Here is a 71,551-nt window from a genome sequence, read left to right on the forward strand (position 1 = left end):
TACCCGACGGTAAGAAGGCCGCTAGAAAGTTGAAGGTTCAAGCGGCTTGGTCTTGATAAAGGATGTATTGTACAAAAGGGGCTTCTTTAGACCATACCTAAGATGTTTAAACCCCGAAGAAGCAGATTATGTCACAAGAGAAGTACACGAAGGGATTTGCAGTAACCACTTAGGGTCGCAGTCATTGGTACATAAACTTATTCGAGCTGGATATTACTGGCCTACTATGCAGAAGGATGCCCAAACTTATGTCAAAGCCTATGACAAATGCCAAAGGTTTCGCAACATCATTAGACAACCAACGGAAGAGTTGACCACAATGATCGCCCCGTGGCCATTCGCCTAATGGGGACTTAACATCATGGGTCTATTCCCAATAGCAATACAACGACTGAAGTTCCTTGTAATCGGTATAGACTATTTCACTAAATGGATAGAAGTAGAAGCCTTGGCTACCATTACGAAGAAAAACGTGAGAAGCTTCGTTTGGAAAAATATTATCTGTAGGTATGGGATCCCCAGAGTTTTGATCTCAGACAACGGGAAACAATTCAACAACAACTCCTTCAAGGATTTTTGCTCATAGTTGGGAATTAAGAACCACTACTCCTCTTCCATCCACCCACAAGCCAATGGGCAAGTCAAAGTCACGAACCAATCCTTGCTTAAAATCATCAAGACTCAGCTAGAAGGAGCAAAGGGTGTATGGCCAGAGGAGTTGTCAAGCGTATTATGGGCATATAGGACAATAACAAGGACACCTACCTTGGAAACACTGTTCCAATTAGCTTATGGAAGCGAGGCAGTCATCCCAACAGAAGTCGGACTCACAAGCTACTAAGTGGGTAATTAGGATGAAGGAAAGAACAACGAGGCTATGTGTCTACAGCTTGATTTACTAGACGAAGTCAGGATGGTAGTTGAACAAAGACTCACGCGATACCAGGACCTCATGGCCAAGAACTACAACTCCCGAGTTAGGCACAGGGACTTCAAGGTTGGAGACCTCGTGTTGAGGAAGGTAATGGACGCAGCTAAAGACCCTACCCAAGAAAAGCTTGGCCCTAACTGGGAGGGACCCTATAGAATCACATCATGGCAGAGGAAAGGCATCTACGACTTGGAGACATTGGACGGACAGAAGTTACACCATCCATGGAACACCGAGCATCTCCAAAAGTACTACTAGTAGTAGATAGCATGAAGAGCGACACTCCTCATTTATAGTTTATTTCTTTTAGTTAAATTTTTACTTACTATACTTTTTAAGCCCAAAGGGAAAGTTTTTTTTATTCTTTTTAAGAACAATCTTTTACTTATGCACGCGTTTACCAAAAATAAGAGGAGTTATTCAGATACAAGCTGTGTATATTTTCTCTACTAAACTACTTTCGTTATTAAGTCCATAAGTGGACGAGTTCATCCTATAAGGATGCTTTGAAATTATCAAGTCCACAAGTGGACGACTTCATCCTATAAGGATGCTTTGAAATTATCAATTCCACAAGTGGACGAGCTCATCCTACAATGATACTTCGAATGAAGTCCACAAGCGGATGAGTTAATGAAGTCCATAAGTGGATGAGTTCATCCAATGAGGATGAGTTAGCATTATTAAATCTTCAAGGTGACGGCTTCATGGTTAAGTCCATAAGTGGATGAGTTCATCCCATGAGGATGAGTTAGCATTATTAAATCTTCAACAGATTCATGATTAGGTTCATAAGTGGATGAGTTTATCCCACGAATAAGTCAAATATTGTAAAGTCCACAAGTGGACAGATCCCTGATTAAGTCCATAAGTTGACAAGTTTATCACACAAGGATGGGTTAATATTGTTGTTCACAGGTGGACGGATTCATAAGTAGAGGAGTCCATAACACAAACAAGCAACACACATATACTGAAAGCGACAGATGAAAAATAACATAAATAAAGTGAAATTTATACAAGTAAAAGCCCAAAAAACAAAAGGGCATTAAAACACTGTCTAGAAAATAGACCAAATATACAATGAAAACAAAAAAGAAAAGGCTAAAGCTCAGGAGGCCGGGGCGTCTTAGGGGTTCTCGTCACCCTTAAGAGGAAGGTCCTAGACGTTTTGAGCTGGAGGGTCTTCAGCATTAAGAGACGGGACCAAAGGGATGTCGAGAGGATCTGCGGCAGGTTGGGTAAGGACAGCACTGTCATCTTTTGGAACCTCCTCTGACTCAGTGGAGTCGTCAGTTTGTTCAAAAATAGTGTCACCTACAGGTGTTGACGGCAAGGGATCATCCATGGAGGCCTTAGACAAATCCAAGTGAGGGTAGATGGACTTGACCTGTTTAAGGAAATCCTCATACCCATCACCATAATATTCAGCGCAAGAATCAATGAATGTCTATGACACCCTGAATTCCTTCACGGCATTAGCCTTGGCCATCTCCATTTGGCCAAAAAGAGTCGTTAACTCCTTTTCCACTGCCGCCTTAGCTTTTTGCTCCTTTTTTCTCTAACGACCCTCCTCCTCCAGCTTCTCTCTCAACTCCTTCACCTCCTGGTTGAGTGTACAAAGGGCACCTTTAAATTGTTCTTACCCGTGAGTCAGGTTCTTGATGCGCTTATGCAGACGCCCTTATCTTGCAATGCCATCATACAAACCAGCACCTACAAGACAAAATAATCATCAACTATTAAGCATAAAAATACGTAAAGAAGAGAAAGAGGAAGAAATGTACCCGAGCAAGGTCAAAGAGGCCCGACGCCCTTAGCTCCTCCGTCGACTACTCAACATAAGGGTCCATTTCCAAGTCCTTGATGATAGACTCAATCATCTCGACGGCATGATCCTTGTGAGTAAGCAAACGGCCATTGTCCACCCCGGTGACGGGACCTTTCCCCGTCATTAGCCCTTTTCCCACTCCATGTTTGGGCTTAGCAAGAGGTGACTTCTTCTGCTTATCGCCTTCCTGGAGGATCGGTCCTTCTTAAGTGGATGGTCATCCTTCCCCTCACTTTTCCTCTTGGACGACACCTTAGTGACGTCCTTGGGGGTTAACGAGGAGGCCCTTTCCTTTTCCTTCTTTTTATTGGCAGCAACCGCTAGCACCAAGGCTCTTTGCCTGGCCACCTCCATTTCTGCAAAGGAAAAGTGACAGACTTAGAGAAGCTGACGCGATAAAAGACAACAAGAAAAAAACTAGGGTGTATGAACTTACATTGACAGGAATAAGCGTTGAGTCGACGGGCTGCTGGCGTTGGCTCTGGACCTCTACAATAAGCATGCAAGGTGTCAAGAGTGATTAGATCCCTACACCTCCGCTCGTGAAAAGGGATCTCTAGAACCCGGCGGATGAAGGCTTTTTGCTCGTCAGTTATGTGTGGGCGGATGCTAGTTGAAAAGAAAAGTAGACGACATTAAAAACTTGGGGATAAATAAATAAAGAAGTAAATAGGGAGACGGTGCTAAACCTGAATCTTTAACGATGCCCCAAGTGTTGTCAAAACCATGAGGCATTGTTGTCCACTCTTCCTGATGGCATATCCAGTCCGTTCCCTGAACAAAAAAAATACCTGCCTTTCCAATTCCTTTTGGAGTTAGTTATGTCGGACACTAGCCTAAGTTCTTTCTTTCTCGCCGAGAAATGATATATTCCCTGGGACGAGACAATGTGCTGAGGCTTATAGCACTAGAAAAACTCGTCCAGCGAAAGCTGACGGTTCCCACCACTAAGACGGCCCCATAGGATCTTAGCCCCAATGAATATCCTCCATGCATTGGGGGCTATTTGGCTGACGGATAGTCCCAAAAAGTTAGCCAATTGACGGTGTAGTGACGTCAGTGGCAACCTCAGCCCTACCACGAACATGGTATCATACATGCCAACGTCCGCCATCTTTCCCAAGTAGCATTTCTCAAACTTCCCAGGCGAATAGATTGGAATATGATCTAGAATTTGGTAACGGTCCCGTAAGTCCTTAAAAACTTTAGCTGACATTGTTGGCTTAAAGTCATTAACGATCTACATTTTGGGAAGAATAAATGGACAGGTGTGGCCATCCCCATCACTTCCCGAACTCCCTTCTCTAGAGAATACATCCTCATCCCCATCATTCTCTATATCGTCACCCTTAACCTTACCACTATTTCCTTCTTTCTCCCCGACTTCCCTATCATGACTCTCAGCCTCGTCATCAGGAGAATGGGTGGATGTTTCCCTCTCTGACGATCAGGAAAAACCCTTCTCAGGCTTATATCCTAACTGGAAGACCTCGTCATAGCCCGCTCCCTCACGGACTAACGACTGTTCACTCGTCGCTTCTCTAGACATCTTTCTACCTACAAGTGACGGAGGTAATCTAAGAACCTAAGTTGACAACCTCACTTAAAAAAATAATAATAAAAATAAGAGATAAAGAGAAAACTTACGAAGTAAACGGTTCCTTGAAAAACAACGGTTTCAGTAAGATGATGGTAACAAAGTAGATGAGATTAGCGGGCCGATAAAAGCAAGGTGTACACGAAACAACAAGCTCTCTAAGATCAAGGATGAAATGAGAAGAATAAGTAGAGGAAGTGAGGTATATGTAAGATGAAAAACACACAGTAGACGAAGCAACATCCTCGTCCAGAAACGAGGCCAGTTGGCTTGCGCCACGTGTTCTGATATTTAATAATGGCTGCTGGAGGAATCAATCAATAAATGTTCCTTTTACTAAAAATATATATATAATAAAAGAACTACAAATAAAACTCCATAACCCGTTAGCTATAACTGACGAGGTTATGGAGAAGGGGTAACTGATAGGTTGAATTCTTGAAGTAAAGTTGACGAACCTATAGTAGCTGACGACTTTACTGACATGCCCGTAAAAGACTCCAAATGCTGACAATCCATCTCGAGACTAACGGGTATTCCTGAAGGTCATCAGTGTATGGACTAAAGATGACCAGAAGGCATTGATGGAAGGAGAAGTTGAGGGGATGAGGTTGATGGGTTCAGCATGATTTTACTTGATCTACACACACAAGTGTATAAGGAAATATCTTGCGCCCTATGCTTAATCCTAATGAAGAAGACTCCTACAAGGAAAGGATTCTGTAAGATACACAGATTGAAGAGGTTCTCTCCCACAAGGAAACAACTTCTTAGCCAAGAAACTAGTATCAACCCTATACTACTATAAAAACCCCAAAACCATCACAAACCAAGGTACGCATAATTTACCCCAGCTCTGGCACTCTAGAGTTGTGAAAAGTTCTCTGACTTAACTTTCAAAGGGTCTTTGGCCGGTACAGCATCGGTACTCTCCTAGGGTTTTCTTTGTCTCCGTTTCACAGGTCTTGTTTTGAGCACATGAATATTGTGCGGCTTAATGATGATTTTCGACATCATCAATTAGTATTTATTTTTTCTATTAATAATGAGGGATATTACTAACTCAACTATTTTTGCTATTATTTTTACATATTTTATTACAATAAAGTTAAGGAAGCAACAAAATTTCACACCCCTCTTAAATTTGTCTATCAACTTACACCTAGACTTACCACAATTTGCAATTTAATTTTTCTTTCAATGGCCAATTTTTGAAGTGTTTGACAAAATTATGAGTGTAGTAAAATGGTTGTGAACGTTTATTGTTACCTTAATATTTAGGACTTTTTTATTATTATTAAGATACTTGCATTTTGGAAGTTGGGGGAGAGGTTTTTTTAAATCCCATACATTTTGACTATCTATTAGCCATATTAGCATAATTGGATGGAAATTTGACTAAAATACTAAATTGTTACACATTTGAAATTTGAAGAATTATAATTAAATATTTGAAAATTGAGGAATTGCTCATTTCCCAAATTTGAGGGACAAAAGATGTAATATGCCCTCTCTCTCTCTCTCTCTCTCTCTCTCTCTCTCTCTATATATATATATATATATATATTACTATGACTTACATGGCTAGGATGGTTATATTGATTTTACGATATCCATGGTAGATAGGCATACGTGCAAGTTAGATGTTTAGGTGTTCAGTGTAGGTGACCTAAAAGCCTAAAAGCACATTTGGGTGTCAGAGCTTTTTGAGCTATAAAAATGTAAACTTTAACACTAAAATGTGAAAAGGAAAACAATGGTAGAATAAAGAAATTAAAGAACAAAGAGAATGTACGTGGAAAACCCAGCGTAAGGATGAAAATCCACAGCAAGTGAAGGACAAAATATCCTCCACTCTTAAAATTTGTATAATATATGAAAAGTTTAAGGTTACATAAGGTGTTGTTCTTCCCAAAAACCTATCATTTTTGCCTTTCTTTCCTACCCTGATTTCCTACCTCTCTACCCTATTTGCTCAATGTAGTTGGCCTTTTTGGTTAAATTAGGCTGGGCTACCTCCTACGGTACTGGGGCCAAATGTTTTGAGTAAGGGAGTTGAGACTGGTCCAACTGCAACTCAATTTGGTTCGGCTTGTGCGCAAACTATGTCTCGTTTGCCAAGAGCACACTTACGGCAGGCAATTTGCTAGGAGCACACTTACAGCGGGCAGAACTGTTTCAGATGAGTCGTGGCAAGCATATATACTAATTATAAGATAAAAGAAAGTACTTTGACTTCTTTATTGAAGTAAATAGATAATCCCTACTTAAGAAAAGATAATCACAGTTTAACAACAATTATTTTTATAAGGAAAATAAGGGAAACAAGTGGGTAGTATATGGGTTAATTAAAAGAGGAAAGAAATCTGATTAAATCTGATCCGCAGGACTAAAACCAGAGAGGGAAGAATGCCTCTTCTCAAAGTGAATAATCTCCTAGGGAGATCCTGTCGTGGAAATTAATCACTTTGAGGGAAACGGACCTGAATGGTTGGTACACAAGAGAACTTTTTTGTTTCTAGTAGAGAGCAGGACTTTAAGAGAGAGAGAGAAGGAATCAACCTATTGGTGCATGCCTGCCGCTCTAACTCTCTATCTTTTTCTTTCCTTCTCTTCTAATATTCTCCTTTCTTATCTTTTTTCTTTCTACTTCTTTTTCTTAATACTTGTTTTCTATTTCCTGGTTTTCAAATTTCTAATATCGTGGTGCTTATGTCGTCCTCCTTCTTGTACACGACAAGGGCCTTTTTATAGTGCCTGCCGTGACCAGATTTTACTATTTTGGCCCTTAACCACCTTTGTCTGGTCTGGGTATACTTGCCGACCACCACTAGTCCGTTTGTGTGCCACTCACCATCGCTAAACAAAAGAAAAATATTTTGTTTGTTTGTCTGCCGTGGCACCCTTTCCTGCTATGGTGTGGGTGCCTTCTCTCTCCCTATCCCTCATGACATGCATCTAGTGGTTCCAACTTAGCTTTGCTTCTTTTGGGTGGTATATCATCCCAGCAAGACACTTCCCCCAAAAGAGCCTGAGCAGGAACCTCAAAATAGGTTTTTCCCCTCTCCCCACGGCCAAACCATGCCCTTTTACCTCTGACCCATGACCTCACCTTGTTCTGTATTGGTTGGGTACAGGTTGGTGAGGTTTGGGCTTTGTGTGTGCCTTTCTTATATGTATGTCTAAAATCTGCCTACTGCTCATGCGTTTGCTATGGTTGGCCAGCACAGTCTGCCATTCGTTTTTTACTATTTTCTAGTTCCCCTTTCCTTTATGGCTTGCCCCACTTAGGGGGTGGGCCTTGCTTGATGGTGGGCTTTGCTTTTCTTTAGCCCACCCTTTTTCCTACTACCATCTCTTGTCATATCATTCTATCATTCCTGCTGCGAAATTGTTTGCCTCAATCCTATTGGGTCTCTTTGGGCCTGCCATTTATTCTTCTCCCAATGGCCTAGTACGGCCATTGGTTGTTTTATTACATCACTGGCAGGCTCCCGCGTCCTATTTGTTTTCCCTTGGGTGTCCCAGGCCCATTTGCTTTCCTTGGGCTTCCTCGACCCTTTTCTTAACTTTGCATTCCCATGGGCTTTTACTGAGTTCTTTGTGCTTTCCCGGCCCAATTACATTATCCCTCATCCTTGGGGTTCATGGGCTTGCCATCAACCCTTTACTTTCTTTGCTTTCATTATTTTGAGCCTACCGTGGCCCATTCTCACTTTTCCACATCATATACTGCCCATGATTTGCTTTTTTTCTCTTTTATGGCTCCTTTAAGCCCATTTTCCCTCTCAAGGCCCATTTGTTTATCTCATGGGCCTATGATTCGTTATTCTTGCCGCTTGGGCTTAATGGGTTTTCTATCCATTTGCCAACTCTTTTCTGTCCGTGTTGCTGGGCTTCTCCTTTCCACTTGAGCTTCCAAAATGGCCATCAACACTTAGCAACATTCTCATTTTATAATACAAGGAATGTTGCTGGATGTACAATAGCAAGTGTCTCACTCTCATTCCTCCCCACAAACCCTAATACAACTGTTGTATTATAGCAGGAGGAGAGAGAAAAATCGCAGCTATCAGGGTAAAGAGGTGAAAGGCGACTCTACTACATCGTGAGGAACAAGTACCGACAAGGAAAAGGATTGCATGGAAGCTGAGGGCATTGCACGTGTCTTTGGTAGTGGTCCAGCTTGATACTTCCCAATGAGGGGTGTTTTGCAGCCTTTGACCAACAAAGACCAAATTCCCTTTCATGGTAATGCTTCTTGTCCATGCTAGACTGTGCATATTGCTTCCCCCAATGGTGATCACGCTATTGGCATGAGCTAGGGGCCCAGCTTCCCTCACCAACACTTCTCTCTTGTACCTCATGGTTTTTCCACGTGATGTAACCAAGTCAGCGTGTTTGCTTGCACTGGTTTGTGTAATGTACAATAGGAGTGGCAATGTTTGATACAACTCGCAAACACTACATGAACACAATATAGGTATTTGAGAGTTAGGGTTTAGCCTTAACAAGTTCGGGTTATAATCGGGATAACCCATAATCGACATAATAAGAAACTTGTCAACTGTGGGTTGGCCCTCTTAACCCACATCAATCACTGTTATATTTGTTTCAACATGAAATGACCAAATTTCCAACCTATTTAACCCATATAACAATTAAATATTAATTTTATTTTAGATGTTATTTGTTATAGGTATTTTGATGTTATGAGTTATGACTTTGTATAAAATTTGTTGTTTATTAAATTTAAAACAATATTAATAAGGTTAAACAAGTTGAAATGGATTGTGTTTGAAGCAGGTTAAAGAAGTTGTACTTGTGTCAACCAATACAACTTGTTTAATATCAAGTGGGTTAAAATGGGTCATGTTATATTTGTGTCAACCCAACCCAACCTATATGTTTAGCGTGATCAAATGTATAAAAAAATTGATATTATGGGTGTTGTCAATATTTTCCCATATTATTTCAAGCCCTCTGTTTTGACATGATCTTAAGGTTCAATCATTTTTAAGTTTACAATTAGTAACCACATAACTCTATTCACAAAGTTACCATTTAAAAAGGTTGATTGGTTCGATATAGTGTCCATTTGGCATGATTAATTTTGCCAACTTATTTTATTATTCAACTTAATTTTATTACTATTCATTATTTCCACTACATTTTTTGGTACTATTTATGGGTCACACCATACTATTTCAGCTAACTTTTACTTTTATCTATAGTAATTTCAGCAAAAAGTTTTCAATTTCAACAGAATAAACGGATCCCAAACAGACCCATAAGCAATGGGAACCATTTTAGGATGATTCCAACTTTAAAACTTTAAAAAAAAAAAAAAAAAAATTATACAGGAATATTATACAAAGCTTAAAAAACCCTATATACAATGAGTATAACAATATTAAAAAAAAAAGGGGTTAAATTACCATTTACCTCCCATGGTTGGTCATTTCACAATTTAGTTCACAAAATTTCATTGGTTACATTTATCCCCCTTAAGTTTGAAGTAATATGAGTCCGGTTAAAAATAAGCATTGGTCATATACATGAAATGTGTGGGTGGAGTTTTTAATGGTGACTTGAAAAAATACCATTAAAACTAAGGATAAAATTTAGTTACAAAATTTGCTATAGCTTAAAGTTACAACCTTACTCAATATCTTTTTATTAGAGGTGAATTTTGACAAATCCACCATTGAATTACATTTTCTTCTTATATCTTCCATGCTTACAAAAATTTTAGAAAATTAAATATCAATAATTATGTCATCAATAAATTGTTTAAATTGCAAGTTTTTGTAATTTAAAATTATGTATAAAAAATAAGTTTATAGATTATATGGTAAATAGTATTCGATTAGCACAAAATTTTACATGTGTATTAAGAGCATAAAGTATATGCAATTTCAATCGTTAGATTTTCAAAATATGTAATAATATTAATTTTTTTAAAGGAAGTTGTAGTCTTAGGCTACAATCAATTTTGTAACCAAACTTTATCCTAAAACTATCATTTCTACTATTTTTTAGCTGGAAAAAGTTTAGATGCAACCAAGTTTGGAGCTATCACCCTCCAATCCATTATGTGACTATTGAAGAGATCATCCACATATAATTTTAGTCACATGATTTTTGAATGAGTCATGTGATTTGTTTAAATAATACACATAGATAGGCCTATAAATCATCATGAAGTGGGTCAAAGGAGATTTCTCCAAAATAGTTTAGAGTTAATCTTTGTCCTAGTTAGCCCCTTCTCTTTCTCTCTCTTAGAATGTCCCTCTAACACTTCTCTTTCTCTCTAATAGTTTTTCGTTCATTGATTATGGCTCCACCTTTGGGAATACTCGACTTGAATTTGGTTGATGTGAGGTTGGAGATGGACTCAATCTTTGATTGGGCTATGTCACTAGATCTTTTGCAGGGAATGAGCCATCACTTATGGCAACAAGTGGATGTGGTTTAGGTTTGGGGAGTTCCTTAAATGTTTTTTTTCCCCCTCTTTTTGTGGTTGTGATGGGATTTGGTTTTGAAGTCCTCTAATGATGACCACCAATGAAGAACCAATTGTTCATTTTGAGTCCATGAAAGTCAAGGAGCCCCCCAACTTCTTCCCCTCCCCCCCCCCCAAAAAAAAAAAAAATAAAAAACACTATAAAGCTCCCTATTCTGCCACTTTCTAACAACAATTCAAGAACTTTGAATTTTGGAATGAATTGAATGAATTGGAATCTATTAATTTCTAGTTTATTTTTTATTGTATTGGTTAATGAAGAAATCATAATTTGTGGGAATTGAATTTTGGGACTTTAATTTGCATTTTTTATTTCCTTTAAGTTTACTTTAAAATTTGTGTAATGTTGTGTTTTTATGGATTAGAAATTGTGGAATCCACATGATAAAAAATTTGTTGATTTGGATGGAATGCTAATGGTTTTTTTTTTTTTTTTTTTTTTTTTAACTCCAAAATTTAGAAGTATAAATGTAGCAAATAAAAGTTTATGGACTAAATTGTGACATGGTCAAACTATAGGGATAAATTATAATTTTATTCTTAAAAAGTTTGAGAATAGTAGATCCTACCAAAATGTACACTTTTTAACCTTTTCCTACCATTGATTTTCCAAATTCATTACGAGTAGAAGTTTCTTAAAAATGCCAAAAAAATCAAACTAAAAATATTAAAATAAGGGTAATAAAATAAGTTTATATATATTGTGGGTCAAGATGGGTCAAATGGGTTAAAAAACTATCAACTCGAACCCAATGCAACCTGAGTGATGTAGGACACAATTTACTGTTTAATTATTGTAATTTATTTATTTTGGCATTTTTATGTAATTTTCGTTATTTTAGGTTTAAGACATTTATTTTCTTGTTTTTAGGCGCTTTTAATACTTTTTATGTTAAATTTGGTTCTTGTTATGGTTAGGTATTAATTAGGACTTATTTTCTTGTCTGTCAAGTTTTACAAAGCCTTTAAATAGGCCCCTAAGTCTGTAAACGTTTAAATTATTAATAAAAATTCACAGACTTTTGTTTATTATTTTCTCTTGTGGATTCTAGACTTATCACATTGTGGATTCAAGGAACTCTCATGGATTTGAGGTTTATTACCGAAAACTAACGGTTTAGTTTCTATTCCATCAAAGAAAGTATCGTGTGTGGTTTATTTAGGCTTCTGCGACATCACCGAGACTCCAAATAAAATTTCAATTCAACCCAACCTACCAATTTGATGTGTCTGGTTGGGTTGGGTTGAGTTGGATTAGTTTTGTACCGTTGGTAGGTTAGATGTACATGTCTACTTCTTACCAAATAGGAAAAAAAAAAAAAAAACATTTTATAAAATAATATTTTTCATGTTAAGAGTTTTGTAGCTCAACTCGTATCTCATAATGTATCCATAAAAAATATTTAAGATTCAAATCCCCACTCCAATTGTAACCATCAAATTATGAAAAATAAAATTAAATGTTTTTCACACCAAAACAGGCTTGAATTAGATATTTGCTTTATCAAAACACCCAGAACAGCTTTTCATGTACTTCAAACGTAATTGCATCAAAGTTTAAATTAATTCAAAATTGAATTGATATATATATATATATATATATTTTTTTTTTGATTTGGAGTCAAGGCAAACCCCAAATATTGTAGTTTACCAAACAACCCATAAAATTTATAAAAAAATAATAATAATAATAATAATAAACAACCGGCCAGTTTGAATTATAAATTTCCAACCCCATCACAAGACTCACAACGGCAAAAATGGAAAGACCCATTCATAGAACGTGTTGACGTAGAACTGACGTTGATTAACGCCACGAAATCATGACACGTGGTGTTGATGAACCGACCCGGCATGTAGACCCCAATTAACGTCGCTTTTAAGTTTGGTCAATGGAATAGACTGGAACTTTTGGGTGTGAAGTGTGAACTTTCATATAAACGAGGGGAAGGAAGGACTCGAGTCAACGCGTTTTTTTATTTATTTCATGTTTGTTTTTTTTACAAAGTTCGGCTCAGATCAGTTTAGAGTTATTTTTTCTGACTATTACACGGTGGTTTATAAGGTTATTATTTATATTATGTAAACAAGTTATATATCTAATTAAGAGTAGTAATACTTACTTGTGTTGGATAGTTTATAATATTTTTACAACAATTTTATAATAAATTTTTATGAGAAATTATTAGTGATAGGTGAAAAAATAATGTCAGTAATGAGACCAAATTAAATTTAATTACAATTTACTCTCTAAGTTTTGTTATGAAAATTATTGTAAATATAACATTACTTTATTATGTAACTAAAATTATATAAGATAGTCATTATTGTAAGGACACGATTCCACTGCGACCCAATAATGATGTTGGGCTCACATATGAAAGATCCCTCACAATATGATTTGTAGAGAGTGGGCTTGCAAAACTAGCCGCTGGTCAAAGGGCGATGCCCGGTCATGGTTTTGGAGGAATTCATGTAAAAAGAGAATTGGGCTTGAACATTTAAGCCCTATGACGTCGCGCCCTATGAGATGGGTCTCCTCGGAATTGATTCGAGGACCTTTGAGGCCTTATTCTGGTTACCCAACGACGGACTTTCTTCAGTGAAGTCCGGTGTTGTTGAGAGGTTCTCCCCCATGTAGTCTTTCTTTTTTGGAGGTGGGATCAGACCCCCTTTCAGATTCACTTACTTTCTTATTTTATACTAACTTGCATTCGCTGTCCTTCGTCCACGTGTAGGGTCAATCTTTACAAAAACTGACATTTGTCCCATCAGTCCAATCCCGGAATTGTTGGGGATGGTTTGATAAAGCTGCAAGGTACAGCTCTGTCAGGCGCTGGGTCTTATCTGGAAGGGTAGTAAGGATAACTTCTCCAAGATATTTTGGATCTCCTTACAAATTCGTCCCTATACCAGTTTTACCCCTTTATTCCGGTGGGGTTCTGGATCTGTCGAGGACCAAACTGTCCTCGGCTGCCTTCCAAAATTGTTTTGTGCTCTGTATTGTAGAGCTTGGGTCACAGCTCTCCTCGGATTGGGCCTTCGGATTTTCCAGGAGCAATTGGGCTTGGCCCTTAAATTATTGGGCCCCACAATAGCCCCTCAAAACCCTTCTATCCGACTTCCGGGTTGGAAAGGAGGGTTTTGGCAAACCCGGGCCCTTAATATGGCTTGTTTAGTTCAACCCCGCATTTATGTGAGCGGTTTTCCACCTATCCAGGAAGTTAGCCGGTTTTCAAGGGATTCCGTTTAATCTGCTCGTGATCTACTCCTGCCGCTTGGCTGTCCCAGACGCGCCCTTAATGAATCCTCTTTACGAGGCTCATTTATGTCCGGCGGCTCATCTGATAAGGTGGGGAAATGGAATGGACGCCTCTTTTTTCTTCAGATTCCTTTGGGAAACTTGAATGCATTTAATACCCTCCGTTTTGCCCTTCCTATAAAAAGGCAAGCAGGAGGCCATCACTTTCGTGCAGACTCCTTTCCTTCCTTCTGAGATCTGAAACCCGTAGCCTCCTTTAGCGTCTGCTTAGCCCGTTTGTTATACACCATATCAGTACACGCCTACCATAACGAACGATGAAGGAACCATGCCCCTCCTCAAAACACCATGTTCCGATAAAACTTGAAATGGCTCGATCGGGGCAAGGGTGGCGTAGACTTAAGATCTGTCCCGTCTCTCTTTCAGCCAAAATCCGAAGCAGGGGCTCGTCATGTCGAATTCTCGGCGTGACTGAGTCGAGAACACCCAATATCAGCACCACTCGGCTCCTCACGAGCGTACCTAACATGGCACCAGTGTGTTAGGAGTCAGGGCTGAGGCAGGGGCGAAGTGCTTCTGCTTCTCCCTCTCTTTGCTCACTGGTGCCCTCCTCCGTCTTCCTCTTATAGTCTTCCCAGCACCAGTTCCGCCCTGGTGCTGTCCTTTTCCCTCTTTTGCTCCTCTCTTTGTCTTTTCATTTCTCCCCCTCTTCTTCTCCTCCTTCTCTTACTCATGTCCTCCATCTTCTTCATTCATCTCCTCCATCTTCTTCATTGATTTCTTCCTTACTATTTCCTTCTTCTTCGTTCTTTTTTTTTCTTTGAAGTGAGTTCTTCTCTTAGTATGAGCAACAGTGAGGCAAAGATTGGAGAGACTTTGAAGACAAGTTTAAAAGGCGCTTGACCGTTTGCTTATCTGTACTGTGGATGTTAGTACTGCTTCGGCAGCCCCTCTTTTGTATAGGCTTGTTGAAGCCTCTTTTTGTACATTGTAATAATTTTTCATATTAATAAAAGTTGTTTCTATTTCACTTTGCATGTTCTGTCTCTTTGTTTTTATAAATTTGCAAGTGCTGCTCGGCTCAATAATACCGCATCTAAATCAATGACGACTAAGACCAAAATACTTAATAATAAAAAGATGTTGCCATAATTTTAATAGAAGTGCTTGGCACAATAAGGCAGACCAGTAAAAAGTAATACTTACCCCCTGCTAGCCGAGGAGAGAAACGAAGGCTTGATGCCGTGTGAGGGATAACCATTTGAAAAACATACCGCCCACTAAATGAACAGCCCTCTTAGGCCATTGAATACTGGGGCGTTCCACCACCTTCCTTGCAATTTGTTGTCCTTAACCTTTTATGGTGTTTAAGTCGTGGGTCAAGTGATCTGACATTTTTATCAAGTAGCCCACCCTATGAAATCCAAACCTTTTCTTATCCAAGCAGTTGATTTCCCCAGGCTTGAGTCCGAGGACCATACAAGGCCTTGGTTCTGTCCAAAACTTCGTAATAATAATAATTTTTGTACTTGGTTTCCCCACAGGCTTAAGTCCGAGGACCATGCAAGGCCTTGGTTCTGTCCAAAACTTGCAATAATAATAATTTTTGTACTTGGTTTCCCCATAGGCTTGAGTCCGAGGACCATGCAAGGCCTTGGTTCTGTCCAAAACTCGTAATAATAATAATTTTTGTACTTGGTTTCCCCATAGGCTTGAGTCCGAGGACCATGCAAGGCCTTGGTTCTGTCCAAAACTTTATGCTCTTTCCTCAGGTGTCTCATAATCTGCCGAGCAGGTAGTTGTCCTTGGCAAAGGTTATTCCTTGGTGTGGGCCATAGTCCGTGGGCTTCCATGCAGAACGGGCCTGGGCCGCGAATTTATTAGGCCCACAGATTTAGAGGCATTTCCGTAGTCTTTGGTCACGCGGTACTTTTTGGCATCCCAGTATTCGAGGTGCGCCTTCACGAGGCTCCTTTAATCTCAGGGTTGCAGACGGCATTGGAAATCGAGCCGGAGACATTTTGTCTGTAGCGTTCCTTGGGATGCTGCGTGAATTAAATGCCATCACCTCATCTTTTAAATAAATAGGAGAGAAAGTTGCTTTACCTTCGCACGAATTCTTCAGTCTCCTCTCTTAGTACATCATGTTTGAGGCGAGGATTGGGGCAAAGGAGCTCTCTCCGCCACAAAAGCGTCGTGTCTTCCTGAGACTCCAGATAGTGAGGTACGGGCCAAGGAGGCGTAGACTTAAGAGAATATTTCAGTTCGAGAGAGGGGAAAGGATGTTTCTCCCTCTTTTAGTCAAAATCCGAAGCAGGTTCTGGTCATGCCAGATTTTTGGTATGCCCGAAGAAGGAATTTCCGCCATCAGCGCCGTCTGCCTTGTAGCAGGCAAATTTCTGCGGGGGCTTCCCAACTTCCGGCTCCCTGCATCTTTTCTGTAGATGGTGTTAGCCTGAGGTCAGGTTCTTTGGCTGCCTGAGTTATGGGCATGTAGAAGCGTCGAGGAATAGTTTCCTTAGACGACATCTTGGAACAGTAGCCAACCTCTCCTCTGAGATATCTCCTCGGCATCATCTTCACTCTTTTGTACTTTTCTTTTGCTTACGCAGTTAACTCTAATGTAAGCTGGTTTCAGCTTTTATTGTACACTGTACTGTTCTTTTGTCTTAATAAAAGATGTGTTTATTTCTTTATACATACTTTTTTTTTGCAACAACCACTTTGGGTCTGAATATTAAGTCTAAGCCTGCCTTTAACAATATTCTGGGCGGAAGAACACTTTAATACAAACCCTTATTAGTTTAAACTCGCAAATATTATCAAGTATAACAATGGTAATCCTCAATAGATTGAATTCATGGAACTAACCGAGATAGCTGCTGAGCGCTGCGTGATGCACGCTAGACGAATATCCGAGAGAGCAGCCGAGCAGCGATGGACTTGGATCGTGCCCTTGGGGTAACATACTGTGCCGTATCGTATCAGCCCCTTTGGCACTGGGGATCTGAGGGTAGACCGGGGAACCCGTGCAATTAAAGGATTGACCCAACTGTTAACGAGAAGTTCTCTTCGGATGGATTTTGAGGTTTATATGCCATAGTAGTTTCTTTTTTCTTTTTTTTTTATAGTTGGTTTCCCCATAGGCTTGAGTCCGTGGACCATGCAAGGCCTTGGTTCTGTCCAAAACTTGTGATCTTTTTATGTACTTGGTTTCCCCATAGGCTTGAGTCCGAGGACCATGCAAGGCCTTGGTTCTGTCCAAAACTTGTGATCTTTTTATGTACTTGGTTTCCCCATAGGCTTGAGTCCGAGGACCATGCAAGGCCTTGGTTCTGTCCAAAACTTGTGATCTTTTTATGTACTTGGTTTAGGCTTGAGTCCGAGGACCATGCAAGGCCTTGGTTCTGTCCAAAACTTGTTCTTTATGTACTTGGTTTCCCCATAGGCTTGAGTCCGAGGACCATGCAAGGCCTTGGTTCTGTCCAAAACTTGATGTACTTGGTTTCTTTTTTGTAAAACTTGGTACTTCCCCATAGGCTTGAGTCCGTGGACCATGCAAGGCCTTGGTTCTGTCCAAAACTTGTGATCTTTTTATGTACTTGGTTTCCCCATAGGCTTGAGTCCGAGGACCATGCAAGGCCTTGGTTCTGTCCAAAACTTGTGATCTTTTTATGTACTTGGTTTCCCCATAGGCTTGAGTCCGAGGACCATGCAAGGCCTTGGTTCTGTCCAAAACTTGTGATCTTTTTATGTACTTGGTTTCCCCATAGGCTTGAGTCCGAGGACCATGCAAGGCCTTGATTCTGTCCAAAACTTGTGATCTTTTTATGTACTTGGTTTCCCCATAGGCTTGAGTCCGAGGACCATGCAAGGCCTTAGTTCTGTCCAAAACTTATGATCTTTTTACTTGTTTTATTTTTCAACCACCAGCCCCTACACCAAGGCGGGGACAGTTGGCCTGAGGCTGGAAGCCCCTAGAGACGCCCGCGCCCTTAGCACTGCGAGGCGTAGCCCCTAGCAGAAGCTTACGTCGGAGCAACAACTATATGTCGCCGGAGACGGAGGAGATCCCAGAAATTTCTGCTTGGCGCGTGAGTTGATTCCACCGCCACCTGCGCCAGCGCGCAAGCTTTCCCACAGACGGCGCCAATTGTAAGGACACGATTCCACTGCGACCCAATAATGATGTTGGGCTCGCATATGAAAGATCCCTCACAATATGATTTGTAGAGAGTGGGCTTGCAAAGCTAGCCGCTGGTCAAAGGGCGATGCTCGGTCATGGTTTTGGAGGAATTCATGTAAAAAGAGAATTGGGCTTGAACATTTAAGCCCTATGACGTCGCGCCCTATGGGATGGGTCTCCTCGGAGTTGATCCGAGGACCTTTGAGGCCTTATTCCGGTTACCCAACGACGGACTTTCTTCAGTGAAGTTCGGTGTTGTTGAGAGGTTCTCCCCCATGTAGTCTTTCTTTTTTGGAGGTGGGATCAGACCCCCTTTCAGATTCACTTACTTTCTTATTTTATACTAACTTGCATTCGCTGTCCTTCGTCCACGTGTAGGGTCAATCTTTACAAAAACTGACATTTGTCCCATCAGTCCAATCCCGGAATTGTTGGGGATGGTTTGATAAAGCTGCAAGGTACAGCTCTGTCAGGCGCTGGGTCTTATCTGGAAGGGTAGTAAGGATAACTTCTCCAAGATATTTTGGATCTCCTTACAAATTCGTCCCTATACCAGTTTTACCCCTTTATTCCGATGGGGTTCTGGATCTGCCGAGGACCAAACTGTCCTCGGCTGCCTTCCAAAATTGTTTTGTGCTCTGTATTGTAGAGCTTGGGCCACAGCTCTCCTCGAATTGGGCCTTCGGATTTTCCAGGAGCAATTGGGCTTGGCCCTTAAATTATTGGGCCCCACAATTACCACTTGGTATGTTAAAAGAATATATTTCTAAGGTTTAAAACATAACTTTTTTCTTCTTCTTTTTTTCTCTTATATAGGCTCTGTTTGGGATCTATTTATTTTGCTAAAATTGAAAATTTTTTTTTATTGAAAGTATTGTAGATAAAGGTAAAAGTTAGTTGAAATTGTACAGTAAGATCCATAAATAGTACCAAAAAATGCAATATGACTCATAAATAATAGTAAAAATAAGCTGAATAGTAAAATAAGTTAGCAAAATTAATTTTTGCCAAACGGATACGTAATACACAAAAAACGAAAAAAAGGTTCATTTAATTTTTTATTGTACTACCATGACCATGTTCTGTATGTCAATTTTTTTTTTATTTTTTGGAGAAATTTCTGTACGTCAATTTGAGAATTAATTTAAAGTTTATTTTTTAAAAGACATATTAATAATCAGATTTAGTCTCTTAATTATGTCATATATCATCATCAGTTTTGAAAATGAAAAATTATTAGGTATTCTCGGAGTACCATAAATGCGTACTCTTCCCTCTCACATAAATGATGGGTTCCACCATAAATTTAATTAGTAGGACCCACCATTCATGTAAGAGAAGAGAATACGCATTTCTGGTACTCCGAGAGTACACGATAATTTCCCTTTGAAAATAATTGCTGAGTCTTCTTAATTTCACGAAAGAATACTGATTAATTAATACATTTCCAATTGCAATCAAGTAATCAATATGTGAATTGCCGTGGTCCATAATCATCTAATCATACTTGTTTGATATTAAACGTTGGAGAAAATTTCTCTTCGGTGGTAGGTGCTACATTGAGCTTCAGCCATGACTAATTACAAAATAATAATGATGCAGACTTTTATTTGCTCATTGCTGATTCAAAATGCAGACTTATACATATATATTCAAGTCAACAAACCCCTACTCTTCCAACAATATTTTAACTCCCACTTTCCCTTCTCTTTCCTCCATGCTTCCTCCAACATCTATAAATTATTGAATTTTGATCCATAACTTTGATAATAAGATTGAGAACATACCTTTGGAAACAATTTCAGTATCATCTGGAACATACCTATATACTGAAAACTTGTTTTCTATTGAGGTGTTCATCTCTAGACCATTATACCTCAAAAATCCTCAAAACTTTATAGTCGTGATCACCAACCATGAGTAAAGCTTTGAGAACTTTGTTGTTTTCTTGTATTCTGTTGTCTCTCTCTGTTTCATCCTATGCTCAGACCTGTAAGTCCTACTCTTTTTCCTCTAACAGGGTATATGCCTCATGCCAGGACCTTCCTGTATTGAGTGCATTCCTTCACTATAACTATAGCAGTTCAGCCAACACACTTGATATTGCATATAGAGTCACTGGAGCCACAACTTCAAATTGGATTTCTTGGGCTATCAACCCTAATGGACAACAAATGGCAGGGTCACAAGCCCTTGTGGCCTTTCAAAACTCTTCTGGAGCCATGCGGGTATATACATCCTCAGTAGCAAGTACTAGTATTTCTACGCTGTCAGAGAGTGCTTTGAGCTTTGGGGTGTCTAATCTCAATGGATCATTTGTGAACGGTGAAATGACCATATTTGCTACTTTGACACTTAGTAGTGGCATGACAACTGTGAACCAAGTCTGGCAAGTTGGTCCAGTCAGTGGAAATAATCCTCAATCGCATGATACCAGTTCCAATGCAGCTAACATGCGATCAGTGGGCACTTTGAATCTTCTTAATGGAACAACAACTTCAGGAGGAGGAACCAGTTAATTAACTTCTTGTTGCAGTTCATTTGTATGCCGGTTTTAACCTCAGCTCAAGTCTAATCATTTTATGATTAATTTGTTTTAAGCTCGTCTTAGTTATAGTGATATAATAATAAACCTTTATTGTAACACTGAATGGGTGCCAAGGGATGCCCAACTCTAATTATTTTAGAAGGAACAATGATCACATGTAACCAACATATTTTGGTTACAAATGGATTAATTTATGGGTTGTATCTTATTATTTAAATTAAATAATGGGTTTTATATTGATCCAGGTTGAGGAAAGATGTTCAAAGCGATTTTAAATAATGATGATGCCAAAAATCATCAGTGAGTCGCGCAGTCCTCACGTGCTTCAGACAAAACAGCCAAATACCCTCCGAAAGTTAAGTTAGAGAACTTTCACAACTCTAGAGTACTAGAGTTGGAGTAAAATATGTGTACCTTGATTTGTGAGGATTTTGGGGTTTTTATAGTAGAGTAGACGTGACTTTCGTTTCTTGGCGAGGAGGGTATTTCCTTGTAAGAAATATCCTCATTAATTTACGTATTTTGCAGGATCCTTTTCTTATGAGGGTTCCTTTGATTAGGGTTAATCATGAGATACAAGATATTTCCTTATATAGATATCCGTGGAGGTCAAGGTAGACCATGTTGAACCTGTCGACTAGAGATGCTCGTCAGATGTCGTAGGTCCGTCTGCCATGTCGAACTACCGCCTTGATCCCCGTCTGTTAATATGAAACCGTCGAGTCCTGAGAGGCCGTCAGCTTCTTCGTTATGCCAAAATACCCTTATCAAATAAATTAGTTATGCCAGCGGTTGGCTCAAACGATAGATGCAATGAAAGGTAATACTCAAAGTGTGTATAATCTATAGTTAGAGAAGAATTAATTACGTAAAATTTCTTTGCACTACATCAGCTAGTACAGAGGGGAGTTGCGTTAATTTGTTTTGGCAGAAAATACTTTTTAGAATGATCTAGAATATATTTATATTCTTCAACTTGCTTATAATTTCGTTAATATATATTAACCTCTTCACATGTTCTATGCGCTTATCAAGATGGCCTTTTTCTTTTCTTTTCTTTTAATTTTATTTTATAGTAATAAAAATAACATTTTTAAGTTGTTACCGTGCATAAATAATTATAGTTTAAGACTGCAAGTATAAAATGAGTCTTAATGACATTAGGGTTTTTTGGTGTGCAACTATATAGGCGTACATAATCCCAAAGTGTGTAAAGCTCTCCGAATATACGTTTCATTCAGAAAATATAGAACCACACACACTTTTATTAGCACTCTCAAATCTCAAGGTTCCATCACATGAGCTTTGAGTCCTGGCCTGCGAACAAAGAGTAGAATACCCTATTTGTGGTTTCTATCCACCAGGAAGCCATTGGAGATTGTGGTGGCTGTCGAGGTTTGTGGGAAGAGCAATATATGGTAGATTTGTTTTTGCTGCACTAAGGTTTTTGGTTAGGGTTTAATAGTAAACCCAAGTGATATGAATTGAAATTCTTAGGGTATGTTTGGTAACTATTTTTTCCCTTTATTTTCTATTTTTAAAAACAATTTTCTATTTTTGAGACTAAAAAACTTGTTTAGCAACCCAAAATAGATAGAAAATAAAAACTGTTTTCAAAATTCAATTTGTGAAGGAAACTAAAAACATGCAAAATGCTATTTTCAGTTTCTAGTTTTCAAAATTCAATGAAAACATGCGTCTGATTTAATGAATTTGTCTTATTTAATGAATTAGCACTAGAGTTCAAATCCTAGTAACAACATATTTTGGCATTTTTTTCCTTCAAAAAACCATTTTTTAAATTTCAACTAACCAAACATGTTTTTTATTTCAAAAATACAAGAAAATTGTTTTTTCTTTATACTCCCAAAAACAAGTTTTTGAAAATAGAAAATAAAAATTGTTACCAAACATTACCTTAGTTTTTTATACGAGAATACATTCATATGCTTTTTCCTTCATCATTCAATTTGAATAGATCCATTAGCTATTTATATTTATGAACATTGTATTTTTCCAGCAATTCATTCTAGGCAGTGAGAAATGTATCTTCATCAACATACCGCTAATAAATGCTAAGAAATCTTGGTTAAATTGAGATTCACTTTTAAATAAATGACCCAAGTGTCTATTATCATTATGCCACATGTGTGAACTACGTAATGCAGGATATGTTTCAAGCATGACTACTTGAATTACAAATGACATTGATGCATCTTAATCTTTTTTAAAAAAAAAAAAATAGTAATTGGTTTCTTTTCGGATATTGCTTCAAGGATGGTCTTAAATAACCATACAAAAAATTCAATTATTTCATCGTATAAAAGTGCAACTCCAAATATTATAATTTCTTTATAGTGACTGAGTCCCAAAAATACACCAAGTGGCCTTGCATCTCAATTTGTATATGCAGGGTTTGTTTGGATACCACTTATTTTGCTGAAAACTGGAAAAACTTATTGCTGAAAATAATAAAAAAATCATTTTTGGGTTACTATTCACTCCCCCAAACACTGTTCATTTGCCTTAATACACTGTTCATGTCCCACGAACAGTGCAACAGGCTCTGGTCAAAAAAAAAAAAAAAAAGAATGAAAACGCAAACGCAACCATGAAACGTGTATCCAAACGCGTACGTAGTATCAAACATTATTACATAAGCAAAGTGATTATAGTCAATGACCATTTTTGCATTAGCCCAGATTATATTAGTGATCAACTCTTTAAAATCCAATTAAATAGCGTAAGAATATGAAGGGTTTTCCTTAAGTTGATGATTGAAAGTTCTTTCCCACCTAATATCTTCCCTATACTTTAAGGCTCTTTGTTGGTTATTAGTATTACATAAATAATTATTGTGATCTTGCTTGGTAAAATTGAGGTTATCATTTCCATCGACTTGCATATTAATTATCCCATTTTACAAATTATTCTATTTTACCATCTTAAAAGCTACTTTATTTATTATACCAAACCATTTTACATCACATCTAACATTCCAAACTCTTTTGTTTTTGTCATTTTATTTGAATATTCTTTTTTTTTTTTTTACTATTTCTCTCTCCTTCTCTTTCTTTCTCTTCCTTAAAGTAACCAACAACCACAAAAACACCACCGCCATTACCATGCCAACACCACGCTAGAAGTCTAGAACCACAGTACAACAACACAACCACCACGGAAACACACCACCACAATCAATCACACATCCCCACCAAAATGGAAACCTTCCACCACATCGTTCACAACCCTAACCACAACCACAACCACACCACCATAAAAAAAAAAAAAAAAAAGCCACCTCCACAACCCATCAACCACAACCACAATCCCCACCATCAACAACACAAACACCACCCATATCTAAATGAACTCAATCAAACCATGACCATTAGGACCTCCACGACCAAAACCCATCACCAAAACCAATTAGCAAGCAAACCCATCACGACCCACAACCAAATCTAATTAGCAAACCCACGAACACGAAGCTGCAAACCACCATACCCACACCGATCTCACAACCAAAACCATAGCAACCCTTGACCACGCCAATCTCACCATAAAAAATCACCTAGAAAACACACCACCACTGCCGTGGGAGAAGGAGCAAGGACTGAAGGAGATCTCAACATCATTGGAATCACTTTCTCGCTCATCTAGTGACTGTTTGTCTCGAAAGTCAAGCTCACGCCTTCGTCGGAGCATGCTTTGGCCAACAATGGGGCTAGACAAATGAGGGATACGAAAGCGAGTCAGAGAGTGAAAGAGGGGGAGACAAGAGATCAGAGATGAGGAAAGAGAGAGTTGAGAAAGAAAAGGAGACCATCAGACTAGAGAAAGAGAAGATAGAGGAGAGAGATAATAAAGTGATTAAAAAAAATATATACAAATTGTCTACAGTAATTTCTCTAAGTAGAGTGCAATATAGCAAAATTGTAAAAATTTTAGATTTACAAGTTTGGGTAATGCATCATTTTTGTGCCTTGATGCTAAAATATACCAACATATGGCATATGGAAGACCGGATGTGAATGCTCTAATAAGCTGATAAGACTCATTGAGTCTTAATCATGATTCATATGACAAATCAATATCAATAGATTGAGTTGTAGACATCCTTCATTGTGATGGCATCATGGGTATAGTATTTGGGAGATAAAGATAGTGGATATATTCATCAATAAATTCATTTGTGTAGGGATGGAACCAGAACTTAGAGTTAGGGGGAGCGACTTTGTTGTTGGTTGTGTGCAATGACTTTGGCCTCCGACTTTGTTGCTACTTAATCGCTTAGCTGCTAGTTGTTTAAAATTTTTTAAAGGATCAGATTATTTGATTTAGGTAAAATTGGTTGACTAGGCTTAATTTTTTTTTTTTTTTTTTATTATTGGTAATTTTTGTTGTTGTACTAATTTTTTTGGGCTTGTATATTTCTTTTTTAGATTTTAGACTTATAAGTTTTTTAATGGTCTTTAAAATGAGGAAAATGTTTGAACTACAAACTTCTTTACAAATTGTTGATAATGTAAGTAATGAGCCAAAATGTGAACTTATAAGAATTTACTGCCTTAATAGTTTGTAAAAATGTTATAGAAAAATTTGTGACTATAACAATACTCTTAAAAGAATCAATGATATTTTCAAAGGGACAAAAGTGTAATTTTCTAAAATAAAATTGCTAAAATTAATACCCATATATATATAATAATATTTAAAAAAAAAAATTGGGAGGGGGGCATTGCCCCTCCAAGTCCAACCATAGCTCTGTCCATGTATTTGTGCTCACAACCACGTCTTGTTTATGCATGAGTCTTCTTTATGTTATAATCTCACTTGTCTATGTATCGAAATCCCTCATTGGCGCACACCAATCTCCTTGAAGTAAATATTTTGGTCTTTTAAAATTTATTCAAGTACTCTTTTTCTACTACTAATTAGTAGTAGAAAAAAAAAAACTTAAATAAAACCTATTTTTCTTTCATACTCATTATAAAAATCAAATATAATATCATTAATTTGGTTCAAACTCTATCCATCAAATTTGATGGTGTAAATTGCATGGACACATTAGGAGGAACAAGTACTCATATTGAGACATTCACCCCTAACAAAAAACTGAATATAAATTATAATTTTTATCTGTCATTTATTTATTTATTTTTAAAAGAAATGATATTTACCAACAAAACAAAGTTTATAATGCTACAAAACATGGTATTGTATATAGTTTGATAAGAATTATACATGTAAGATATATGAAATAATTTTTAAGATGCAGAGATAAAAAATTGATTTGATAAGAAATATTCCCAAAAAAAAAAAAAGAATATATGAATTACTTTTTAATTTGATTCTTTTAATGCTTTAACCCAACCAAAAAATCAACAATCCTACATTTCACCTATCGAAATCAAATATTTATACCAAACACAAGATTACAAGAGTTTCACCCAAAAAAAAAAAAAAATCAATATTCAGCTTTGCCCACGTTTGAATTCTATTACATCTTTACCCAATCCAAACATTAAGAGCATTCGCATCAAAGGAGCTAAAATTTTAGCATTTAATATCTCAAAACACTATTTTATTTATTTTAACACAACATTTTATTTATTTATTTATGGAATGTGGACTTTGGTTGGGTGAATGAGGTGGTGGCAGCACATGGGTCATTCATGGATCTTGTGGACTTATATGTGACAAAACCCAAAATGGGCGAGCTGTTTGGGACCACGGCATGGTTCCTTTGGAATCACCGGAACAAAGTCAGGTTGAATGATAGGACTTTACTGCTGAACAGAGTGGGAGAAGCTGCAAAAAATTTAGTGCAGCAGGTGCAGTCAGTCCGTGAAGGTCATAGGGGGGTGAGACGGACACGAAGGTGTAAATGGACCCCTCCTCAAGTAGGGGATTTCAAGGCCAACTTTGATGGAGCATGGTTCGATGAAAGTGATGAAGCTGGGATCGGGATCGTGGTACGCGACTCCTCGGGGCTGGTACTAGCGGCACTAGCTGAGAAAATAAAAAAAACCACATTCTGTGGACTGTCTAGAGATGATGGCAGCAAGAAGGGCTGTGATTTTTGCTCAAGAGATTGGATTACAAAGCTGCCAGTTTGAGGGAGATTCTGAAGTTGTGACTGAGGCCCTCAAAAATGAGTATATGTTCTGCTCATCCTTTGGCCATATAGTCAGAGATACTTTAGTTTGTGTAAACTCATTGAGGAGTTTTTCTTTCGCTCATATTTGTTAGGCAAGCAATTCTGTATCCCATGCTTTAACTCAGAGGGCTCATTTTTGTTAGTTTGGAAGGAGGATGTTATTTCTGATATAGATTCCTTTGTTATTGTTGATTTTTCCGGTTCTTAATAAAACTTATTCACAGGCCTGGGCCCGGTTCTCAAAAAAAAAAAAAAAAAAACGTAGGTTCTCTTTTTTTAACATATTCATTTAAATATTATAATTTTTATTCTCTCAAAAGGTTTCTCTCTTCTTATCTGTGTCTCTCCCTATTCCTGAACAAACCCACAGCCATAGCCACACACACAGCTAGCCACTGCTAGCCACCACCACCAAACCAAAAAAAAAACCAACATCCAGCAGCCACCACAACTACAACAACTGCCATAACCACCACCTCCCACAACCACAATCTCCAACTAACAAAATCACAAACCCAAACCCACAATCTCATCACCACCAACAAGCAAAAAAAGAAAAACAACCCACCAAAATCACAAACCCATAATCCTCTCCCTCCCTAAGCTCACCATCACCGCTGGAAAACCCAGCCACATCCGTCGGAAACCATCCACACCTGCCGGAAACCACTGCAACTCTAATTAAAAACCCACCAAAACCCATTGCGAGACCCACGAGCTGAGCCACCCATGAACCACGAAGTCGACCCACACAAAAAAAAAAAAAAGAAAAAAGAAAAAAAGAGAAAGACAGAGTGACAGAAATGGGGGTGATAAAAATGGTGATGACTGAACAGAAAAAGAAAAAGGAAAAGGAGTGGCAGAGATATGGTGAAGGAAAGGGAAAAACAAAGAAAGGGAAATATTATTTTAATAGAAAAGAGAGAAAGGATAATATAAAATATTATTATCATTTATAACTTTAAAGCTACAGTAGGTGTCAAAGATCACACACTACTGTAGCTTGGATGCTAAATATGATAGCAATAGCGTCATTGATGTAGCCTAAAAGTGAATGTATTTTTAGTCCCTACGTTTTGACATAATTTTTATTTTGATATCTGTATTTTAATTTTATCATTTTTAGCTCCTAAATCAATTAACGTGTTTTATTTTGATCCTTTTTGTCAGTCAACCGATGAAAATTGTTGAGGTGACTGCCGGAAGAATTAAAATATTATAAAAATATCAAATCACTCCTGACACATCAGCATATAAATTTAAAAAAATTAATTTATTAATTTTAATTAAATAATATAATTAAAAACATAATTAAAAACTAAACTTCACATGAACCCAGAAGCTCATCAAGACCTATGAACCCAGATTGAAACTAAACTAAACTAAACTAAACTATACTTCACATGAACCAAAACTTCACATAAACTAAACTAATTTATTGGATTTGAACACCACACGCCCAGACCTTCCTTAGCTCCAATTGCAGTGGTGAACCCAGACCGAAACTTCCACCGATTGCACCTGTGAACCCAGATAGACCAAACCCAATCCCCACGAACCCATCAGCTCTTGTGAACTCAAGCGACGACGGTGGCTCCAGGCAGCCTTGGCGGCCACGGTGACAGCTTCAGGTGGCCTCGATGGCGACGTCTAGACTCCCCCAACTCTTCTCGTGTGTCTCTTTTTGGATTTGGCCTTTGTAAGTCTTAGATTTAGAAAGAGAGAGGGAGAGAATGAGATGAAGCTGGCGATTTGGAGCAGATCTAAAGGAAGGGGGCCGGCGGTGGTTTAGAGAGAATGGAACTCGATCTCGGCCTTCGTCTTGGCCACCGTTTCGGCCACAATAGAGCTCGCCGGTCTCGGCCTTCGTCCTGGTCTTGGCCACAATGGAGCTTGCCGATCTCGGCCACCATCTTGGCGTGGGTTTGTTAACTGATCGGTGGGTTTGGTGACTTTTTCGGTGGCAGTGGTGGTCATGTTCTAGAATTTTTGTGAGTTTTTGAGCTGAAGTTCATGTTATGAAGAAATGTTTTTGATCGGCAGGGTGGTGGTGGCTTGATTGTGTCGGTCATTGGTGGTGGGATCTGGGTTTGATTGTGTTGGTTTGGGTTTGATTGTGTTGATCTGGGTTTGTTGTGATTGGTTTCTTGATCTGGGTTTAATCTGGGTTTGATTTGCTGAGAATTTGGTGTTGATTGTGTTAGAATTTTGGGAAGAACATGAAGAATTCGATGATCTTGATTTGTGGTAGATCTGATAGTGCTGGGTTTGACGATCTCTAAGGTGTTGAATTTGGGTTTTTTCTTCTTGTTTTCATTTATGTCCTAGTGATCTGGGTTTGAGTTCTTGGGTTCCTGGGTTTGTGTTCTTGTGATGGGTTTGAGTTCTTGGTTGCTAGGTTTGATTTGGGAAGAATATGAAGAAGAAGTTGTAAAATGAAGAGCAATCTGAAGAACATGAAGAACAATCTTAATTCATGTGAATTTTAGTTTTTAATTTTTATTATTTAGTTAAATTAATAAATTAATTTTTTAAATTTATATGCTGATGTTTCAGGAGTGATGTGACATTTTTATAATATTTTAATTCTTCTGGCAGCCACCTTAGTAATTTCCGTCAGTTGACTGACGAAAAGGACCAAAATGGAACGCGTTAATTGGTTCAGGGACTAAAAGTGGTAAAATTAAAATGTAGGAACCAAAATAGAAATTGGGTCAAAACGTAGGGACTAAAAGTGCATTTACGCCTTTATTTTATGGTGTGAGATGTTAGAAAATAACTTTTTTAGCATTTTACAGCTTTGCTGGGAATGCTCTCCTACATTTCACATATTATTCCTTCAATGCTAAACCCATCCATAAAATCTAAACAAAGACATGATTGAAATTTCGCTATTGCTTTGTTTATGGGGTGGCCAAAGAGGAGTGCATATAGAAATAGAGCTGCAGTTTTGTGTTATAAAACCTTGCATCCCTAACAATAATTCATTTGAGGAAAATTATTAAGTAGTCTGAGTACCATAAATGCTAGTCCTTCCTCTTACATGAATGATGGGTTCCACCATGAATTTAATTAGTGGAACTCACCATTCATATAAGAGGAGGGAATACACATTTATGGTACTCTGGATGTCCAAAACAATTTCCCCTCATTTGATATATTAATTTGTCCCCTCCTCAGTGTGAGCCATATGTTTCTCTCTTTGTTTTTTGTTTTTTTTTTGTTGAGTTAAAGCTAGTTTTGTTAACTTTTCTATTGAGTTAGGTTAAAGGCTTTTAAATGAATTGTCATATTCCAAACTCTTGATTTCTTTCAAATGAATCATGACCTTCAAAGTCTATATAAAAATGAAATAGAGAAGATTCTAGATTCATGGATTACTTAGGTTTTGGTTGGTCACTTTGCTGTGAGATAAAGAATAGTTTATACTTATTTTGTTTTCCTAAAATTATTAAAAATATTTTTCCTATTAAAAACGGCATCATTTTGGGACTTGTCGATAGCAAATTAGAAAGTCTATTGCCTCCAATTTTTTCACAGGAAAAAATCCCACCATGGTTTTATATTTGTATTGTGGTGGGGTCTAATGAGATGAATTTGTTAGAGTGTGATTTAAAGAAAAAAAAAATAGTTGCAAATATGGTCTTAAGGAACAAAAACATTTAATAAAATTTATTAAAATATTATAGATATACATATATAAAAGGTATATTCATTATAAATTTTGAATATATTCAACTAATGACTAATTTGTTCATCTCTTATATAATAATATTTAATAAGCTAACTAAATAAATTAAACTAACATGTGTTTATAACATACACATTCAAATTGCTTAAATTCAAATGTGATAATATTTACAAATTACCCAAAAATAATAATTTATTTTCATCATATTCATCATATTGCCTAATCAACCCTATTTAAGTCAAATATTATCATCATGTTTATCATTTTGCAAACTTATTTCTTCGCTAAAATTTTCTTCATCGTCATTAACATTTACTATCTCTTCTTGTTCTTTTTATTTTAATCATTTTAAAAAAAAATATTTCTTCTTGGCATTCTAGTTTCTTGGACATATAACAATAATGACAAAAATAAAAAAATATTTATATTTTCAATTAATTGTATACTGTGTAATCCAAATTTTGTAGAAGAAAGAAAAACAAACTTATGAATATATTATTTTATTAGGCTAAATTAAGTAACTTAATAATTGTGTTAAAAACAAGTCTAACAACATGTTAGATTCAAATAAAAGTACAAATTCTAACAAAAAATCTCATTTAAAAACATTTATCATAAGATTTTACGATATGATATGATTCATATGATTCACAATACATTGATATAATACAAAACTTTTACACATGATACGATATGTATCGTACAATATGTGATATGTATCGCATATCGTACAATATTGACAATTATGCTCTCATCAATGTGTTAAATAGTCGAGGGTGCAAATGGTTTATTGGATTTTTTTTTTTTTTTAATCCAAAAGGTGGAGTGCACATCAAAGAGTTTGATAAAATAACGAACTAAGTTGTCCTACAAACCAATGGTTACAAACTTTCCTTTTATATATATATATATATATATATATATATATATTTTATAAGATGTAAATTTTGACAAATCCATCATTAGATTGCACTTTCTTATTAAATCTTCCATTCTTGTAAAATTTCAAGAAAATCAAATATCTATATCTATGTCATCAATCAAATGGTTAGTTTTAAAGTTTTTAGTCTTAAATTATGCATAAAAATAAGTTTATGGATTAAATAGTAAATAATATTTAATTTGAACGAAATTGGACATGCATGTTGAGAACATAAATAATATGCAATCCAACGAATAGATTTTTAAAATATGTAAATATGATAATTTTTTGGTGGGACTTTGTATCCATTGCCTACAAAATTTTAGGCAAACTTTGTTCTATAATAATTTTTCTAAAGTTTGAAAAGTGTTTGGTTTGATGGAAATTGATTTCAGGAAAATATTTTACGCATTTGTGGGTGTTTGGAGCGACTGAAAATGTAAGTTAATTCGATTGATTGTAAAATAATTGCATTTATGACGGAAATTGATTTACGCTTTTATATTTTATAAAACTTTTTCCGCATCACCCAAAACTCATCAACAAAACTTCTACCCACCACTGTCAGCCACCCAATCGCCACCCCTACTAATTAATGTCTCCAATCTCAAGTTGCCAACCACCGCTATTGCTAGACTCCACCACCGTTGGTTGTGGGTCTCCACCACCATTGGTTGTTGGCCGTCGGTTTTCTGTAGCATTTTCCTCAACACAACCAAATACTTGAAAATCTTTTTGGGAATCTTTGAGGTTTGAACTAATGCCAGCCTTTGTAAAAGTGACAAACTTGGTCATAAACCCAACTTTGAATCTAAACCATTACTCATTTATCTCTTCTTTCTCATCGTGACTAGAGACTTAAGGTTTGTTTGGTTGTATTGTTTAAATAACAAAACAAGTATTTTCACGACACTTTTTTACCCACACATTTTCATAACACTTAAAAAACGTTACTAGAACAACATTACCATTAAGGCCTTCAGTTGGTTAGTACCAAACTCCTGTATTTAAAAAAGAAAAAGAAAGTGTTAAAAACGTAGCGTTGCTCCGAAACGGCATTCGTTTTGGGGAGAACAAAATGGTAGAGAAGAGGCAAAGGTGGAGTTTGGATCCACATCTTGCGTCTACGTTTTCAGCAAACCCGCGTTTTCTCCTTTTTTTTTTCTCTCTTTTTTTTTTTTAAAGATCAGCGCCTGTGTCACTGTTTATTATCCATGAATAGTGATTTTAGGCATATGAACAGTAATTTTTCACATATTAAAAAATTATTTTATTACAGTGTTTTCAATTTTCAAGTTTAGTAAAAATAAGTTGTATCCAAATGGACGAAGATTGGCATTCAGATAAATCTGTGGGAGACAAAGAGTTAGACAGAGAGAGCAGTCAGTGTGGGGGAGTGTTAGACAACAAGAAAAAAAATGGAGAAAAAGAGAGGAGGTAATGTGCAAAATAGCTGTGCAAAAGAATTGTATATAGTTAGTTAGACAACGTTTGAAATAATTAAGGAAACTAGCATTTCGAGTTTTAGAAACTCGAGATCCATATTAGAACTCGAGTCCAAAAGACTCGCTTTGCAAGTGTGAAAATATCACATAGATCTCGAGTCTTTAAGACTCGAGTTTTATGCAAAAAAAATTTCATCTATAATGGCCTTTTTAAGCCTTACAGTGATGTTTTAAAGTCCTATAGCGGCGTTTTACTACAAATTTTTTTTTTAAGTACAGGTTTAGGGAGTCCTATAGTGGCGTTTTTAAACCCTATAATGACGTTTTATAGCCCTATAGCGGCGTTTTTATTCAATTTATGGTAATCGAGTCTTTAAAACTCTATTTTTAGCTTGATTTTTTCCACCTTTAAACTATTCCATTTACAAATCGAGACTTAAAAACTCGATTTTTTTCTTGGAACTCGAGTTTTAGACACTCAAGATTCTAGTTTTTAACATTGTTTTGAAACATGACAATTAACTAAATTTTTTAATATTTATTGTTATTTTGAAAAAAAATTCAAAAAGAGAATGAGATTGGAAGGAAAGAAGGTGATCATGGTACCATACATGGAGGCACACGTCCCAAAGTACCATGAGTGGATGCAACACCCGGCTCTCCTTCAAGCCACTGCCTCTGAGCCCCTCACCCTTCAACAGGAGTTCCGGATGCAGCTCACCTGGACCCAAGACCCTAACAGTTCTCTCTCTCTCTCTCTCCCTTTGTGTGTGCGTCATATTTGATCTTTCTGTGCACCGACTCAATTTTTTGATGAATGATTAAGGTTTTGGATATGGGTTTTCTAAATTTTTCAGTTGGGTTTGTTCAGTTTTGATTATACATGCATATATGTATCTGCTTGTGGCACCAACTAATATTGGAGGTGGGTTTTGCAGAGCAGACTTTCATTGTATTGGATAGGGAGATGGTTGTTAGAGAGTTCATTCATGGAGATCCCCATGTTGGAGGTCAGTTAATCAATTACCCGTAGTTCGTTTGCTGAAAAAATTGCGGTCCGGAAAAAAAAAAAAAAATCTGCGGGATACAAGGTCTTTTTAAATAAAGAGAATTAATTTAGCTTCCCATGTACAAATATAGTAAAATCCACTTGAACTCTATGCAGCTTGTTTCCATGATAGTCTCTATTAATCTATTATAAGGGATTGACAGCATGCCCTTTTCCAGCCATGGTCGGTGATGTGAACTTATACATGAACAACTTCGATGATCCCAATATGGCAGAGATTGAGATAATGATAGCTGAACCCAAAAGGTACACTTACCCTTACTTTTGGGGATAAACTTTCAAATGAGCTCTAGCTCTACTGACACCTCCTCCACTTATAAGTTTTAGGTGGAGGCTGAGGTATTGGGCTCAAGACCCATCAGGTGTGTGTAACTTACCAATTAACATAAGTTAACAAAAATTCTGATGATAAACAGATTTTCATTTAGTGGTGGAGGATTGTGTGATTGCCAAATGCCTCTTTTCATTATTTTTTATTTCATTTATATGCATATTAACAACGCTTTTGCTGGGATTTGGGTTTCATTCATTTTCCTTATTGTTTTTGCTTCATATTCAATTTTACAAAAGGGAAGCTGTGAATATAACATATGCATATAATGAATTGAGGAATGCAGCTAGTGGAGTGTGCTTTTATATGCACGAACTTCATATATATGTAGTTAGTGTGTGTGTTTTTCATGATGAGCTTGGGGTTATGCATATGGATTTCATATGCATATAGTTATATGAACTTCATTCACACATCCCAGATAATATATTCCACCTTACTTGCAGTGGGCTTCAAGGTCCCATCCATCCCAATAGCACCCTTTTCTCTCTTCGCCATCTCCAGCGGCTCAACCTTGCTTTGAACGATTTCCATGGCTCCACAATTTCATCTAAGTTTGGTGGCTTTGCGAACATGACGCATCTCAACTTCACTTCGTCCTTCGTTGCTGGTAATTTCCCATCCGAAATCTCCCACTCATCCAAACTGGTCTCACTTGATCTCTCTTGGAATTTTGACATGAGAATTGAAACGCCTAGTTTGAAAAGGCTTGTTCAAAACCTAACCCATTTAACTGAACTTGTTTTGGATTATGTTGACATGTCTTCTGTTCCACCTAATTCTTTCATGAATTTGTCTTCCTCTTTGACATCTCTTAGACTTTCTGATTGTGGATTGAAAGGGAGTCCTAATCTTTGTAGTAATAGGTTATTTAAGTCTCCTAATCTTTCGACCAGAAAAAGGTTTAGAAATAGCCTGTATAAAGTCTTTTTTGTAGTCAATAAGACTCATAGAGTTCTTGAATTTAATAAAATTCGAGCAATATATTTTAAGCTATGAGTGTGTGATTGCCTAGGGTTTATCTTTCTTTGTTTTTAATTCTATTCATTGTTTTAACGCTAAGAAGCCATCAAATTTCTTCAAAATCCAATCTTTTTATAACCTAAGTCTAACCCTACCTAAACCCTTAGACATCAAAGTGTATTCAAGAAACCTTCAAGATCTCATCAAGAACAGTGGTGATTCCTAAAGATTCTACATCAAAATTGGTAGCAGAGCCTATTAAGTCCTCTATCCTGTATCAGTTTGGTATCAAGGCCCACTTAAATGTTTGTATTGCGTCAGTTTGGTTTTAGAGCAGGTTTTTCGATGATGTATCCACACCAAGGGAGATAATATACAAGTGGATTGACTTGCTAGAATGGTAGAACAGCAAAAGTGCCACAAAAGGAAGTTGGAAAGCCACAACAGGATGCTGACAAATCAGAATAACTTTCTAGGATGGTAGAACAGCTAGAGGAGCAAGTAGTAGACTCTAAATGGCAAGTTCAAGAGTCAGACAATATTCAAAAAATCCTAGACAGCCAGAAAACAAGCAAAAGAACCTAATGAGCTAGCTGAAGCGCCTAGACAACTTGAAGATGAGTCAAAACAAGCGATTTGAAAGTTTAATGGAGGAAAGTTTTGAAACTCTCGAATGCGGAAAAATAATTCAAAAAACCAGCTACTATTCAACTATTGTTGTGCCAAATACATCTTAGCAAGCCACACATATTTTTCTATAACAAGCTAAAGCTAAAACAAAAGGAGATATCATCATGAAAGAAGAGATGAATTAGATGGAGAAGCTTTTTCCAATACTTCAACATGTTCATAAAAAGTAAGGATGTGTCACTTGCAATGATGGTTCCCATTATTAAATTTGTAATTCCTAAAATGTTTAATCCCACTAGAGAAAAAGATGTTCCACTGTCATCATGATTTTAAGGAACAAAGAAAAGAAAGGAAACTCAAATTCAGCCCTTTTACAATATGTCAAGGATGCTAGTGATTTTATAATTGGTTGCAATTATTGAAGGGCAAAATGGTGATTTCATTAATAAGGTAAAGGTAAGATAAAACCCTTACTTTAACCAAGGGCAAGTTTGTCCCCCCACCCCCTAAAAAAAAAAAAAAATCTAATGTCCTGACAAAGTTAGGTCAAACATTGGTTTTAATGTTGAATGTCAGTTCTCTAATAGTTGGAGGGCATGTTGTTTCTTAATTCCTCAAGGGAGGTTGGTGTGAGGACATTTTTATAGTCCTTAACTTCCCTTCAGTGATTATCACTATTTCTGTTAGAGATTTAATAATCATGATTGTAGTTATTATCTTGTCTTTGCAAGTCAAATTCTCAAGGTTTTAGAAACACAAATGTCATCCAAGTATATTTAGATCCAGTCTTATGATCATAGCAGATACAGCTATAGATGGGGAAGCAGAATTTGCTATATTAGCCTTTTGGGCCATTGGCTGGCTCCAAAATATCATCACTTCAAATTTGTGTTTTGGATTGACCCTTCTACATTAACCCAGACCAGATCATCAACGAGTGATTTAACAACTCAGCTACTTTAAAATATATTTGTCAATTAATCTGTGGCCAGTGCATTAGGATAGTCTGATTATTGACACTCCATTTTGAATGTTTTGACTGAAATGAATGCTAACCTTCATCTTGCTCAATTTTCTTTTGGATTGGCTGTGAACTTTATAAACTCCTTTACCTATTAAAAAAAGGGGAAAAAGCTTAATTACTTTCCTATACTATAATATAGTTCTCAAGGTTATATCTTATCATTTTGCTCTTGCTATAGTCGTGGGAAAGGACTTGGAAAGGAGTCTGTCTTGTTAATGATGGCCTTTGCAGTTGAGAGCTTAGGGATACACATCTTCCGTGCTAAAATTGGGGAATCAAATGGAGCATCTCTTACCTTGTTCCGGAAATTGGTCTCTTTCTCTCTCTCTCTGAAGCATGCTTTTAATTTCATATCTACACATTCATGCAATGCTGGCCATTTGTTTGAACAAAATTTCCCTTGTTCTTGCCTACATATGAATTGGTACACATGTACTTAGGGTTGATATCGGTTTGGTGTTGAGAGCATTTTTTGCACTGAACCAGTGCTGTTGGTTTTGCAATATTTGTGAACAATATTGAACTGTTAGGAAGGACAACCAGACCGGGCTGACTGTACTTCAGTTGGTTCGAAAGAAGATAGTTTTCACTCATATCAACTGCCACCACTACCACTGAAATAGGGAAAAAAGAAAAAAGAAAAAAGAAAAAAAGAGTCAAAACCTGAGCATGATACAAAATAGAGAGAGAGAGAGAGAGAGAGAGAGAGGGGGGGGGGGGGGGGGGGGGGGGGAGGGTGCAGCAAAGTCAGAGTAATGTATGTTACCTTGAGCCAAAAATTTCCCTATGCTGGCCATTTGTTTGAACAAAATTTCCCTTGTTCTTGCCTACATATGAATTGGTACACATGTACTTAGGGTTGATATCGGTTTGGTGTTGAGAGCATTTTTTGCACTGAACCAGTGCTGTTGGTTTTGCAATATTTGTGAACAATATTGAACTGTTAGGAAGGACAACCAGACCGGGCTGACTGTACTTCAGTTGGTTCGAAAGAAGATAGTTTTCACTCATATCAACTGCCACCACTACCACTGAAATAGGGAAAAAAGAAAAAAAGAGTCAAAACCTGAGCATGATACAAAATAGAGAGAGAGAGAGAGGGGGGGGGGGGGGGGGAGGGTGCAGCAAAGTCAGAGTAATGTATGTTACCTTGAGCCAAAGCTAACATCCCATAGAGAAGCAGAAGCCCAAGACCTGTCATTACAATTCTCAAACCCCTGATTTCGTGCTTGAAGGTCCATGTTCACCTTGAGCCAAAGCTAACATCCCATAGAGAAGCAGAAGCCCAAGACCTGTCATTACAATTCTCAAACCCCTGATTTCGTGCTTGAAGTAATGTCCATGTTGGCTCATTGTACTCTATTTAATATGAAATTTGGCTCATTGTACTCCCTTGACGTTCATATGAGAGTGAGAGAGAGAGAGGCTTAACATCCATGTTTTTGTTTTGGGGGGGGGGGGGGGGGGGGGGGGGGGAAGGGTTGTGATGCTAGGAGAAATTAGAAGTAAGATTAAGGTTTTGGAATGTTAATATATGAGGTCTATGCCGGCACCTATGTGGGGGGTCAAACCAAGGACTCTTGATTAGGATACTGGTGACAGAACCACTGAAATATAGGAGAAGGTACTCATGAATGGGATATATTGTCCTCCCTCTCACTTTGTAGGGAGGATGCATATATCCCATGCATGAGATAATTATTGAGGATATTAGTGCTATGGTTATAAAATTACATATATATCAGTTGGTGTTGGCATAAAGAATTCCAGTAATGATACCAAAAACGGATTTTTAGAACCAATACCCAAAAAGGGCCAAAACCGAAAATTCTGATTGGTTTTTTTTTTTTTTTTTTACGCTTTGTCCTTAACTAAACTCAATTGTGATTGGTGTAGGGATTTGAAGAGGCTTCTTATAGTGAAATCTTTAAAGAGGTAAGATTTTCGATCCTTACAAACACCAGTACACATAGCTGTGCAGTTGTGTAATTGTATTGGCTTATAAAGAAGTTAAATAGACTACAACCAGATCATTTATATCACTAAGTGTTTATGCATGCATTTTTTGTCATTGGCTTATGAAGAAATAGAAGCTTCTTGATTCTTGATATTAATGGGAGGAAATATTCTTCCCCCAGCGTCAACCTTGTAATGGCGCGGGCCTGGTAACAATGGAATTTCTACACAGTTGAGCTTACAGATTATTTGGCTTCTCCAGCCCGTTTAGTATATAATTCTTAGTAATTTTATGACATGTTAGTTTGGTAAATAGTTCAGGATCCTGTTATCTAATGGGTTGGATCTATCTAATCAGATGAAATCAGCTTAATTGGATTATTTTGACATTTAATTTTTATCAAATTATACAGATAGAAGAAGAGGAAAATTCTATGGGAAAAAAAATTGTCCAAACTGGTTGATTGACAGATACCCGGAAAGTTGTCAAATATTGAACTGGATCTATGTGGTTAGTTATGTTCTTTTCATTGTTCTAATGGGGAATAAGACTTCTATAATTATGAACAGGTTGAGCTGTAAGTTTTTGCTGAACTAGTTGCCTTATTTTTCCATAAGCATCCAAGATAGCAAAATTTTACATTGGCGGAATATAGCTTCAACTGTCCTCTTCATAATCCTGCCACTTAGCGTATATTGTTCCTTATTTGACAGGTGACTTTGGAGTTACAAGTAACAAAGCCCAAGCATGAGGAGCTCCTGCATTTGCTGGGTAATGTAGTTACTCATGCATAACTTTATCTGTGTAGACCAAGCAAGTATATTGGATTAACTATGGTTTAAGGATGTCATCTCATGAGACGGCATTTCACTTGAATGTAGGGGTTATGAACTAAAGAAGAAAGATATTTTGATAGATTATTTTTGCTAGATTTGTAATTCCTGATCTTTTGGCCCTTTCATTCTTTTTTGTATAGACCAAGTAAGTTTATTGGATAAACTGAGCTTGTAAAAATCTTTGCAAAATGTGGAGCATCCATGGATAAGAATATTTGCAAGTAGTTGATGGTGAGATGTAGTAGAATGGAGCCAGTTGCATTAAAGTAGACGTCACTGAAAATTCTTATATCTGCAGAGTCTACATTAACGATCATTTGAAAACATGTAATGTTGGTAAACATATTCATAGTAAAATTAAAGTATAGAAGGAGGCAAACTTGAGGACAGCCATTCTAGAGTCTAATTTTTGTTTCTACCTTGAAAGAAAATCTAGAATACCTACCGATTGAATGTTGGGGCCTGATGTTGGATGCATCTGAGGGATATTGTTTACAACTGAACTTCCAGCTTGCCAGACGTGATTAACAGTTGTTCCATTGTTTAGTGGGCCCACAACACCAAAAATAGTCATTTCATTTTTGGCATATGTTGCTGAGATGTTTGAAACCCGAAAGCTAAGGGCTGCTTGTTTCATTGAAGGGTTGTAACTGGTTATTGGTGTTGTATAAGCTGTCATAGTCCCATTAGCATTGAGAAAAGCAACAATAGCCTGCGATCCAATCATGCTTGTTCCAGTTGGATTGATTGCCCATGCAATCCATCCTGTAGAAGTTTGAGTTGCTCTGTAAGCAATCTGAATGCTTCTGGTGGATGGAATGTAGTTCCAGTGCAGATGGCTCTGTAATACTGGAAGGTCAATGCAGGAATTGAATACTTGGTTAGTTGAAAAGGTGTAGTTTGAGCAGGTTTGAGCAGAGGAAATGTAGACTAGAGAGATGACAATGCAAATTATCAGGATGGGTGTTGAGGTCAATGCCATGGGATACTGGTGAATATCTAGGAGCTTAGGATTACAATGATTTTCTGCTGGGGAAGAGGGTTTGAGGATTTGGAGTAAATTGTTGGGTCAAATAAGCTTTAATGCTGAAATATTTTCCAAAGAGCTTGAATGGAAACAAGAAATTTTTATCAAATTTAGACAAGCATTCGATCCTTGATTTTGTAAAAACTAGCGGCTGTTTTGATAAAAGCGTAAAAGGGTTTTTCTCCTTTTTAATAGAAGTGTTTAGTGAAGTGTAAAATATGGTTGGAGTGTGAACTTTTGTGAATTTTTGCAATCTCAGTGTGAACTTAATGAATTGAAGTAGAATAGTCATGAGAGTTGTCTTCATTATAGCATCATGAATTCTTCATTGACATTTCTCCTATGTTGTAACTGATTTTTTCCAACTCAACACCAATTCAACAACAAAGCCTAGTCCTAAAAAGTGGGCATAATTGTTTGATAAACCGACAAGGGATTAATGGGAATTTATAGGTGAAATGAAATACAAGTTTTTTGCTTTAGACATAGTCTTTTCTATTTTCATAGACATAGTCTTTTTGAAACGTCGAAGTAGCATTTATTTATATATTAATCTTTAAACTTTGTTCTTCACAAGAACAACATGTGCTAGGTGCGTGTCTATGAAGCCAAAACAAAAAGATAAGATAAGAATACAGAACGAAATAAGTAATTGAAAGCTAGTGAGACAACCTATTAATAATTTAAAAAAAAAAAAAAAAAAAAAAGTCTTGTGGAGTAGAGTGGAGGAGGTAACTTTTATAGTAATAGACTGAAATCAAATGTGCAGGTAACTAAACTTATTAATTGCACTGTGCTCCAACTCCAATCATCCATAGTTATTAAATTCGAGGGATCAATTTGACTAGTTGGACCAGTAAATTTTGATGATTCAAATCCTATATCGGCTGTTTAAGCCTATGAGCCGTTTAAACCTAGTCACACGCACCTGGTGGGTGTTTTTTTTGAACTCGTTCAACGCGAATGAGTTCTTTTCTAACTTGTTCAACCCGAACAGGTTCTTTAAAACTGATCATGTTCTCTAAATCACTTATCGACTTCTTCTTTTTTTAAATTTTTATTACAAATATTTTGACATTTTGGTCTTTTAAAAGAAAAATGTTATATTACGAAAACAACATCTTCCATTATTTATTTACAATTATTTCCACAATTACATTTCTTAATTTATATAAAGTTATTATGAAGAAAATTATAATTTTCAAAATATGGTTTAAATTATTCTCATTCAATTTTTTTTTTAATATTTACTTTAATTTAGTTATTTATACTTTTATTTGTGTAACTTCTTAACATATGTATTTATTTATTTTTATTTTTAATATTTATATGTTTTGATTGGTTAAAAATTGTATCTTTTTATTATATTCATTGTTGGGAAATTTAGACTCCGGTTGATAGAATTAACAAGTTTTAAACCTAAGTTGTTAATTAGATTTATTATGAATAAAATTTGTTAAAACAAACAAACATCAATATCATGTCAAAATCATGCAGCGGAAAAATAAACAAGACAAGATATGGTGACATAGGAAAATCAATGAAACAAATTAGTTTCATAGTAAAAAATCTGGGGGAAAACCTTCCCGAAAAGCAATTCATTATAGTAAAGAGAAGTTTTAGATCTAGTACAAAACCTTTGTCTCTAGACTTTACAATCCCTGTAGATGAACTCATAGCAGAAACCTTCTACTGTTTCAGAACCTCTGAACTTTTTAATATATGAATGCCACCCTTTTTTTGCACCGATCCCAGTACGTGACTAACCAATGATGCACGGCTCTCAGTACGTGACTAACACACCAATTAGAAGAAGATGTTGGCTGCAAAGTTCTTCACTTCATCAACAATAAAGATCAAGAAGCACTTGGTTACAAAACCCTAAGGTGCAAAAATGCAGTAGCTTCTTTTAGAGAGAATAAGGCATCGGTCACCTTTTGCATATGTTTTCCTTGTATTCTCTTATGTGACGGCCTCTAAAATAAGCCTTATATACATCTAGGATTAGGAGAAAAGAAGGCCCAAAGACACATTCACGGATTCCAAGAAAACAGATCAAAATTTCTGTTTTTTTCTTAAACCTCGACAGATAGGAGGTGTCGAGAAGCTGTCGAGCACACGGGCTGAAACAGCTTTCTTAAGCTCGATAGATGCAGCTATCGAGTTTTAATGAATTTGCACTATTCAGCTTGTTTCTTGGACAAACTTGAATGACTTCAACATTTGATCTTGAAACCTTATTTCTTAAAGTATTAAAAACACCTAGATCTACCAAATTATAAGTAAAGTGCGTTTTGTTAAAGGAACATTGTAAGGACCTAATTTGAATCCCAAGCCCAAGAGTCAAAAGGATCTTGGCCCCAAGAATTCAATACAATGAATTTGTAGAGAGTAGATTAGAGAACTAAGCTCTAATGAATTGGACAACAATTATGGTAGGTCTAGATGACCTGAAAGCAAAGATAAATAGGTTTTATCCAAAGAAAATCGTCCTCAGCCCAATCCGAGGAGATGTGTTATTATATATATCTCTTTTGAATTTGATTACAAGTCTATTTCCTATTGTTACACTGTTTTCCTTTCTTTTTCTTGATCCCCCTCCTCAGTGTATTATTTTTCTTTTATACTGTCTTCCTTCTTTCATCTCTACCCTTCATGGATAGACTAGGTTTCTGACGTTGATCCTTGTCCTATCAGCACTTTCTTGAAGTCTCTGGAAGTAGTTGTAAGGCTGAAAATTACTGTTTAGGTATCACTTCCATATTAATGCGGCTAGAGAGTTAGTTATAGAGTATTCAATGTGGTGGTAGTAGCTTTCTTTAAGATATTTCATAGTTCCCCTTTGTCTTGTGCTTCTATGATATGTATCCTTATTAATAGAATCTCCCGGAACATTGCTTTGGATGGCAAACCACACCTTTTAACTTTTGCTTTGCTTAGCCGATGAGACATTCCTCCTCGGACCACCTTCCCAGACCCTTATAACCAGACTGTCTTCATTCACTAATGCAGACTTCCATGATAGCGTTTACCCGTCCTCGAACTACTAGATGTCCTCGGATTGGGGCCCAAACCCAACATATCTATATATATATATATATATATATATATATATATATACACACACACACTATTAGGCCTATCATATCTACAAACATAATATTCTTTCATGATTTATGATTTAGGTAAATGTTGAAATATCGACTCTCTATATATTACCATGATTTTTTAATAAAGTTTGTAGTATGTTTTTATGTTAGAACCTCATTCGCTCTCCTTTGTGTGTGTATTTAAAAAAAAATAAAAATAGATCATTAAAAAAAATTTAAAAAAAAAGTTGACTCTTTATATTGACATAATTGGTAGAGTATAAAATGAAACCCAAAAAATGGGATGAGAATAGACAAAGAGTTTTAAGTAATTATTATTGCGTAAAGCATGCTATTAGTATGTTTTAAAATTGGTCTATCAAATTTTAACCCTTTTTTAGAGATTTTTTTTGTTGGGTAAAATATTGTTAATTTTTATATAAATTTTTGTTAAACATGTGGTTTGATTTGGTAAATATATAAAATTGTTAATTAAGTTATAAGACTCTTAGTAATGTTGTATCATTTATCTATGATTATTTTTTTAAGAAAAAAAAATTAGAAAATTTATTTAGCTAAAGTTAGCAATGTTAGTATTATCTACCTATGATTATTTATTTTTTCTAAAGAAAAAAAAAATAGAAAATTTATCTATATAAAACTTTAGAGAATGATGTAAATATGACCGTTATATTCGGTTGATTACCTAAACTAGAAATCCTTCTTTGAATTATCTGGAAAGAGGGGAGAAATTTGCTCGATTTCTTATCCTCTCAATTTTCTCAAATAAATTGTTTTCCTCCAATCGTACGCGTGGTTTCCTCATGTCAATTTTCAAGTGTAGGGATTCGTGGAGTTGAAAGGATGGAAGAATGGGACGAAGTACCTATATAAAAACTTAAAAAGTCAAAGGAGGTTAGGACTATCAAAAAGTTGATAATGCAATGCGAAAGAGACATGGAGAAGTTTTTTTTTTTAGGAGAAAGGACATGGAGAAGTTAGGTGAGAATATTTGCATCGTATTGGTCTTTGGATCCTTGTCAAGTTGGAGTTCTAGAAGGTTAGAGTTGAGACAATTTGGAATTTCGACTAGGCGTTTTGAGTTTAGATAAGAAAAATTCGGCTTGACTTTATTAGGATTTATTAGCATTATGTTAATGCGCATGGCTTAATCAAAATTCATATGTAAATAGTTTTTGTTTTTCGGTTAATTTACTTAAAATTAGATAATAAAAATAAATAAATATTTTACTTTTAAGTTATATAATAAATTTATATTGTGTAAAATTAAGGTATTATGAAATGCACACGCACATATATATATATATATATATATATATAAGTAATAACTTATTAAAAGAGTGTAATAATTTTTTCTTTTTCTTTTAGAATGCATAAGATGATTTATTTATTTATTTTTTTGTATATTATTTTTTGTGAATATCATGAAACAAAATTTGTATGCTTTTCTTCAAATTTACGTAGATTTGAATATGTCATTTATTTTTTTGCAAAATATTTCATTATGTAAAATATATTCTTTTTGGGTTACTTTATCCTATTTTTTGTTTTTGTTTTGACATTTTCTAATTAGATTTTTTTAAAATTAAGTTTACGAAAATGTTAATACATATTAGCTAAATAAATAACGAAAATTATAGTCTGTTGCAAACAAAAAGAGAGATACAAACTTGTAAGGACACGATTTTAGTGACGAACCTAAACAGTATTGGGTTCGTACGTAAAAGGCCCAGACAATATGATTTGTAGAGCGTGGGCATAAAGAACTAGGTTAACTGTGGTATCTACCTCCAAGATTTACCCTCAAGCCCGTTTAAGGTTTTAGAGTTGGTATAACGAACGTCTTTCTTTAGTGACTAGTAAAACTCTCTCCCTTTCCCTTCTTACTTTCTTCTCTCTCGTTCTCCCCGTTTCTTTTTCTTCTCCTTTCTCTTTTTCCCGATCCCCCCTTTTTCATGTTCTTCTTTTAGTTTATATATCTCCCTTGGCGCTCCATCCTCGCCGCACACGTGTAGGTTGGGTTCGGAGGATTTCTTTCTGTCCCATCTGGCACCTCCTGGAACTTCCTCTAGGCAGCTGTAAGGCTGCTTCCCCACTGTTCAGGTATCACTTCCACATTAATGCGGCTAGAGAGTTGGTTGAGAGGTCATTAATGCGGAGGTAGCTGTAGCCTCAGATATTTGTTTGCCTTATCTCTTTCATCTTTAGTCGGCTACTCTATCCTTTGAGATGACTGAATTCTGAGATTTGATCGTAACGAGACCACGTCCTGATCGTCCTCGGGCGCGATCGTCTTCGGACGCGTTCTGCCGAGGACGATGGTGTCCTCGGACGGGTATATGGCCTCCGATGGGCCACTGGCCCAACAATCCTGAACTCATTCCGAATCCTAGGGGCCTATTAATCGAATGATCCCCACAATAGCCCCTCAAAATCCTACTTTTCGACTCTTCAGGAGAAGAGGTGGATTTTGACGTCATAAGCCTGCACCTGTGCGCGTTTTGGGGCATGCCCCTGACCCTTCAGCACCCCGGTTTTGGTAGCATTAAATTCTGACAACTCCCTTGTCTCCCACGTTCGACGGTGAGATCCAAATCTAACGGTAGGGGGCTTCTCTTGTTTTGTGAGCGGGAATTTTACCGCTCACAACCTTCACATGACTATAAAGGCGCTCCCAAATCTAACCTGCACCTTGTCCTTAATGGTTACGTGGTTCCAGAGTTTATACATTGAACCTGCCTTCTTCCAGTCTTCACTGTTCTCCTGGCGACTACAAATAATCATACGTTGTCCGAGGTCCTTCCTTTGAACCTGTAAGTTCCCTTAAAGCTTTTGCCATTGTTTTTTTCTACACCAAAAAGTTTTTTCTTTACTTAGTCTCTTTAGAAAAATGGGGAAACAGAGGAATCCCTTTCGGTGTCTCGTCGACTCCGAGGAGGGTATTAGAAACTTCCGCTTGAAGTACAATATCCCACCAACGGTAGGGATGAGGTATGCAGCCCAAGGGGAGTGGGTTGACGCCAGGCAAGCTGGGGAAGTGGTTATCCCCATGATCGCCTTTATTGAAGGAGGGATGACCATCCCCATGGGTAGTATCACTAGGGGTTACCTTAATTTCTTTAGGCTATCCCCCACCCAATGTGCTCCCAATATGTTTAGGGTTCTGGGAAGTATAGACGCTCTGAATCAGAGAATGGGTTTAAATTTATCCCATCACGATGTGAATTGGGTGTACAGCCTCCACCGCCTAGCTGACCAGGACTACTATCTCAAGTCGAGATTTCCTGAAGTAAGGTTAATTCAGTGCCTCCCTACTTCAAATAAGCACCTAAAAGAAGATTTCCTCATTTTATCTGGGGAATGGCATGATGGTCTATCTTGCCCGACAGTGGAGGGAACACCAGGTGGGTGCGGAGTTATAGACCTATGCTACTTAGCTCATGATCACATTTTAATTACCTTTATTACTTTCGCGTCTTACAACTTTTAACTTTAAAAATCAACGGTTTTGTAGACAGACGCTACACGAAGCCCAATCTCAGATTGGTCAATAAAGCGAGCCTGGACAGATTATTAAGAGCTGAAATATATGTGAACGAGGCTGATGGTCAGCTACGAGCAGCGCATTTAATTCTTGGATATACCCCCCTTTCTTTTGGCTTTCAGGCGCCGAAGTGCGTGATTAGGGCACGCGATCCTCGGCTTCGCCGTATCAGTGTTGCCTACGAAGGGTTCATCGTTCCAGAGGGTGTTCCACTTCCCGAACACACAACTCTCACAGAGCCCCTTTTTGTGGCCAGCGTCTCAGCGGGGCCTTCTTCACCCTCACCTTCCCTCAAGAAAAAGGAGACCAATAGGAGAAGGAAAAGGGGAAAAAGCAAGGAAACCGTTGTATCAGTATCTGCATCCACGGACGATTTTGAGATTTTCGATCAGCCCTTAAGCCCCGAGGAAAGCTCTGACGAGATGGGGGTACAAAGGAAACCCTAGAAAAGTTTGATGGAGCTGATAGGAGGTCAACAGGGAAAGTCTGCACCTGCCCAAACAGTATCATCCCAGGTTTTACCTCTTCCAGCCAGGTCTCCTCCTCCAGTCCCTCGCCACCCTCCTCGATCCTCTCCGCAACCAGCACCGCCCAGTACTGCCGAGCAAGAGAAGCGTAGAGAACAGAAGGGTAAGGGGGTAGCAGCTGCGAGCAAATCTCGTCCCACTCAAGAGGAGGATGTCCAGCGAGCTGCAAAGCAGCAAAAAACCAGGCACCCCTCTACGCGGGGCCAAGAGAAATCCGATTCCCCACATCCCGATTCACAAGCGTGGTTGCCAGTTCCTATGCTCGGTGGGGAGCCCCTGCGAGACGATGCCTCTAAGGGACTATAACGGCGGCATTGGGTGTCATGTGGCCTCGGCCATAGAGGAGGCCCTATTGCTCCCAAAGGATATGGCTGAGCTAAAGAATGTGAGGAAGAATCAACTCATCCTTGACAATAAACGATATTTGGGCATGGTGAGAAGCTGTCTTTTCTACTGTTTTATTCTGTGACTGTTACTTACTAATGCGCACTTTTCATCAGCTATAACACTAACTCACCCCCCCTCCCCTTTTATTTTTTTACAGATCATCCAAAATACCTCCAAGCTAGATGAGATGCTCAATGCTTGTTCCAACCAGCTAGATGGTGAAAGGAAAAGAAGGGTAACGGCTGTACAAACCTTGTCCAAATCTGAACAGGATCTAGCCGTCGCAAGGAAAAAGCTACAGGCCGAGGAAGAAGCTCGCAAGAGTGCCGAATCGACCTCAGAAGGCTACCAGAAGCAGGCCGAGGAACAAGCCAAGCTTCTGCGCGAGGCGAATGTCGAGCTAAAGAAGACTCAAGAGCAAGTTCTTGTTCTTAAAAAGCATCTAGAGGAGACTCAGAAATTAAGGGAGAAAGCCGAAAAGCTTAAAGAACAAGCCGAGAATGAAAAAATCGAGTCTGAGAAGGCAATGGACGAAGCCGAGCAGAGGGGCTACGAGATTGGGATAGCTGAAACTGAGAAGGCGTTAAGAGCCGAAGTTCCGGAGGTTTGCCGCATCTTTTGTGCGAGAACCTGGAGCGAGGCTCTTAACCGTGCTGGGGTTGAAGCCTCATCTGAACTACGTAAGCTAGAGAACGTGTATTACCCCGAGGCGATACGCTCCTCAGCTCCTCAACCACACCAGGCTGATACTCCAGCCCCGGCTATTAACCCTAGCGAGGAAGTTTTACCTCGCAATTCCCCTCCAGGAGCTTCTCCAAACAAATCCACCACTGCTTCGAAGCCAAATACGGTCTCCCAGGGTTTTCAACAAGAATTGGACTCCACAGTTCAATCAATTGGGGGCATTATCAATTAAAAGTAAAAAGATAGAAACTATTTTGTAATTTTAACTTAGACATTTAATAGAGGACTTTCTCGCTTACTTTCTTATCATTCTGGTGGTTCTAAGTTATCTTTACACTCACTTACTTTGTCGTCGTAATTTTGGATGAGTTCATTTGAGACGCCTCTTTCATTGTATGCCAATCTTGCATTCGAAGCTCTTTCTTTCTGACTCCTTGACGAATGTTCATAGGGCATTACTTTCACCAAGTTTATGATTTAGAAAACTCATCACCACTCTTTTTGTCGTTTAATAATTCAATACCCAACTTAGCAGGTAAGATTCTACCGAATTAGTGGTCTAAAGATTTGATATAACATAGTTTCTGTTTAACACCTCCGTATGAATGATAGGATGTTAATTTCCACTAAGTTTGCGATCCGAGGACCTGGCATAACTTAGTTTCTGTTTAACAACTCAGTATGAATGATAGGATGTTAATTTTCACTAAGTTTGCGATCCGACGACCTGGCATAACTTAGTTTCTGTTTAACACCTCCGTATGAATGATAGGATGTTAATTTTCACTAAGTTTGCGATCCGAGGACCTGGCATAACTTAGTTTCTGTTTAACAACTCAGTATGATAGGATGTTAATTTCTACTAAGTTTGCGATCCGAGGACCTGGCATAACTTAGTTTCTGTTTAACAACTCAGTGTGAATGATAGGATGTTAATTTTCACTAAGTTTGCGATCCGAGGACCTGGCATAACTTAGTTTCTGTTTAACAATTCAGTATGAATGATAGGATGTTAATTTCCACTGAGTTTGCGATCCGAGGACCCGGCATAACCCAGTTTCTGTTTAACAATTCATTATGATAGGATGTTAATTTCCACTAAGTTTGCGATTCGAGGACCCGGCATAACCCAGTTTCTGTTTAACACTTCAGTATGATAGGATGTTAATTTCCACTAAGTTTGCGATCCGAGGACCCGGCATAACCCAGTTTCTGTTTAACAATTCAGTATGATAGGATGTTAATTTTCACTAAGTTTGCGATCCGAGGACCTGGCATAACCCAGTTTCTGTTTAACAATTCAGTATGATATGACAGGATGCGAGATTCATAGGATGCATATTTGACGTAAGTTAAAAGAGAATATTTGAATTAAAGCTTCTTTACTAATAATAATACCTTTTGAGATTGTTTACATTCCAAGGATGGAGTACAGGTTTTTCATCTAAGTCCTCTAGATAGTAAGCCCCTATTCCAGCTACAGAAGTAATTCGATACGGTCCCTCCCAATTGGGTCCCAGTTTTTCCCAACTTGGATTCTTAGTGGCCCCCAGGACCTTTCTCAGCACCAGATCGCCTATGGCTAACGGCCTCGTCCTCACATTGCTATCGTAGCATTGCTTGAGTTTGTGCTGGTAGTAAGCTAGCCGAACCATCGCGCTCTCCCTTCGTTCTTCAATCAGGTCCAAACTTTTTTCCAACATCGCATCGTTATTACTCGAAGAGAATGCACTGGTCTTTAACGTCGGGATCCAGTTTCCAGCGGAATAACGGCCTCGGCCCCATAGGTCATAGAGAAAGGAGTTTCTCCCGTCGAACGCCGGGGTGTTGTCCGATACGTCCAAAGCACATGTGGTAGTTCCTCCACCCATCTTCCTTTCGCGTCGTCTAGTCTCTTTTTAAGCCCATAGACAATGACTTTGTTAACAGCTTCAGCCTGCCCATTGCCTTGCGGATAAGCTGGAGTGGAATATCTGTTTCTTATTCCCAGTTCTAAACAGTATTTCCTAAAGGCATTGCTATCGAACTGGAGTCCGTTGTCCGAAACAAGAGCTCGTGGGATTCCAAATCGCGTCACAATGTTCTTCCAGACAAACCTCTTCACATCTACGTCCCGGATGTTCGCCAAGGGCTCAGCTTCAACCCATTTAGTAAAGTAGTCTGTGCCGACCAGCAGGTATTTCTTGTTTCCTATAGCTTTAGGAAAAGGGCCGACAATGTCCAGCCCCCATTGTGCAAAAGGCCAAGGGCTTGAGAGAGGGTTAAGGACTCCTCCGGGTTGGTGGATATTCGGAGCATATCTTTGACATTGATCGCACTTCCTAACGTACTCCTGTGCTTCTTTCTGCATATTCGGCCACCAATAACCTTGCGTTAGTGCTCGGCATGACAGGGATCTCCCTCCTGTGTGGCTTCCACAAATACTCTCATGCAACTCTTCCAGGATTAATTCCGCTGTCTCAAGAGGCACGCAGAGCAAGTATGGCCCAGAGAAGGATCGTCTATATAGCTTTTTATCCTCGGATAACCAGTACCGAGGTGCTCTCCTTCGTATTTTCTCAGCTTCCACCTTATCTTCGGGCAATACATCACTGTCGAGAAATTTTAATATAGGGTCAATCCAGCATGGCGTCAAACTAGCTTGGCGAACTTGGCAAACCTCCTTTTCTGGTGAAGTGGGAGTACACAAGTCTTCCACGATAATTACCCGAGGAAAATTTCGTACTAAGGAGGTGGCAAGGGTCGCTAAGGAGTCTGCATGGGTATTTTCACCTCGTGGAATATGTAATACGTCAAAAGATTCGAATTCTGTTCGCATATGCCTAACCCGGCTTAAATACCCTTGCATCCTTGGGTTTCTGGCCTCTAACTCTCCGGTCACCTGGCCAACGACCAGCTTCGAGTCCGAGAACAGTTTCACCGCCTTTCCACCCATTTTATGGACCATGCTCATTTCCATTATCAGAGCTTCGTACTCTGATTCATTGTTAGTAGCTGAGAACCCTAGTCTGAGCGACTTCTCGATGATGACTTCTTCGGGGGATATCAGAACCAATCCCAGTCCAGCTCCCCGTTGGTTTGCGGCCCCATCCACGTATACCTTCCATACCGGCCCTCCTGGCGCGGATATTACGCCAACCGATCTTTCATCCGTGTGATCTTGATTCCTACTAACTTCCTCAGGGCACTCAGCAAATTCAGCTACCAGATCGGCGAGAACTTGACCCTTCACAGAGGTACGGGGCATATATTTGATGTCAAAAGCACCAAGAATTGTTCCCCATTTGACGATTCTGCCGGTATAGTCAGCACTTCTAAGTATGGATTTGAGAGGCAATTGGGTCAAGACAACTACCGTATGAGCTTGAAAATAGTGCGGAAGTTTGTGTGTTGCATGGACGACTGCCAGTATGGCCTTCTCTAACGACAGATATCTCACCTCGGCTTTATGGAGGGATTTACTTACATAGTAAACTGGCCTCTGGACGCCACTGTCTTCCCGCATCAAGACGAAACTAACTGCGTGAGGAGCTACCGCCAGATAGGCATACAACACCTCATCCACTTCAGGGCTAGACATAATCGGCGGTTTGGATAAATAGTCTTTTAACTGCTGGAACGCCTCAGCACACTCCTCGGTCCATTCGAATCCCTGCCACTTATGTAACAGGCGAAAAAAAGGACGACACCTTTCAGCCGACCTGGAGATGAACCGGTTCAACGCAGCAGTCATCCCCGTTAACCTCTGGACTTCCTTTGGATTTCGAGGCGCTTGCAAATCGTTAATGGCCCTAATCTGATCTGGATTCACCTCAATTCCCCTATGGGTCACCATGTACCCCAAGAATTTCCCGGAACCTACACCAAAGAAACACTTCGAAGCATTCAGGCGCAACTTATGCTCTCTTAATATCCCGAAGACGCTAGTGAGGTCCTCCACATGTTCAGTCACTACCTTACTTTTCACCACCATGTCATCAATATAAATTTCAATACTTCTGCCCAGCTGTGGCTCAAACATTTTCGTCATCATGCGTTGGTAGGTAGACCCAGCGTTTTTGAGACCGAAGGGCATCACCTTGTAATGGTAGTTCCCAATCGGGGTCATGAAAGCGGTTTTTTCCTGATCATCAACGGCCAGCGGTATTTGGTGATATCCTTGAAAGGCATCCAAGAAACTCATCCTAGGGTGGCCCACGGTTGCATCCACCAACTGGTCAATCTTGGGCATAGGAAATGGGTCTTTGGGACAGGCCTTATTAAGATCGGTGAAGTCAACGCACACTCGCCACTTCCTTGTTTTCTTCTTTACTACCACCGTATTGGCCAGCCATTGGGGATAAAAGACTTCTTTAATAGCCCCAGCCTGTTTCAGCTTGGCGACTTCACTTCTAACTGCCTCGGCATGCTCTTTTGATGGTCGTCGAGGGATTTGTCTCCTAGGGGGAATGGCAGGGTTCACGTTGAGCCGATGGCAAATGAAACTTGGGTCTACTCCTGGGGCTTCGTATGGGTCCCATGCAAAGACGTCCACATTGGCCCGGAGGAACTCCAGCAAACTCGCTTTCTCTGGCAGAGGCAGCTTTGCCCCCACCCGGAAGAATTTTTCTGGATCATCAGCGACAATCACCTTTTCCAGATCTTCACACTCTACCCCATTGGTTGGTACGTCTAAACCTGATGCTGGGATCTTTAATTGCTATGATTCATTATCGGCTATAGCCGAGGTTTCTGCCTCAGGCCGATGCCGTATAGCCGCTACTTGGCATTGCCGAGCGGCCGCTTGGTTCCCTACTATCTCCAGCACTTGGTCTCCGGACGGGTACTTCACCTTCTGATGCAGGGTGGATGAAACCGCTTTAAGTGTGTGAAGCCAGGGTCTGCCTAGAATAGCCGTATACGGAGAAAAAACATCTATGACAATAAAATCCACCTCCACCACCTCCGTGCCTGACTGCACGGGCAGCCTGATTAGCCCCATGGGAATGACTAACCTTCCCTCAAAACTGACCAGAGGGGAGTTATAGGTTGTCAAGTCCTGCTGCTTCAAACCTAGCCCCTTGTACAAATCCGGATACATCACATCGGCTGCGCTTCCCTGATCAACCATCACCCTTCGGACATCGTACCACTAATCCTCAGTGTTACCACCAAGGCATCCTCATGGGGTTGTATGGTTCCCTCCAAATCTTCGTCTGAAAAACCCAAAACCAAGGGCACACGCTTCTTGGCTCTCTTCCATGCTTGAGAACGATCCTCGGCCGGGGATCGGGACACCGACAACACTCTGGTGGGGCAAGATCCAGTCCTCCCTGGGGCCGCAAAGATGACGTTGATTGTACCCCGAGGGAGCCTTGATGAAGCATCCCCATACACCTCGGAACCTGCTTGGCTCGGCCTTCCACTGGAGTGATGCAAGAGCTGCCTTAATTTTCCTTCCCGGACCAACTGCTCCAAATGGTCCCATAAATTCCTGCAGTTGTCTGTCGTGTGTCCATGGTCCTGATGGTAATGGCAATACAAACTCGGGTTGCGTTTTGTAGGCTCTCCTGCCATCCTGTTAGGCCATTTGAAAAATGGCTCGTCCTTTATCTTCTCCAAAACCTGCTGAACAGGCTCCTGAAATACCGCATTAACGACCTGGGCGTCTGCCGAGGCCGACTGGCCAACAAAGTCCCTCCTTGGTCGGTTGTTATTATAACGATCCGACCTGAAATCCCTCCTCTCCTGAGGGATCATCTTGGCCTTTCCTTTCCCCTGAAGCTGATCCTCCTTTATCCTTTTGTACTTCTCTATTCTGTCCATCAGTTGGCGCACACTGGTAACAGGTTTACCCGTCAAGGATTTCCTCAAGTCGTGATCAGCCGGGAGGCCGGCTTTGAAAGTAGTTATGGCCACAGCGTCATTCTTCCCTCCTATTTCGTTAAACATCTCCCAGTACCTATCCGAATAGCTCTTGAGAGTCTCGCCCTCTCGCATAGACAAGGTCAGCAATGACCCCAGCGGCAAAGGGGTCCTGCTGCATGTAATAAAACGAGCACCAAAAGCCTGGGTCAGTGCTTTGAAAGATCCAACAGAGTTGGCCCTTAAGCCATTGAACCACCTCATCGCTGTTGGACCCAAACTCGACGGAAAAATCTTGCACATCAGCGCATCATCCCTGGAATGAATAGCCATCTTCTGGCTGTAATAGCTTACATGTTCCACCGGATCCGAATGGCCATCATACAGAGAGAACGTAGGTTGATTGAACCGCCGAGGATGGGTAGCATCATCTATGCCTCTCGTGAAGGGTGACCTGGAAATTTGACTCAAGGCTTTGTTCATGGCATCGTTTCCCAAGCCCCTGCTAGTTGGACTTTTACGCCTACGCCTATGGCAACGCTCCTCCTCATAGGAGAAAGTCTCGCTCTGTGGAGTTCTCGACCTCCGCCTGTAGCTAGTTCCATCCGACTCCCCGGATGATAGTTCAGAGCGAGGTGAGGAACGTTCCCGTCTTGCATGGCGCAACTCTCTCTTCAAATCCGCAATCTCACGTTGCAGATCCCCACCATGCTTCGCGTGGGAAACGTGACACTTCCCGCGTGTATGGCTCCTCGTGGTATGAGTGGTATGTATGCTCCCCTCCCGGATTAACCTCCGTTCGGGACTCCTTCGAGGACCACCATGCTGAGAGCCCCTTGATTCCGCCTAGTGCAAGTTAACATCATCCTGTTGCAGCCCCGATGCGGGAGGAGGTAGTTCCACTCCTTCCATCGGAAATGTTATATCAGAGGTTGTACAAGCTAACACAAGCTCTCCCCACAGACGGCGCCAATTGTAAGGACACGATTTTAGTGACGAACCTAAACAGTATTGGGTTCGTACGTAAAAGGCCCAGACAATATGATTTGTAGAGCGTGGGCGTAAAGAACTAGGTTAACTGTGGTATCTACCTCCAAGATTTACCCTCAAGCCCGTTTAAGGTTTTAGAGTTGGTATAACGAACGTCTTTCTTTAGTGACTAGTAAAACTCTCTCCCTTTCCCTTCTTACTTTCTTCTCTCTCGTTCTCCCCGTTTCTTTTTCTTCTCCTTTCTCTTTTTCCCGATCCGCCCATTTTTTCATGTTCTTCTTTTAGTTTATATATCTCCCTTGGCGCTCCATCCTCGCCGCACACGTGTAGGTTGGGTTCGGAGGATTTCTTTCTGTCCCATCTGGCACCTCCTGGAACTTCCTCTAGGCAGCTGTAAGGCTGCTTCCCCACTGTTCAGGTATCACTTCCACATTAATGCGGCCAGAGAGTTGGTTGAGAGGTCATTAATGCGGAGGTAGCTGTAGCCTCAGATATTTGTTCGCCTTATCTCTTTCATCTTTAGTCGGATACTCTATCCTTTGAGATGACTGAATTCTGAGATTTGATCGCAACGAGACCACGTCCTAATCGTCCTCGGACGCGATCGTCCTCGGACGCGTTCTGCCGAGGACGATGGTGTCCTCGGACGGGTATATGGCCTCCGATGGGCCACTGGCCCAACAATCCTGAACCCATTCTGAATCCTAGGGGCCTATTAATCGAATGATCCCCACAAAACTTATTATTAATAATGGGGAGAGAAAAAATTGATGAGAACAATAAGTAGTGTTTCTATCTCCAAAAAATTAAAAAAGAAAAAGAAAAAGAAAGAATCCGTAAATGAAGAAGTTGTGCATATAAATATATAAGAATACACTAAAAAAAGGGTATATATAGAGAATTTTCAATTGTGAAGATGTTAGATTTCTAATCAATTTAGGAATTATAAGAGAAATAGAATTTTTAGGAAAAATATATATATGTATTAAAAAAATTATCACAATTAACTTTTTTTTAAAAACAAAACGTAAAACCCTAAAACTCATCACTTAGGATGCATATTTATCCAAAAAACTTGGAAGTTAGGACTTGGGGAGTTCTATTAGACATAGAATTCAAATTATATTGAAGTTAAATTATAAGAGAAATTATTAGATGGTTTGGAATTAAAGAAAAACCTATCCTATGTGAAATTGTAATCAATTATATATTGTTAAAAAATGTTTCTATACAAAAAAAAAAAAAAAAAAAGCGTGTATTTTTTTCTAAAATTATTTTTATCTAAAATTTTAAATTTTAAATAAAATACTAATGATTATAGTATCTTAATCTAAGCAAATAGTTATTTATATCCATGTTTTTATTTTTTTTATTTTTTACGTGTCTTATCACTTTAAGTATAAAAAAAAAAAAATGATAAGACAAGTATAAAAAAAAAAAATGCAACTGAAAAACAGCAACATAGTATACGATTTTGTTCTAAAGATCTACTTTAAAATTATATTCAACTACTTTTAGTGTTTTAATAAAACGCTAAATTCCCTTCATTTTTTTTTTTTGGATAAACACAAAAACTTAGTTAATATCAACTTTTTTTTTTTTTTTACACGGTTTTACTTTTTCTGTTTAATATTTTGTGATATAAACTTTTTTTATTCTATCATATAACAAAATTTCTTACACGATCCTAATCAAAGTAAATTAGTTATCTTATCCATGTTTCTAAGGTTGTTTTTTTACGTGTCTTATCATTTTAAATCTAAAAAAAAAAAAAATCTGCAATATTAATTAGACTTTTATTAGTAATATATAACATTTTTTATACAAAATTTTTCTTTTTACGTATAGTCTAGTAATTAAAAAAAAAAAAAATTTGTTGCCTTTTCTTTATAATACACTACAAGTAAAAAAATAAGAATTACATGGATAAGATGAAGAGTTTGGATTGTAAAAAAAAATAGATATACTTTTTTTTTTCTTATCTTCTTCTCCTATAATTTCTAAAAGTTGATAAAAATCTTAATTTAATTGCAATCCAAATCCTTTTCTTCATCTATTTCTTCTTAATTTGATTACAATCCAAAATCTTCATGTACATCTAATCTTTTTTTTTTTTTTTTCTTTTTTTTTAACACCTATTAGCTACAATTTTTTTTTGATTAAAAAAAAAAAAAAAAAAAACAACAACAACAACAACGTGAATTGAACTAACATTTTTAAATTCGGCAATATTGATTAGACTTTTATTAGTAATATATAGCCTTTTTATATAAAATTTTTCTTTCTATAATACACCATGTAAAAAATAAGGATTACATGGATAAGATGAAGAATTTGAATTGGAATCAAATTAAGATTTTTATCAACTTAGAAATTATAGGAGAAGAAAAATTGTATATATTTTTTTAAAATCTAAAAATTTTAAAAAATTTCTACAATATGGTGAAGCTACTTAGCACAACCACAGCGTTTAAGTCAAACTTTTATTATATAATATATGATTTATTTATTAATAATGAGGGATATTACTAACTCAACTATTTTTGCTATTATTTTTACATATTTTATTACAATAAAGTTAAGGAAGCAACAAAATTTCACACCCCTCTTAAATTTGTCTATCAACTCACACCTAGACTTACCACAGTTTGCAATTTAATTTTTCTTTCAATGGTCAATTTATGGAGTGTTTGACAAAATTATGAGTGTAGTAAAATGGCTGTGAACGTTTATTGTGACTTTAATATTTAGGACTTTTTTTTTTTTTTTTTTTTATAATTATTATTAAGATACTTGCATTTTGGAAGTTGGGGGAGAGGTTTTTTAAAATCCCGTACATATTGACTATCTATCAGCCATATTAGCATAATTGGGTGGAAAGTTGGCTAAAATACTAAATTGTTACACATTTGAAATTTGAAGAATTATAATTAAATATTTGAAAATTGAGGAATTGCTCGTGTCCCAAATTTGAGGGACAAAAGATGTAATATGCCCTCTCTCTCTCTCTCTCTATATATATATATATATATATATATATATTACTATGATTTAAATGGCTAGGATGGTTATATTGATTTCACGAAATCCATGGTAGATAGGCATACGTGCAAGCTAGATGTTTAGGTGTTCAGTGTAGGTGACCTAAAAGCCTAAAAGCACATTTGGGTGTCAAAGCTTTGTGAGCAATAAAGGGTCTGTTTGAATTGAATTTATTATTACTGAAACTGAAAACTGAAAACTGAAAATATTGTAGTAAAATAATTTTTAAATGTGTGAATAATATTGTGTGACCCATTTTTAATATTTTTTAATGTATAAACAGTGCTGCTACAGTAATGAACAGTGCGTGAATAGTAAAATTTGTCTCATGAACAGTAAATTTTGCTCCCTTGAACGCGTGAAAGCAAAAAAAAAAAAAAAAAAAAAGAAGGAAAATGTGACGTGGGATTCAGCGGAAACGCTGAATCTAAACCCACACCAAAACATGAAAAGGAAAACAATGGCAGAATAAAGAAAATAAAGAACAAAGAGAATGTATGTGGAAAACCCTGTGTAACGATGAAAATCCACAGGAAGTGAAGGACAAAATATCCTCCACTCTTAAAAGTTGTATAAGAGCATCCATAGCAGGTGTGGCAAATGTGCTAAATGCCAAATATTTGGCACATTTGCCACACCAAACACAAAAATGGAGCTTTATGAGATGTGCCAAATCTCAAAAATTATACAACATGGCTACAGTACCGTTGCAAATTTGCAACGGTACGGACAGATGTTGCAAAAGTTTTATTATTTTATATTCCCTTTTCTCTCTCCTCTCTCTTCATTTTTTCTTTTCTCTTCTCTCTCACTCTTTGGTTCCCTCTCTCTTCTCCCTGTACCGATTCCCTCTCTCTTCGACCAGTCCGAGATGTTCACCGTCAGCGACGATAGCGTAGCTCCGACGACGATAGCGCGCTCCGCCACGCTCGATCTCACTCCAGCCACTCGATCTCACCCACGCTCCAGCTACGCTTGATCTCACCCACGCTCCAACCACTTTGCCTCTCTTTGGTTGTGGTTTTTTTTTTTTTTTTTTTGGCTGCAATTTGGGTTGATCTGATGGTGGTGGTGGGCTGTGGGCTATGGGCGGTGACAGTGGCAATGGTGGTGGGCTGTGGGGGTGATGGCCCCCTCCTCTCTATTTGAATCGATGGCTATTTGTTTGTTTGAATTGGTGCTGAATTGGTGTTGAATTGGTGGTGGTTTGGCATTTGGGTGGTGGTTGTGCTTGGTGATTGGTATTTGCTGGTGTTTTTTTTTTTTTTTCCCCCTGTTTTGTTGGTGGTTTTTGCCTTGCTGGGTGTGTGATGGTGGGGTGGTGGTGGTGGTTGCTACCTTGCTGGGCATGTGTGGTGGTGAAGTGGTGGTGGCGGTCGGTGTTGTTGCGGTAGTGGTGGTTGGTGACTGTTGTTGCTTGGTGATTGGTATTTGTTTGTTGTTGGTGGCTGAGATAATATATTATTTTAATGAGTAGTATATATTATTTTAATGTATAGAATTGAATGATAAAACATCTGATAAATGAGATACTGTAAAATGATGTGGTAAAATAATAAAGTAGGTCTTTGGTGTGGTAAAATGGCATAATTTTTGCCACAGCTGCATTTTAAGGTTACATAAGGTGTTGTTCTTCCCAAAAACCTATCATTTTTGCCTTTCTTTTCTACCCTGATTTCCTACCTCTCTACCCTATTTGCTCAGCAACATTCTCCTCTTATAGTACGAGGAATGTTGCTAGATGTACAATAGCAAGTGTCTCACTCTCATTCCTCCCCACAAACCCTAATACAACTGTTGTACTATAGCAGGAGGAGAGAGAAAAACTGCCGCTGTAAGGGTAAAGAGATGAAAGGCGACTCTACTACATCATGAGCAACAAGTATTGACAAGGAAAAGGATTGCATGGAAGTTGAGGGCATTGCACGTGTCTTTGGCAGTGGTCTAGCTTGGTACTACCCAATGAGGGGTGTTCTGCAGCCTTTGACCAACAAAGACCAAATTCCCTTCTTGTCCATGCCAGACTATGCATATCGCTTCCCCCAACGTTTATCACGCTATTGGCACGAGCCAGGAGCCCAACTTCCCTCACCAACACTTCTCTCTTGTACCTCACGGTTTTTCCACGTGATGTAACCAAGTCAGCGTGTTTGCTTGCGTTGGTTTGTGTAATGTACAATAGGAGTGGCAATGTTTGACACAACTCGCAAACACTACATGAACACAATATAGGTATTTGAGAGTTAGGGTTTAGCCTTAACAAGTTTGGATCATAATCGAGACAACCCATAGTCGACATAATAAGAAACTTGTCAACTGTGGGTTGGCCCGCTTAACCCACATCAAACACTGTTACATATTTGTGTCAACATGAAATGACCAAATTTCAAACCTATTTAACCCATATAACAATTAAATATTAATTTTATTTTAGATGTTATTTGTTATAGGTATTTTGATGTTATGAGTTATGACTTTGTATAAAATTTGTTGTTTATTAAATTTAAAACAATAATTAAGGTCAAACAAGTTGAAATGGATTGTGTTTGAAGCGGGTTAAAGAAGTTGCATTTGTGTCAACCAATACAACTTGTTTAATATTAAGTGGGTTAAAATGGGTCATGTTATATTTGTGTCAATCCAACCCAACCTATATGTTAAGCATGTCAAGTGGGTCGTATTGTATCAACTCTCTTCATAAACAAGTCGTGTTAAGGTTGAAGAGTCATGACATGATTCTTAATGAATTGCCACCCCTAATCCATGGTGTTACATTGGAAAAATTATATAGTAGAATAGTCTCATAAGATACCCTCTCAGTCCCCTTCTATCATTAGACAGCAACCATCGGCATCTCTTTTCTCAATGCCTTCGTACCGCTCAGCCACATGGGGCAGAGAAGGATTTGCTAACTTTACCATGCTGCTAGACTGCTAGTACACTGAAGTTTGGTAGAGTTTCACTGATCTCACAGTGGCTGTTAGAAAAGCATTTGGTTAAGTGTTCTGGAAAGGATTAGAATATGTTAAGAAGTGGGTTAGTAAAAAATCAGTAACCTATCAAGTAGCAACTCACTTTCGACTTAAGTCAAACACCTTTTTTGGGTGAGCAAATTTTTTTTCTCCAAGAAATCGTTATAGATTCTCTAGATTAACTGTTTTGGCTACGAAATCATCTTTTAGAATCCCTTAAGTGTTTCTTAGCAATTTCTTAATTAGGTTGTGTATGTTTGGTGTGTTTGCACTGATAGGTTTTGGCTATTTATTTATATCAGAATTTTTAGTGGGTCTTATTGTTTATTTTTGAAGGAACTTTATATTTGGGGAATAGTGAATTAAATTTGAAGTGAGATTTTGGCATAGATGGTTTAAGTTAATCATTGGTGATTCATTGGGACAACGATGAGTTATATATTTAAGATAAAGACAGATTAAGGGTCCGTTTGGATGGAGGAATGGAGAAGTGGGAGGATGGAAAATATTTAATTTTCCCTTTTGTGTGTTTGGTTGGAGGGGTGGAAAAGTGAGAGGGTGGAAAACTTTTTTGTTTGGTTGGAGAGAAAAAGGGAAGGATGAAAAATGTAATTTATATAAATAGACTATTATATCCTTATTACATAATATATAAGAAATAGATTTATTTATACTCATTACATAATATAAAAATTATCACATCATATATATAAATTTATATTATTATTTTTATTATTATAATGTAAAAATTAGATCAGATCACGTTGAAAAAAAAAAAAAAGTTCAAGTCACGTTGAAAAAAAAAAAAAAAGAGAGAGAAGAGAACGTTCAAGTCACGTTGAACAAAAAAAATTTGAGAGGGCATTATGGTAATAATGCTATGAGACACTTTTCTCTCATGAGTTTTCCTCCCGAATTGGGAGGAAAAAATTTGTGGGCCCGGGAGAGAATTTTTATTTTCTCTCGGATTTTCCACCCTTCCTATTTTCTTTCTATTCCTAAATAGTGGAAAACATTGTTATACCCTCTATTTTCCTTCTTATGTTTTCTATCCTTCCTAAATTCCATCCAACCAAATACAGTGTAATAGAAAGCGTGAAAGAGATATGTTTTTGAAGATTCATATAATTTCATTTCTTGATTACAACTGGCCTAAAAATGAAACAGAAAACCATATGGGGTGGAACTTAATTAACTAGAGCTGTCATGCATTTTATAAATACAAGTTGGCGAAAGGCATTCATCCGAAAAAACAAAACATAATAGTCAATAGAGGGGGCAGTTGGGAGTAGTTTATTTTATATGAAGGAGTGCATTAACAGTATTACATATGAGCCATTGACTCCTGCCTAATTTCTCGAAATTTGTCCCTGAAATTGCTGAGGGTTGCTCATAATTGCTAACAGTATCAAAATCAAATACACTATTATGCTAGTTTCACCAACATACTTTCTTATTTTTTATGGGATTCACCAACATATATACTCACACCTGCCTAATATCTGGAAATTTGTCCCTCAAATTGCTCACACTCTATAAAGGTTCCTCATTGCTAACAATATCGCAAATCACAATCAAAAACATTCTTGTGCTAGAACTAAAGCCTGGAATTACAAAATTTAAAAGTTGATAAAAGTGCCTCAAATCCATATATGTAAAGTGTGATCGAAGGGAAGGGATGTTGTTGTTGACATGATCACATGAACAAGGTTGCTTTATTCTGGATTGATTAATGATTACACTTATTATTTGATGGTAGATGGTGGATTAGTGCGCCAACATGTGCATTTATGTCCTAAAAGAAGCTCTCGACTCTTGTGTGTGGGATTCTATTTCTCTTGTTAGCTTGGGTAGTTGGGTTGGTGATTCTAAATTAGAAAGAAATGGAATTAGTAACTATAAAATATCCAAAATTAAACTATTGGAATTTGCTCAACAAAATTAATGTTTTTTTTTTTTAAGAGAATTTTAATTTATGACGTCTATTCTTGATGATAGTTCTTTATCAATAGAACAAGATACTAATCGATTTTTAGTGCAAGTGAGGATTAAACTCTAGATTTCTTATTCAATTATTAGAAACTTTACCAGTTGAACTAACTAGAATCTATAAATTAATGGTTTTTAGAATTTTGTTTTGGTATGAATGTCATTTGGCTAGAACATATGTTAACAATTTGTTATACTTAACTAATTTCCACTTGCACTTATAATTTTGCAAATGAGATACAAATACAACATAAGATTATAAAAAGGACGGTGAGGATGTCCTTTCAGTAGGGGAAAAAAATTAAAAGAGATGTTGTGATATATTCTTATTCTTCACCAAAAAAAAAAAAGAAAAAAAGAGAGAGAGAGAGAGAGAGAGAGAGAGAGAGAAGAGATGTGATATCATATATGATTATATACTAGGAAAACATTTTAATGTTTTATTATCACACGATGGTCGACGAAGCAACTTTTCCATTTCTACACGTGACCATCTCAGTTACATACAGTACAGATACAGCCTATAAGTATCATACAACAAATTAAAATATCATTCACGTTAGAGCACGCCATTTAGGTCCACATTTGCAGCTTAATTAAGTCTTTTTTTTCTTCTCACTTGTTCCTTCTTAAATATCTCAAGTACACCTTCTCAAAAAAAATATCTCAAGTTCACCTTCTCAAAAAAATAAATAAAAACTCAATTTTTTCACCTCACTTTCATCTATACGTAAGATATTGCATTTCTGACTGTTTCCTGTTTGCTTCTTAATTTAATTTAATTTAAGGCCTATAACCTTTCACATGATCAAACGTATAAAAAAATTGATCTTATGGGTGTTGTCGATATTTTCCCATATTATTTCAAGCCCTCTGTTTTGACATGATCTTAAGGTTTGATCATTTTTAAGTTTACAATTAGGACTCACATAACTCTATTCACATTCTGAAAGTGACCATTTAAAAAGGTTGATTGGTTCAATATAGTGTCCATTTGACATGATTAATTTTGTCAATTTATTTTACTATTCAGCTTATTTTTACTATTATTTATAGTTCATACTGTACTTTTTGATACTATTCATGGGTCACACTATACTATTTTAGCTAATTTTTACTTTTATCTATAGTACTTTCAGTAAAACGTTTTCAATTTCAACAAAATAAGCGGATCTCAAATAGACTCATAAGCAATGGGAATCATTTTAGGATGATTGCAACTCTAAAACTTAAAAAAAAAATAAATAAATAAAATTATGCAGGAATATTATACAAAGCTTAAAAAACCCTTTATACGATGAGTATAACAATATTAAAAAAAAGGGTTAAATTACCATTTACCTCCCATGGTTGGTCATGTCACAATTTAGTTCACAAAATTTCATTGGTTACATTTATCCCCCTTAAGTTTGAAGTAATATGAATTCGGTTAAAAATAAGCATTAGTCATATACGTGAAATGTGTGGGTGGAATTTTTAATGGTGACTTGAAAAAGTATCCTTAAAACTATGGATAAAATTTAGTTACAAAATTAGCTATAGCTTAAAGTTACAACTTTACTCAATATCTTTTTATCAGAGGTGAATTTTGACCAATCTACCATTGGATTACATTTTCTTCTTATATTGTTGATTCCAATTCATTTATATTGTTATTAAATTAAAAGTTCTTGAATTGTTGATATCAGTAAGTGGTAGAATAGGGAGCTTATGTGTGTGTGTTTTTTACGGTGGGGGCTCACTTAAAATGAACAATTGGTTCTTCATTGGTGGTCATCATCAGAGGACTTCAAAACCAAATCCCATCACAACCACAAAAAGAGGGGGGAAAAAAACATTTAAGGAACTCCCAAAACCTAAACCACATCCATTTGTTGTCATAAGCGACAGCTCATTCCCTCCAAAAGGTCTAGTGACATAGCCCCCCAATCAAAGATTGAGTCCATCTCCAACCTCACACCAACCAAATTCAAGTCTGAGTATTCCCAAAGGTGGAGCCATAATCAATGAACGAAAAACTATTAGAGAGAAAGAGAAGTGTTAGAGGGACATTCTATGAGAGAGAGAGAGAGAGAGAGAGAGAGAGAGAGAGAGAGAGAGAGAGAAGGGGCTAACTAGGACAAAGATTAGCTCCAAACTAGCTTGGAGAAATCTCCTTTGACTCACTTCGTCACGATTTATAGGACTATCTATGCGTATTATTTAAACAAATTATATGACTCATTCAAAAATCATGTGACTAAAATTATATGTAGATGATCTCTTCAATAGTCACATAATAGATTGGAGGGTGATAGCTCCAAACTTGTTTGCATCTAAACTTTTTCGAGCTAAAAAATAGTAGAAATGATAGTTTTAGGATAAAGTTTAGTTACAAAATTGATTATAACTTAAAATTATAACTTCCTTTAAAAAAATTAATATTATTACATATTTTGAAAATCTAACGGTTGTATTGCATTTTCTTTACACTCTTAATACACATATAAAATTTTGTGCTAATCAAATATTATTTATTATATAATTTATAAGCTTATTTTTTATGCATAATTTTAAACTACAAAAACTTGCAATTTAAATAATTTATTGATGACATAATTATTGATATTTAATTTTCTAAAATTTTTGCAAGCATGGAAGATATAAGAAGAAAATGTAATCCAATGGTAGATTTGTCAAAATTCACATCTAATAAAAAGATATTGAGTAAGGTTGTAACTTTAAACTATAATTAATTTTGTAACTAAATTTTGTCCATAGTTTTAAGGGTACTTTTTCAAGTCACCATTAAAAATTCCACCCACATGTAAAAATTGAAAAATTGAAAAAGTTAAAAAAAGAAAAAAAACATTTAAAAAAACAATATTTTTTATGTTAAGAATTTTGCAACTCAATTTATATCTTATAACGTATCCATAAAAAATATTTAAGATTCAAATCCCTACTCCATCAAATTATGAAAAATAAAATTAAATGTTTTTCATACCAAAACAGGCTTGAATTAGATATTTGCTCTATCAAAACGCCCAGAACAGCTTTTGATGTACTCCAAACGTAATTGCATCAAAGTTTAAATTAATTCAAAATTGAATTGATATATACATATATATATATATATATATATATATATATATTTTGATTTGGAGTTAAGGCAAACCCCAAATATTGTAGTTTACCAAACACCCCATAAAATTTTAAAAAATTAAAATAAAAAAATAACCGGCCAGTTTGAATTACAAATTTCCAACCCCATCACAAGGTTCACGACGCCAAAAATGGAAAGACACATTCATAGAACGTGTTGACGTAGAACTGACGTTGATTAACGCCACGAAATCATGACACGTGGTGTTGATGAACCGACACGGCATGTAAACCCCAATTAACGTCGCTTTTAAGTTTGGTCAATGGAATAGACTAGAACTTTTGGGTGTGAAGTGTGAACTTTCATATAAAAGAGGGGAAGGAAGGACTCGAGTCAACGCGTTTTATTTTATTTTATTTCATGTTTGTTTTTTTTTACAAAGTTCGGCTCAAATCAGTATAGAGTTATTTTTTCTGACTATTACACGGTGGTTTATAAGGTTATTTATTTATATTATGTAAACAAGTTATATATCTAATTAAGAGTAGTAATACTTAGTTGTGTTGGATAGTTTATAATATTTTTACAACAATTTTATAATAAATTTTTATGGGAAATTATTAGTGATAGGTAAAAAAATAATGTTAATAGTGAGACCAAATTAGAATTAATAACAATTTATTCCCTATGTTTTGTTATGAAATTTATTGTGAATGTAACATTACTTTATTATGTGGCTAAAATTATATACAATAGTCATTACCACTTAGCATGTTAAAAGAAGATATTTCTAAGGTTTAAAACGGAACCTTTTTTTTCTTCTTCTTTTTTTCCTTTATATAGGTTTCGTTTGAGATCCATTTATTTTGTTGAAATTAAATTTTTTATTTATTTATTGAAAATATTGTAGATAAAGATAAAAGTTAGCAAAATAATACAATAGGACCTATGAATAGTACCAAAAAGTATAATAAAATCCATAAATAATAATAAAAATAAATTGAATAGTAAAATAAATTGATAAAATTAACTTTTGCAAAACGAGCACATAATACAAGAAAAAAAAAAAAAAAAAGAGAAGGTTCATTTAATTTTTTATGGTACTACCATGACCATGTTCTGTACGTCAATTATTTTTTTGAGAAATTTCTATACGTCAATTTGAGAATTAATTTAAAGTTTATTTTTTAAAAGACATAATTAATAACCAGATTTAGTCTCTTGATTATGTCATATGTCATCATCAGTTTTGAAAAAAATTGCTGAGTCTTCTTAATCATCTAATCATACTTGTTTGAACTTAAGCGTTGGAGAAAATTTCTCTTCGGTGGTAGGTGCTACATTTGAACTTCAGCCATGACTAATTACAAAATAATAATGATGCAGACTTTTATTTGCTCATTGCTGATTCAACATGTGGGGCCGCTCATATTTATTTTATTTTATAAAGATATTTACTTTCTTGGCGGCCATTCCATATTCTAAGAATACGAACTAATTTCTTGGACACCTATACGCGTACAAAAGCAGGTGTGAACAAGGAGAGTGGTTGGACTGTGAGACCAAACCAATGTGTACTTTTCAAAAGTTAGAAATGTAGGAAGCAAACAAAAGCCTGTGACTTCTTCCATCTTCCAATATTGCTTTGGAAACAAAAATCTTTCCTATCAATTTTGCCAATTCTTTATTTCCAAAAATATTTTATTTTATTTTTAAAAAAACAAAGAAAATGATTTCTTATAGTTTATATTGGACTGTCAGCAATGCAAATCGACAGTCATGCATATGTGTATATATATATTTATATATTCTAAATACAACAAGAACAAGTCAACAAACCCCAACTCTTCCAACAATATTTTAACGCCCACTTTCCCTTACTCTTTCCTCCATGCTTCTCTAACATCTATAAATTATTGAATTTTGATCCATAACTTTGATAATAAGATTGAAAGAGAACATACCTTAGGAAACAATTTCAGATCTGGAACATACCTACATACTGAAAACTTGTTTTCTATTGAGGTGTTCATCTCTAGACCATTATATCTCAAAAATCCTCAAAACTTTATAGTTGTGATCACCAACCATGAGTAAAGCTTTGACAACTTTGTTGTTTTCTTGTATTCTGTTCTCTCTCTCTGTTTCATCCTATGCTCAGACCTGTACGTCCTACACTTTTTCCTCTAACACGGTATATGCCTCATGCCAAGACCTTCCTGTACTGAATGCATTCCTTCACTATAACTATAGCAGTACAGCCAACACACTTGATCTTGCATATAGAGTCACTGGAGCCACAGCTACAAATTGGATTTCTTGGGCTATCAACCCTAGTGGACAACAAATGGCAGGGTCACAAGCCCTTGTGGCCTTTCAAAACTCTTCTGGAGCCATGCGGGTATTTACATCCTCAGTAGCAAGTACTAGTATTTCTACGCTGTCAGAGAGTGCTTTGAGCTTTGGGGTGTCTAATCTCAATGGATCATTTGTGAACGGTGAAATGACCATATTTGCTACTTTGACACTTAGTAGTGGCATGACAACTGTGAACCAAGTCTGGCAAGTTGGTCCAGTCAGTGGAGATAATCCTCAATCGCATGCTACCGGTTCCAATGCAGCTAACATGCGATCAGTGGGCACTTTGAATCTTGTTGATGGAACAACTTCTTCAGGAGGAGGAACCAGTTCAAAGATTCGAAGACAGAATGTAAGTGATTCAATCTTCAAGTTTTTTTTTAGCAAGTAGATCATATTTTTGCTTGATTTTACATGATTGTTGTTGTTGCTAAAGTTGTTAGAGGGTTCCTTTCCATCTTAACTACCAATCTTCTGGGTTCTTTTGATGAGTTTTCGTGCGATTGATACCTATTTAGAAACTTAAAATTAACCATAAATAATAGATACCCTCGTGATTAATTCTGTTGTATGATTATAAATTAACATCTTTGTGATGGTTCCTATATAGGCAAATATTTAATTGGTCTTAATTTTTACCGTTCAACCTTAGTTCTTTCATAGCTGTACTTGAATCTTGTCCTGCTAGGCAAGATTATAGCAAGAGACAGATTCTGTCTCAGTAGGACATGTATTTTTTTTCCCCCTTTTATGAGATAGAATTCTATTTAGCCTAATCTAACTCTATGTTTGGTTTGAGGGAATGAAAAATAAGAGAAAAAGAACAAGGGAGAAGGGAAAAATGTGAGCCCAAGTGTAAGTGTATGTATCCAACCAGCGGAAAGGAGTTAATTTCTCTTACTTTCTCTCCTCTTCCCCTCAAACCAAACATAGTGTAAGTATATGTGGTGGTAAAACACATATACTTGTAAATGACCCATCACCTCAAGGGTAAGTGGTGGTAAAACACATATTTATGAGATTCTTTTCCTGAATAAAGACAAGCACTAAAAACAAAGATCTACGCATTTTTCTCATGCTCAACAACATGAACCATTTGTCTGTGTTACTTGTTTGTAAGAATAATTAAGAAACAAAAAAGAAACATCTTCTCTATATTCAAGGGTCTAATTTTTCCAATATTGGATTGACTATTTTCAGGTTCATGGAGTACTAAACGCTGTTAGTTGGGGAACATTGATGCCTTTGGGAGTGATCATTGCTAGGTACCTGAGGGTGTTTAAGTCAGCAGATCCAGCATGGTTTTATCTGCATATTGCATGCCAAACTTCTGCCTATGTTGTTGGGGTGGCCGGCTGGGCAACGGGTATGAAACTAGGCAGCGACACTAGCGTTCACAATTATCCACATAGGAACATTGGCATAACCCTCTTCTGCCTTGCAACACTTCAGGTACTCCATTATTTCATCCATACATAAACTCTAACTCATTGCTTATGAGATGAAATTATCATTCTTGATCATTTAAACTAGTTAAGTGTCATATTATGAGGCAATTTATCAACAATTCAATGTTCTTTCCTCTATGTCATTGAATAACATTCAGCTTATCCTTTTTGTGTTTGTTTTCCTCCTAACCGGCTCTGCCTCTGATGTTTTCTGAACATGACTAAATCATCTTAAACAAGTCACATTTACTAACACTATATCAACTATGCAATTTCCTTTCCTGCATGCTTTATAATGTGTCTATTGTAGTTTTCTTACAACTGTGTTAAATGGTTGTAGGTGTTTGCCCTGCTTTTGCGGCCAAAGAAGGATCACAAATATAGATTATATTGGAACATCTACCACCATGCAATTGGATACACTGTCATTATTCTGAGCATTGTTAATGTCTTTAAGGGACTTGACATCTTGGAGCCTGAAAAGAAGTGGAAGAAGATATATACCGCGATTCTAATTTTCTTGGGCTTCAATGCAGCTATGTTGGAAGCTTTTACTTGGTACATTGTCATAAAAAGGAAAAAGACAGGCTCTGTTAAGTACCCTTCCTATGAGAATGGAGCGAACGGCACCA

At 37.2% G+C, this 71,551-nt stretch overlaps 5 protein-coding genes across 11 annotated transcripts in view; 3 read left to right on the forward strand and 2 right to left on the reverse strand.

Annotated features, from left to right (window-relative positions):
* Positions 1-20,109: 20,109 nt before the first annotated feature.
* LOC115954472 (cytochrome b561 and DOMON domain-containing protein At5g47530-like) lies at positions 20,110-21,119 on the forward strand. The gene has a single exon (XM_031072331.1). The coding sequence runs from the start codon at positions 20,250-20,252 to the stop codon at positions 20,850-20,852; it is 603 nt and encodes a 200-aa protein (XP_030928191.1). The 5' UTR covers positions 20,110-20,249; the 3' UTR covers positions 20,853-21,119.
* A 12,532-nt stretch (positions 21,120-33,651) lies between these two features.
* On the forward strand, positions 33,652-40,080 carry LOC115954469 (N-acetyltransferase 9-like protein). 6 transcript variants are annotated; one of them, XM_031072328.1, is made up of 8 exons: positions 33,652-33,843; positions 34,041-34,112; positions 34,330-34,417; positions 34,949-35,112; positions 37,351-37,430; positions 39,016-39,054; positions 39,489-39,586; positions 39,790-39,881. In XM_031072328.1, exons 1-7 carry the CDS (start codon positions 33,675-33,677, stop codon positions 39,537-39,539), a joined length of 663 nt encoding a protein of 220 aa, XP_030928188.1. In that variant the 5' UTR covers positions 33,652-33,674; the 3' UTR covers positions 39,540-39,586; positions 39,790-39,881. The 6 variants fall into 6 exon arrangements, with proteins under 6 accessions (XP_030928188.1, XP_030928190.1, XP_030928186.1 ...); XM_031072330.1 differs by lacking the exons at positions 34,949-35,112; positions 39,489-39,586 and adding an exon at positions 34,493-34,533 and having other exon boundaries at positions 39,790-40,080; XM_031072326.1 differs by lacking the exon at positions 39,489-39,586 and having other exon boundaries at positions 39,790-40,080.
* Positions 36,958-41,227, reverse strand: LOC115954473 (cytochrome b561 and DOMON domain-containing protein At5g47530-like). 2 transcript variants are annotated; one of them, XM_031072332.1, is made up of 2 exons: positions 40,358-41,227; positions 36,958-37,207 (listed from the first exon to the last, which is right to left on the reverse strand). In XM_031072332.1, exons 1-2 carry the CDS (start codon positions 40,892-40,894, stop codon positions 37,163-37,165), a joined length of 582 nt encoding a protein of 193 aa, XP_030928192.1. In that variant the 5' UTR covers positions 40,895-41,227; the 3' UTR covers positions 36,958-37,162. The 2 variants fall into 2 exon arrangements, with proteins under 2 accessions (XP_030928192.1, XP_030928193.1); XM_031072333.1 differs by lacking the exon at positions 36,958-37,207 and adding an exon at positions 39,809-40,213 and having other exon boundaries at positions 40,358-41,225.
* LOC115954474 lies at positions 37,439-38,348 on the reverse strand. Its single transcript, XM_031072334.1, has 3 exons — positions 38,269-38,348; positions 37,886-38,150; positions 37,439-37,733 (listed from the first exon to the last, which is right to left on the reverse strand). The coding sequence occupies exons 1-3, from the start codon at positions 38,318-38,320 to the stop codon at positions 37,715-37,717; spliced, it is 336 nt and encodes a 111-aa protein (XP_030928194.1). The 5' UTR covers positions 38,321-38,348; the 3' UTR covers positions 37,439-37,714.
* Positions 41,228-68,773: 27,546 nt separating the features above from the next.
* Positions 68,774-71,551, forward strand: part of LOC115954468 (cytochrome b561 and DOMON domain-containing protein At5g47530-like) — a 3,044-nt gene continuing 266 nt past the window's right edge. Inside the window, exons 1-3 of the mRNA XM_031072324.1 lie at positions 68,774-69,823; positions 70,672-70,923; positions 71,260-71,551. The exon at positions 71,260-71,551 is cut by the window's right edge and continues 266 nt beyond it. Coding sequence (XP_030928184.1) covers positions 69,203-69,823; positions 70,672-70,923; positions 71,260-71,551 — 1,165 coding nt within the window. The 5' untranslated portion in view covers positions 68,774-69,202. The remainder of the gene's footprint in view (positions 69,824-70,671; positions 70,924-71,259) is intronic.

The sequence above is a fragment of the Quercus lobata genome, chromosome 8 (genome assembly GCF_001633185.2).
Source record: "Quercus lobata isolate SW786 chromosome 8, ValleyOak3.0 Primary Assembly, whole genome shotgun sequence".
NCBI lineage: Eukaryota > Viridiplantae > Streptophyta > Magnoliopsida > Fagales > Fagaceae > Quercus > Quercus lobata.

Excerpts from the sequence above, each read along its gene's own strand:
- LOC115954472 (XM_031072331.1), top strand. The coding sequence starts at position 20,250 with ATGAGTAAAGCTTTGAGAACTTTGTTGTTTTCTTGTATTCTGTTGTCT.
- LOC115954469 (XM_031072325.1), top strand. The coding sequence starts at position 33,675 with ATGAGATTGGAAGGAAAGAAGGTGATCATGGTACCATACATGGAGGCA. Across the intron at positions 33,844-34,040 it reads CTGGACCCAAGACCCTAACA|AGCAGACTTTCATTGTATTG; the intron begins GTTCTCTCTCTC and ends TGGGTTTTGCAG. Across the intron at positions 34,418-34,948 it reads ATGATAGCTGAACCCAAAAG|TGGGCTTCAAGGTCCCATCC; the intron begins GTACACTTACCC and ends CCTTACTTGCAG.
- LOC115954474 (XM_031072334.1), bottom strand. The coding sequence starts at position 38,320 with ATGACAGGTCTTGGGCTTCTGCTTCTCTATGGGATGTTAGCTTTGGCT. Across the intron at positions 38,151-38,268 it reads GATGTTAGCTTTGGCTCAAG|TGGTAGTGGTGGCAGTTGAT; the intron begins GTAACATACATT and ends TCCCTATTTCAG.
- LOC115954473 (XM_031072332.1), bottom strand. The coding sequence starts at position 40,894 with ATGGCATTGACCTCAACACCCATCCTGATAATTTGCATTGTCATCTCT. Across the intron at positions 37,208-40,357 it reads CAGGCCCCAACATTCAATCG|GTAAAGGAGTTTATAAAGTT; the intron begins GTAGGTATTCTA and ends TTTTTTTAATAG.